The sequence below is a fragment of the Dama dama genome, chromosome 7 (assembly GCF_033118175.1).
Source record: "Dama dama isolate Ldn47 chromosome 7, ASM3311817v1, whole genome shotgun sequence".
Classification (NCBI taxonomy): domain Eukaryota; kingdom Metazoa; phylum Chordata; class Mammalia; order Artiodactyla; family Cervidae; genus Dama; species Dama dama.
Genome location: NC_083687.1, coordinates 51523679 through 51594004, shown reverse-complemented (window position 1 = coordinate 51594004; position 70326 = coordinate 51523679). Strand labels below are relative to the sequence as shown.

Sequence of the window (70326 nt, the reverse complement as noted above, 5' to 3'; positions counted from 1 at the left end):
TTTTGAGTTAAGTGAGGGGGAGAGCTCTGGCAGAGAACGAGGCTCTCTACAGAAAACATACATATAAAATAGGCTAGTAAAGAGGTCTCTGAGGAGCACTTATCATCTCAAGCTAAAGAACATTCTCTAGTGACTTTTAATGGCTAGAACTTTCCTCTGAGCAAATGTAACCTATTAACACCGATCAGGCTGTACCAAACAGACAGGAGAGAGACCACTGACATAAAAAGGGAAGCAGACTTGGTGTCTATGTGCTCATCTCGCTCTCCCCAAAGTCAGGTGGAAATAAAGCTGATAGAATCAACGCCCAGCGCAACGTCTGGGCGCGTGCTCAGTCGTGTCCGACTGTGTGCGGCCCCACGGGCTGCAGCCCCCCAGGCTCCTCCGTCCATGGGATTCTCCAGGCAAGAACACTGGACTGGCTTGCCATTTCCTCCTCCAGGGGATCTTCCTGACCCAGGGATTGAACCCCTGTCTACTGCATCTCCTGAGTCTCCTGTCTTGGCAGGCGGATTCTTTATCACTGGGCCACCAGGGAAGCCCCAGGTTAATCCTTAGTGGTTGGTACATGAAGTGGGCTTTGGGAGGGCTGACTGACTCCTTCATAACATTTGTGACACTCTCCCCACTCTGCCCTATTAAATAAGGTTGATGGTACTTCTTTATGGAGTTTCTGAAGTTAGCCTATAATTCAGGGGAGGAAAAACACCCTCATTTGACAAATGACTGCACTAAGCCCCAAAGAGGTGAAAGAAACTGGCCTTAAATCACACAGCTATTAATTCTTAGGGGCACAGGCAGGGCTGGATCCTGTCTAATGCCCTGCATTTACACTCCGTGTTTCTCCTGGAAGGTGTTTCCATGTAAATGACCCTGTAAAACACAGGGGTTCGAGTCAGAGAATCTAGGTTCTTAGTCCAGGTTTAACACTTATGCTGCATGATCTTGAGCAAGACCATTTGCCTCCATGAAAATCAGCACTCTTCTTTTTAAATGATTTTCATGATAATGCCTATTTTATTGGTTTTAAAAAAGATATGACAAATACTATACAGAATGAAGGGCTTCCCAGGTGGAGCTAGTGGTAAAGAACCTGCCTCCAATGCAGGAGGTGTAAGAGATGTGGGTTCGATCCCTGGGTTGGGAAGATCCTCTGGAGGAGGGCATGGCAACCCACTCCAGTATTCTTGCCTGGAGAATCCCATGGACAGAGAAGCCTGGCGGGCTACAGTCCATGGGGTCTCACAGAGTCGGACATGCCTGAAGTACAGAATAAAAGCATTGAACAGATTTTTTAAAAATAAACTTTTTTAGAAAGGTAATTTGGGACATTTTCCTTTTACGTTATTTAAAGATGACTCTCTATAATTTGACTAAAATATAAGAATTTTAAAATTTGTTTATATTTACATCTTTAGCATCCCACTATTCTAATAATCAGTGTCATGTTACTTGAAATTTATGTAATTTAATTTAGAATTAGCACTACTGGGTGAAAGACAATATTCCTATGTAAATGCTACTACCAATAATAAAATAATAATAAAATATTGTATTTTCTACACAGTATCGACAAAAGGGGTCAGTAAGGTAAAGAAATTTTCAAAAAAATCTGTAAACACACACTGTAGCAGAGCATCTTACATTCATGTTCAATAATCTTTGATGATTATGCTTCTCTGTAAAGTAACTTGCTGGAGCAGATTACAAGTTAATTTATCCATCACAAACCAAAATCTAGTCACTTATAGCCGCATCTTAAAAATAAAATTTTTTAAAATAAGAGTTTGGGGACTTCCCTGGTGGAGCAGTGGTTTTCCACTTCAGGGGGCAGGGGTTCCCTCTTGCGGAAAGAAGATCCTGCATGCCTCACCTTGCAGCCAAAAAATTATTAAAAATTTATTTTAAGAAAATAAATTAAAAATTTGGCATTGCTTATCTTCCGCATTATACATTCAGAGTTAACTCCGAATGATTATTGGCAATGATCGAATCCAGGATTAGTGGATTAAGATCTATCACCACTGATGTTTGTAAGAATATGCTTAAAGTTCTGAAGGGAATTCTTAAAAAGTACCACGACATGTTTCAGAGACTTTGGAATTGTATCTTTAAAAAGTTCATTTTCAGTTGGCATATTTTGAGTACTCGTGTTGGCCAATGTCTTCCTGAAGCAAAAGGCTCAATCCAGGTACACAAATGTTACCACATTCATTAAACGTTGGACCGATAGTTTTAGAAAATGTGACCACAAGTAGACGTAAAGGGCATATGCCTCTCCTCCTTCGGTTCTGAAGCGAAGCCAGCCTGAGGATAGAGGCACGGCTCAGCTTACACAATAAGGCAATCGCCCGGGAGTGGCCGAGGCATGCAGGTCAGCAGGACCGTCTGCCTCTGTGCGGTCTGAGTGCAGTCAGAGAGCAAAGCACAGAACAGCTAATCCAGGCGGTTCTTTCACAAATGTCCCCTTGATTTTGCGCCAGCGCTGCTGCTGGCCTGCTTTGTTGGGTTAAGCCCTGCATAGAGATTCTTTCCTGCCCGCAAAAGAAGTCGGCTATATGAGAACAAAATAACAGGACAGAGGAACTGGAGAAGAGGAAGCAGAACATAAAAGAAGGGCTTTGTCGTTCACCCACCAGATAACACCCATGGATGGAGAAGTTAGTCGCGGAGCAAGCTTGTTTCAGCTCTGTCCAGCTTAGAAGCCTACGTTATTTAATAATTTCATCAAGGGATTGTTACACACTAGCTTGAATGTGAACACATAAAAATTGGAACATGTTCTATACCAGTCATGTTTTCTAAGGTACCAATAATCTAATCTGGAGGCTGTCCGCAAGTGAGAAGCTGAGCGATACATTCCTTTAGCCAATAAATTTATCACTGGTGTCTAAAAAAAAAGTTGTTTTCTTTGCTGATGTGATTCAGATGCAGTGAAATGTGTCCTTCGGAAAAATGTCTCTTTAGTTCCTCTGCCCATCTTTAAATCAAATATTTGTTGTTACTGTTAGTAAGTTGGACGAATTCCCTATGGAGTTCTCTGAACCCTCTCAAGTGTCCCTATGCCAATTCATGTCTTGATTTTCCCCAACTCTGTGTTCTAACTTTTACTAAGATAAATGGTGACTTTAACTGATAGAGTAACTCAGCAACCCTAAATTTCAAATTTTGAGTTTAGTTTTCAGCTGCTTCAGCCTTAGGGTTAAAATATAGAAGAGTGTGTTTTTGGGGGGTTTGTTTTTTTTTCTTTTTTGGCTTTGTGTGTTTTCATATTTATTTATTTTGTGTGTGTGTTTTACATTTTTTTTTAAATTAAAAATGAGCAACCATGACTTGAAAGATCTAAGTACATAAGAAAGATAAATTGAATGAAAAGGTTTAGAAAGATTGAAAAGGATTGAAGATCATCTTAATTAGAGAATCTTTTTTTAGAGATATATAGATCTCTTAAAAAAATAGAGAATCTTTTAATTAGAGAATTAAGAAGATAACCTTAATTAGAGAATGGTTTGATAATTTTAACAAAAAGTCACAAAGAATCAACAGACATGATGTTAGAAATAGTAAGAGATTTTATTTTTTGTATTTATTTATTTATTGGCTGCACTGGGTCTTAGTTGAGGCATACAGGATCTTTCAGTAAGAGATTTTAATGAGGTAGACAAGTATAAGATTTTTATACAAAGTCAACTGCATTTCTTCATACAAGAAGAGAGAGCACGGATATAGACTCAAATATACAGACCATGCTGTATATTATAAATGTGAAACCTCAAATCATGAAGGAGAGATTTTCAGCAAAGGTGTTGAGAAAGAGAAAGACAAATACCATTTGATATCACTTATATGTGGCAAATAGATGGGGAAACAATGAAACAGTGGCACACTTTATTTTGGGGGCTCCAAATCACTGCAGATGGTGACTGCAGCATGAAATTAAAAGACACTCGCTCTTCGAAAGAAAAGCTATGACAAACCCGGACAGAATACTAAAAAAGCAGAGACATTACTTTGCCAACAAAGATTCATCTAGTCAAAGCTTTGGTTTTTCCAGTGGTCATGTATGGATGTGAGAGTTGGACTATAATGAAAGCTGAGCACTGAAGAATTGATGCTTTTGAACTGTGGTGTTGGAGAAGACTCTTGAGAGTTCGTTGGACTGCAAGGAGATCCAACCAGTCCATCCTGAAGGAGATCAGTCCTGGGTGTTCATTGGAAGGACGGATGCTGAAGCTGAAGTTCTAATACTTTGGTCACCTGATGCGAAGAGCTGACTCATTGGAAAGGACCCTGATGCTGGGAAAGATTGAAGGCAGAAGGAGAAGGGGACGACAGAGGATGAGATGGTTGGATGGCATCACTGACTCAACGGACATGGGTTTGAGTGGACTCCGGGAGTCGGTGAAGAACAGGGAAGCCTGGTGTGCTGCAGTCCATGGGGTCGCAAAGAATCAGACACGCCTGAGCGACTGAACTGTACTGATATGTGGAATCTTAAATGTTGCTGGGCTTTAGTCCCTGAGTCACGTCCTACTCTTTTGCGACCCCGTGGACTGTGGCCCACCAGGCTCCTCTGTCCGTGGGATTCCCCAGGCAAGAATACTGGATCGTGTTGCCATTTCCTTCTCCCGGGGATCTTCCTGACCCAGGGATCGAACCCATGTCTCCTGCATTGGCAGGTGGATCTTTAGCACCGAGCCTCCAGGGAAACCCAGAATCTAAAATACGACACAAATAAACACATCTAAGAAACAGAAACAGACGCACAGACATAGAGAGCAAACCTGTGGTTGCCAAGGGCTAGGGGTGGGGAAGAGAAGCTTCGGAGTTTAGGACTCAGTTCAGTTCAGTTCAGTCGCTCGGTCGTGTCCGACTCTTTGCGACCCCATGAATCGCAGCACACCAGGCCTCCCTGTCCATCACCAACTCCTGGAGTTTACTCAAACTCATGTCTATCGAGTGGGTGATGCCATCCAGCCATCTCATCCTCTGTCGTCCCCTTCTCCTCCTGCCCCCGATCCCTCCCAGCATCAGGGTCTTTTCCAATGAGTCAGCTCTTAGGATTAGCAGATGCTAACTATTGTGAAGGTCTTACCATATAGCATAGGGAACTGTATTCAGTATCCTGGAATAAACCATAATGAAAAAGAAATATATATATATATATATGTATAACGGAGTCACTTTACAACAGAAATTAACACAACATGGTAAACAAACTATACTTCAATAAAATAGAACTTTTAAAGATGCTGGGGCCAAAAGTCTGCCATTTTTAAAGTCCTTCAGCTTAAAATATTCAATGTACTAAGACGCCATGCACTGGGGGTATGTCCTGAACCATTAGCACAAATCAGACCGGCAAATATTTTCTTTAAAAGGATAATGTCCTGAGCCAGTAAGAATGTAGTAAGAAAAGGTCACTATCTTACATTTTATTTGGAGTATAAATTGGTGTACTCCTTAAGGTGATTTACTGGTGTTTCTTAAATTTAATCTTTCGACTCATTTGCCCTCACAGCTCCACTTCTGGGAGTTTATCTACTGAAACACTTAAGGAATGTTCATTGGAAGGACTGATGTTGAAGCTGAAGCTCCAATACTTTGGCCACCTGCTGCGAAAAACTGAGTCATTGGAAAAGACCCCAATGCTGGGAAAGATTGAAGGCAGGAAGAGAAGGGGACGACAGAGGATGAGATGGTTGGATGGCATCCCCGACTCAATGGACATGAGTTTGAGTAAGCTCCAGGAGTTGGTGATGGACAAAGAAGGCCTGGTGTGCTGCGGTTCATGGGGTCGCAAAGAGTCAGACACTACTGAGTGACTGAACTGAACTGAACTGATAACTGAATTAGGACGGGGAGGAGAGAGATATCAAAGTATAAGAGGAGGTCTCTAAGAACTTCCTGGTGGTCCAGTGGTAAAGAATCTGCCTTGCATTGCAGGGGACCCAGGTTTGACCCCTGGTTGGGGAACTAAGATCCCATATTTTGTGGGAGCAACTGAGCCTGTGTCATAGCAAAGGACTCTGCAACTAAGACCCAATGCAGCCAAATAAATTAAAAAAAAAAAAAAGGAGGCGGTCTCTTGGGAGAAAAAGACAGGATCTAAGGCTCAGGCAAATTGGGGCAATACCAGGTGGTAAAAGTCACTAAATACTTGATGGTAAACCACCAGCCAAACTGTCTGCACATGAACAGTTAAGATTTGAATTAAAATTTTCATCCCCTCCCTGAATAATACAGTATAAGCTATTACTTTAACTTAAAAAAAAAAAAAAAAAAAAGGCTGCACTATTTTTCCATAATTCAGACTTTGCATCAACGCTGAGGTCTCTTGCTTGCTCCCTCATCTCAGCTGAAATTATCTCATGAGTGTGAATTCAGATGCATCTGTGCAAACGCTTTGCGATGCTCCCCAAGTGCTGGAGTGTGTGTGTCTGGACCAGTGGAGTCGCAACAAGCATACAGACTGTCTGAGGAAAAGTGAGTTTCACAGCTCCGCCTCAGTAAAAGCGCAGGCATTCGTTCTAATATTTTGACATGAAATTTTATACTTAAAAAACGGAATGCTGCTTCTGAACACAGCCTTTCTGAATGCGGTATTGATTCTTTACACACGTGTGTGATTACTGCCTGGTGCTGCTCTTCAGTTTTGCCTCTGAAACAATCTCTCCCTTCACACCTCTAAATTCATCTCACACTGAATTTAGGCCATTAACATAACATAGGCCATCCCTGTTTAATTTGCCAATCCAAGTCATTTATTCCTAATCTTGAAACATGCTTCATTTAAGAAAAGCATTCAAGGGAATAAATGCACGGAAATGGAAGTTGCCCAAGAAGTTTCATACGTAGGCAGACACAAAAGACATCTGTGTAGAAATCCAGGAGTCGGATCTCTCTACTTGTCATCATGTTTTTGTTTTTTATTTCCCCAAGGATGGTAAAGAAGCGGGTGTAACCATGGAAATGTTTCATCCTAAAACACAAATCTTAAACAAAACCTCAAAGCCGAGGAACATCAAGGAAACCAAAAAACCCTAGCCCTCCAACAGAGAATTCAACATTACCATGACACAGAGCAGCTAAAAAACTGCTTTCTGCAACAGAAAGGAAAGCCCTACAAAGACGGGGCCCTGCGCTTTTAGCCCAGGCGAGATGCCTTTTATTCTGCGAAATAAAACACTTGTCAGCAACTACAGAAATAAAGTACGTGTCTGAAATTTTCCTAAGGAGAACTATTATTCAGGAGCTAGATTCAGCCACTTTCTATAGATGACTGGGGACTTGCGTGACAACTGCATGGGCTTGCTCTGTCGTGTCGGACTCTTTGGAACCCCTTTGGAACTCTTTGGGACTGTAGCCTGCCAGGTTCCTCTGTCCATGGAATCTCCCAGGAAAGAATACAGGAGTGGGTTGCCACTTTCTACTCTAGGGTGTCTTCCTGACCCAGGGATCGAACCCACGCCTCCTGTGTCTCCTGCATTGCCTGCAGATTCCTGCTGGGCCGCTGGGGAAGCATGCCAAGTAGAAGGGACAATTGTATACAGTCTTGAGTCATGGGGAGGAAGTAAAATAGGGCAACATGGGGAGGTGACTGGTGAGTTAGGGGTGAGAGGCTACTTGAGACTGAGAGGCACTGAAGATGTGACCTTCCAGCCAAGACTTGAAAGCCAGAACAAGTGAACACTCGAGATGAAAGGAAGGGAAGTCTTGGCAGAGGAAGAACACCCAGAAGGATTTTAAGACTAGAAGAAGCTTACAGATTGAAATAGAGGAAAAGAGGGTGTGTTTGGAGCTTAAAGAGCTCAAGAGAAAATTTAGGGAGGACCAAACATATAAGGGCTTCTGAACCACAATAAGCAATTTGGATTTTATTTGACATACAAGGAGAAAACGCTGAGGGATCTTTGCTCTGAATAATGTTTTAAACATCACTCTGCTGCTGTAGGAGTGAAGAAATAGAAGCAGAGAGACATTTTGGTGGCTTAGAGGAGGATGGTAGAAATGGAGACAAGGCAAAATCATGCAGCATACTTTACAGTAAAGTGAACAGGCAGGCACTTGCCTTCCCCTCAACTGAACTAATGAGAACGTCATTGCAGGAGCAGCTGTGGGCTGACCTCAAACCCCGATGGCAGCAGAGGCCATCATCTGAGAACTAAAGAAAACCTCTCCTCCTGGGGCCAAAAAGGGACGACTTGGAAATTTTCAGCAAAAGCTCACAGCCAGGACTTCCCTGGCCGCCCAGTGCTTAAGACTCCCTGCTTCCACAGCAGGGGTTGCTGGTGTGATCCCTGGTGGGGGAACTAAGGTCCCACATGCGACGTGGTGTGGCTAAGCAACAGCAAAACTCACAGCCATCTCATAACACAAACAAAACGACCAAAGACACACTCTGAAGATTCAGATAAACAAAAATGTGCGAGTTTCTTTTCTTTTTTAAATACAAGCCTGATAACAAAGCTATTTAGAATAGATAAAAGCTGGTAAGTAATATGCAGATATTATGTTACAAAAAAAATTAACCGAATAATATGAAATATGATATTCTAGTCAGGACTGGAAAAATATAAAAGATATCTGAAAACATATTTATAGGTGTGTCAGGAATGGATAAATGAGGAAAGAACAATGAGAACAGCATTGAAAGATGCTGAAGTGTAATATACTATTACAGTAAAAAAAATCATACTCAAAAGAGAAATGCATTGAATGTCTGAATTAAAGTTACACAAAAACAATGAATCCCACCCAAATGTCAAGGTTTCTACTCTATCAAGAAGGAAATAGAGTCAGGTACACTCTATGTTTAAATTGGATTTTTATATGCCCAAACCACCGTTCCAATCAGTTATGTATTATTACATTAATTGTGGTGATTATTAGAGAGGCCAATTACCCACGAAAACCTATGGATTTCTGATACAAATGAACTTACCTACAAAACAGAAAAAGACTCAGACTTAGAGAACAAACTTACAGTTACCTGGAGGGAAGGATGCGGGGGAGGGTTAGGGAGCTTGGGATGGACGTGCACACACTGCGGAATTTAAAGGGGGTCCCCAGCAAGGACCTGCTGTCTGGCACAGGGAAGTCTGCTCAGGGCTACCTGGCGGCCTGGGTGGGAGGGGAGTCTGGGGGAGAACAGATACATGTATGTGTATGGCTGAGTCCCTTAGCTGTCTGCCTGAAACTATCACAACATTGTTAATTGGCAATACCCCAAAACAAAATAAAAAGTTTTCAAAAAGAAAACCTATCGATTTCTCAAGATATCATAACATTTCAATGAAATCTGTCAAGACTTTAAAACACATATTTAAGAGAAAAACACTTTCTTAAAGATAGATTAAATATTACCAACAGAATGCAACATCATGTTACATTCCAGAACGACAGCCAGGACCACTGGGGTGGGCACAGATGTTTGGAAATCAAGCTGGTCAAGCTCCGGAGCAGGACCCAGGAGTCTGCCAATGAACCAGCGATTCGCCCTCCGGCTGCCGGCGAGGTTCCGTGGGCACCGAGGATTCAGGCAGCGCCACTTCCCCATAGGGAGGTGGTCTCTTCACAGTTTAACGACCAGCGTGGCTGTCCCTGCGGGGTGGGAGGGATGGGAGAGAACATTCCGGGCAGGCTACACCGCACGACCTCTGCAGCCACGACACGCATCGACACAGCCTATTGAGAGCCGGGCCATCACACATGACTACGTGAGTCAGGTGGTCGCACTCAGCGGGCACGTTCTGACCCTTCATGAGAGTGGGCCCGTGTCGGGGCGGGGTGGGCAGGCAGGACCGAGAGGATGTACAGCCTCTAGTAGGATGGTGGTGACTGTCCTCTTAGTGTTTATACTTTGTAAATGCCCTACCATAAACATACAAACAAGTTAAAATATTAGGCTTTGGATACAGAATTACACTGCTTTGAAAACTATTAAGATTGATAAGGAAAAATGGAAAGGGGAGTATGTGTGAGTGAAGAAGCTCTGACCCATCAGAGGAAAGCTTCGATCCACAGTTGTTCTCCCAATTTTTTCCTTTTTCTATGACTGAGAATGACGCTGTCTTATACAGATGAATAACAAGGACCTATGGTAGAGCACACGGAACGATATCCAACGTCTTGTAATAACCTATAATGGAAAAGAATCTGAGAAAGAATATATGTAGATGAATCACTCTGCCGTGCACCCAAAACGAGAGAGGAGCCCCTGCTCACCACGACTAGAGGAAGCCCAGGCGCAGCGGCAAAGACCTGGCACGGCCAAAAATTAACTAAAAAAAAAATATATATATATATATATATATACATATATGTAGCTACCTCTGTGATGGGCTATGCTCTCCTTTTCAGACCCTAACAGGATTTTCTCCGGATAAGTAGTGCTCTCAGGCTATCAGATTAGTCTTTTCTAGCTGTACCCTTTCATTGTTCTCAGCCTCTGCTGGACATAAAACTTCCCTTGTGCTTATTGAAACCATGTGAAGGAGGCATTGCTAGTCTACTCATGACCCAGCTTTTTTTTTTTTTTTAACTAAATGGGGAAATAGCCTCAGAAAGTTTAAGTAGCCTCTGCAGGTTACCCAGCTGGTAAGCCCTGCTTCCAGCTCTCAAACCCCCAGAGCTGACCCCACAGCCAGCTTTCAGTTACAAGGTTCTCCCCGAAACCGCAGGCCGCTGGGATACCCTCTGTGGTACCGACACCACCTTAGACCACGCGGGAGACAGCAGGAGGCCGACTGAAGCCGGAACGTGCCCTCTACTCTCCTCACGCTGTGAAGATGCCTGGTGTGTGCTCGCCACGTGAGCTAGTCTCCAGTGTAAGACTGCATAAGAACAAAGTCAGGATGGTCCTTTGCTGCCCTCTCGTGGAAGATGTCCACACACACACACACACACACACACACACACACACACACACACAGAGAAAATCCCCCCCCCCCCCCCCCCAACATACACACACAGAAAATCCCCAGCAATAAAGGCAGGGTCACTGTGTCGTAATTGAATTATTTCAGATGTACTCGTTGGAAAAGACCCTGATGCTGGGAAAGATTGAGGGCAGGAGGACAAGGGGACGACAGAGGATGGGATGCTTGGATGGCGGCGCCGACTCGATGCACATGAACTGGAGCAGGCTCCAGCGCAGCAGTGAAGGACAGGGAAACCTGCTGGGCTGCAGTCCGTGGGGTCGCAAAGAGCCAGGCACGACCACCACCCAGATTTAAGTGATAGATGCGTGTCTAAAACAACACAGCTGATACACGAGGGGGACTCGATGAATATTCGTAGAATTGAACTGAACGTTTTATCGACTGAATCTCTGATATGCACCAGGAGCTTGCTTTTTTAAGAATCTTATGATAAATTCTTTAGTTAAATGACTAAACACCTTCTAATTTAATCTTTATGGTATACAGACTGGCATATGTCGTGTTTATTTAACGGTATAAAATTGCATCATGTAGCCAATTTATTTATAATAAAGTCATAAAATTCACGCACAAAAAAATCATAATCTAAAATTTCCACTTTAATCGCTTGTTCAAGCACCTTTGCTTCCTTTCCTAAAATAGTTGATGTTCAATACTGCTTTAGTTTCCGTTGTGAATCACAGTGATTCAATACTTTTATAGATTATGTCACCAGTTAGTTATCATAAAACTATGGTTATATTCCCTTTTCTGCATATTTAGATGCTCTCTTATCTTCAAAATGATCATGAAGACCAACTAGAAATATTCATTCTAATTCTATGCATTATAATTAATACAGATACAATATAAATCTGTACATATATTTACAGATTAATACATATTGATTGTATCAAAACTAAGTCCTGTGTGGATGAAAAAAGCACAAGAACAAACTTTTTACAAACTTACAGTTTGTAAAAAGGAGCAACACTGAACCATGGTCTCAAGATGAGGTTCACCTTGCAGACTCCTATCGCCTCATGCGTGTGTCTTAGGGAGCCTTTCTCTGGCAAGCGTTTGACCCTTGCTCAGTTCTCTTCCTTTTTTACTTTACTAACTTCCAGTAATATCTGTACACACATTACAAAGTACTTTTCACATAAATCGTGTAATTAGGGCAATCATTCATATTATCCAAATAAGACAGACAAGGCAGAATGTTTCAGATTGCCTATAGATGGTTCTTGTTGCACAAATGTAAACCCGACATCTGCAACTTTTGTCCCTGGAAAGATGAACAAACTCAGGTGTGCTTAAAAATTGGAAACTGTCTCGTTGGCCCCTCTCCAGTGGATACCACTTGAGGGTTTACAAGCCATTCTTATACATTAGGAATTTAATCTAAAACATGATGCTGTTGCTGGGAGAGATTGAGGGCAAGAGGAGAAGGGGGCAACAGAGGATGAGATGGTTGGATGGCATCATTGACTCGATGGACATGAGTTTGGGCAAACTCCGCGAGAGTGAAGGACACTGAAGCCTGGCGTGCTGCAGTCCATGGGGTCACAGAGAGTCTGACACGACCAACAATCTAAAACAATTTAAATTCTGCCCAAAACTCTACCTAGGATTTCAAACTTGAGGCAGTGCCCACCAGTCAGAGGAACAGATGCCTTCCGGCTAGCAGGGCACACCAAAGCTGTCCTCGAGAGGCGAGAACGTGCCTCCACTGAAGTGAGCAGGAGGACTCCATGATCTCTTTCAAGAAGGAGAGAAACACAGAGCTATTCCCCATGCAGGAACAGGGGAACAATCACCTGGTTCTCTAGCGGATGTCCCTGCCTCTCACACTCTCTGCTGATAAGCTCTGCACAGCAAGAAGTCGGTTATCAGTTTAATAAGCACCCAGAGTAGACAGGATCGAGCATTATTTATTTCAAATAGTCTGTGAAAATGGCAAGAGGCTCTAAGAAAGCAAAAAACAAGAGGAGAAGGCAATGACAGAAACCGACCACATGCCTCCCCAGATAAGAAAATGAAACGAGTCCTGGAAGTTTGAGTTTTCCTCCTTCTTCCCCTGGAAGGCATTTGTAATACACAGTTGTGGTGGTGCAGTCACTCTGTCCTGTCCGACTCTTGTGACCCCGTGGACTGCAGTTCGCCAGGCTCCTCTGTCCCAGGATTTCCCAGGCACATACTGGAGTGGGTTCCTGTTTCCTTTTCCAGGAGATCTCCCTGACCAGGGGGCTGGAACTCCAGTCTCCCGAGCCTCTGGCACTGCCGGTAGATTCTTAACCCCCGAACCATCGGGGAAGCCTGTAACACACAGCCATCCGGCACTTATTTACTACTTTAGATTCACTGCTGTTTGGTTATAATTTTTAAATGATGCCTATTTCTTCCCGTATTACTTTTTAAAAGCAAACTTCTATATGATTAAATTTTATAATAATTTTCAACGAGAAAGCGTTACAGAATACATTAAGGCAAAATAATTTGACCAAATAAAAAAGGAAGGAAAGCAACTGTTCACAGATGAGGTTAGACAAAGAGAAGCAGCAGGTCAGGCTGTCGTGGAGCGGGTCACACACTCCCGTTGAGAAGGTCCCCCGGTTCACGGTCCCTCCGTCCGCTCAGCCCTGGACGCTTCCTCACCGAGGCAAAGAAGCCACACAGCCTGGTTCTTTATTGCCCCATGCGGGGATGGCTGTCCCTGCTCCAGGCTCGCCGTGTACTCCCTTGCTCTGCTCCGGCGGGTGTCCTGATGGCTGGGGCGGGCTCCCAGCTTTCAGTATCTCTCACTGCCCAGGGGAGGGGCGTAGCCTTCCGCCGCAGCACGTGCGGGCCGTGTGCGGGCCATCTGTCCTGCGTCAGCCGGGTGGGACCCGCGGGTTGGGGGGCGGTGGGGGTACCAACACACCCTGAGTATTGGAGCCGGTCTCCCTCCGTCTCCTTCCAGCGCTAGAGCATGTCGTGCTGAGCTCTGCGGCCGTCCACCAGCGAGAGCCCTCCCCTGGCATTGAGAGCCGGGCACAGTGCGATCCCTCAGTATTCCGTCTACTTGACTAGGTTCTCTACCCACCATCTCGGTTCTCCAAAAGTGGTCCACGAATCATTAGGGGCTCCCAGAAGCCTTTCATGGGGTCTACAATCTCCAAACTACTTTATGACAACACTGAGATGCTGCCTGCCGTTGTGGCTGCGTCGTCATCCCGCTGATGGTGCAAAATCAAAGGTTGTAAAAGTGACGCCACCTCAGTACCCATCAAGGCAGTAGCACCACAGCTCCCAATGCAGGGGCCCAGGTTCGATTCCTGGTCAGGGAACTAGATCCCACTTGCCGCAACCAAGAGTTTGCACTCTGCAGCTGAAGGTTCTGCTTGCCACAGTAAGACTTGGCACAGGCAAACAAATAAATTACAGGCATATTTTCAAACACACATTAAAAGGAGACAATATGACGCATATGCTAGAAAATCATTTTCTAGACCCAGAGGGATGGGATGACGAGGGAGGCGAGAGGGGGGATTGGGATGGGGAACACATGTAAATCCATGGCTGATTCATGTCAATGTATGGCAAAAACCACTACAATATTGTAAAGTAATCAGCCTCCAACTAATAAAAATAAATGAAAAAAATTAAAAAAAAAAAGAAAATCATTTTCTATTCCCACACGCTTTGATTATACTAAATTATATCAAACTGCCCCAAGTTATGCAAGTTACAAAAGGCTAACCGAAACCAGCTGTACCAGGAAACACAGGGGCTGTGACTGTTCACATCCAAAGTACATTTGCTGAATTTCATTTAAAATGACTGAATAACAACAGCAGCAACAAAATAGAAATGCTCTAAACTTCCCAGTAAAACTGTCAGTTCTCATAATGAGAAGTCAGTTGTCATAATGAGAACTCCCTTGAGATTTCTTATGTGTTCAGCGTCAAGGAAAGCCACTTTGGACAATTTTTTAAAATGCCATGATGATCGACTTCTTTCCTAGATGACTGATTTCCATGTTTCCCCCAACCATTTTGTGTCAAGAAAACTTTTTCTCTATCAAGCACTGACGGTTAATTTTTCTAGCATGTGAAAAATGGTGTCTTCTTGTTAAATTCTACTTAGCTCTCAATTACAATAGAAACTTGTCTACAAGCAATAGGGAAATACATGTAAATCCATGGCTGATTCATATCAATGTATGACAAAACCCACTACAATATTTTAAAGTAATTAGCCTCCAACTAATAAAAATAAATGAAAAAAAAAAAAAAGAAACTTGGAATTCCAAAAGGTCTCTTTTGACATATACAACATAATTTAGTACAACTTCGGTCTAAAGTAGGCTACACAAGGACTTCCCTGGTGGTCCAGAGGTTAAGAATCCGCCGTGCTATGCAGGGGACGTCGGTTCCATCCCTGGTTGGGGAATGATCCCACGTGCAAGGGAGGCAGGTTAAGTCCCCTACCCGCAACTACTGAGCCTGCGTGATACAACTAGAGTCTGTGAGCCGCAAGGAAAGATCCAGCCTGCCCCAACTCAGACCCAATGCAGCCAAGTAAATAAATATTTTTAAAAAACAAAAACAGAAACAGGCTACATAGAAGGCTTCCTTCATCACATTTTAAGAGGTAAACTCGATTGTCATTTCTTCCTCCTTTTATCAGTTCTCATTTTGAAACTACTTTGGAGACTGAATCCTCCCATGGTTCTGAGGTTGTAAAGGAGAAATTCTGCATAGAACCCCAGTTAGGGAGCGCTCTGGCTGGGTCTCAGTCTCTCCTGCCTGCTTTTAGGGCAGAGGACATGAGCCACAGGAGAGGCCAGCCAGTTTGCAGGAACCGTCCATCTTCTATAGCGTGCTCATCTCTAGGGCCCGCGAGGACCGTTGCTGTGACCCCCGGGGCTAGGATCTGACACAGAACTGTGGTCTGAGGGCACCCAGTATACTGTTGACACAGCAGTACACTGTTGCGTTGTTTCCAGGTTTCCTTTGTTTTCTGACTGATCTACATTCTAAAACTTGGAAGTTTTCATCTGAGTGGGTTTTCATTTCTGGTTCAAAACCATAATACCACCTGTCATTCAACAGGAAATTAAAATGTGGTTCCCGAGGCTGTTCTTTGTGCTGCTGGTGATTTGGTAAAGATTGTACCCACTTATCTCTAAAGGAAAGTGTTATTCTCCCAAGTGTGCAATTTGAGTTTCAAAGTCTTCCCCGAGGAAAGAAGGATTGAAGTTATGCTTTCCTCTGCTAAATGTCAGGAGCACAGGAAATGTACCTGAATTTACATTCAAATTCATTAGTTTGACAATGCATACCTACAAACAGAAAAAAAAAAAGAAAGAAATGCATAAAAAGGCATTTTTAAAAGCTGGTGTTAAATTTTTTTTCCAACTTTATTGAGATGATTAACATACAATTGGGTGTTAAATCTTCACTGCAAGGCACACAATTTTACAAACAATGTGTTATAAATGTGGAGGGAAAACGCTGCTGAAATGACATAGAGTTATCTGTGATTCCACCTAGTTTACAAAAACACTCCCCTCATATACTCACTACATAGAGGTCTACCTCACAAAACTGATAGTTGAGCTTTTTAAAAGACAGACTTTAGGGATCTGCCTGGTGGCGCAGTGGACAGGAATCCGCCTGCCAATGCTGGACACTGGGGTTCAATCACTGGTCGGGGAAGATCCCACACCCCTCGGAGCAACCAAGCCATTGCCTCACCACCGAGGCCCCGCCCTCCACTGAGGCCCCGCCTCCATGGACTTCCAGTGGGCGGGGCCAGCCCTTCCTAGCGGCTCTGCCCGGGCAGCTTTCCGGTGCAAAGGTCTCGGAACGCAGGAAGGAAAAAGCAGCGCGGTTGCAACGATGGGCTTCGGGTTGGAAAATGAAAAGTCGGGCTTAAGTCTGTTGCTTTGGAAACGTCTACTGAATGATTAAAGTAATAAGCGGACGTTTGCTTTAACTCTGCCTTCAGGGAGCGCCGCTTCTTCCAAAACTACAGTTTGGAGTGAGTCCTTGACAAATCCTGTCCTAGTGCACTCTCCAGAAGTAGCACCGTGCGAGCGAATTTGGTGAGACATTTTTAAAGATCTTTGCCAGCATCATTTTCTGAAGCTTCACTTTCACTATGTTCTCTTTTAAAACTTGAATGATTTGTCCAAGTCTCAACTTGAGCCAGCCAGAATCAGGATTCAAACCTGACCCTTAGTTCCTCTGTTCCCCACCCATCCTTCCCTACACTCAGGATGCTTCGTTTAATCTCCACGTTAAAGATGCTGCAAAGAAATGGAGAGTGGGGCCATGGCCAGGGAGACCACATTAAGGCTGAGGAAACAGACTGATGTATAAGCACGCCACTAATCAACAAGAAAGAGACTACAGTTTCTGGACCTAGAGAAAATAAGGAATTTCTAGTGCCAATCTAGTACCCTTTCCATTGCATGCATGCTAAGTCGTTTTAGCCATGTCCAACTCTTTTGTGATCCTATGGACTGAAGCCCGCTAAGGGATTCTCCAGGCAAGAATACTAGAGTGGGTTGCCATGCCCTCCTCACTCTTTCCATTACTTATATTCACACAGCATTTGAAAACCAAAGAATTGTGTGGATGGGTGCACTATCGGGAGATGCTAAACAAACGACTTTTCTGTGGGAAACAGCACAATAAGAGTGGAAGAGTGCAGACTTGAGAAATTTCAGTTTAAACCATGGCTTGGCACCTGGGAACTGAGTCGTCACAATCAAGTCACCTTACCTGAGTGCCAGTTTATTAGGCTTCGTTTGCCTTAAAGTGTATTATTCTACTATATATCCAAGATGAGATCTCTTACAGGCTTGTATTCACCTCCAAGAAGAGGTCTGTAATAGGTTTGTACTACATACACCATGTTTATTTTCACTTTAAAATTATATATTTAAAAATAATGTACTAATGTTATTTTAATAATGTATCTGAGCTATTCTTAACACAGTGACACATGGCCTTGCCTTCACAGGACAGAGAATATAATAAACAGTAAATACAAGACTGCTGTATTGCTGTATACATAATACCTTTAAAAAAGATATACCTGGATGAGAATCTAGAGACAGGAACAATTAGCAGAATTCTGAAATTCCAACCTACACACTACCAGTACATCAATAAATATATCAGTGAAAATAGAAACCATTCTTAACACATTTCTGAAAACTATTTCCTTTGAAAGAAGCCTTCTAAGTTGTTATACCTCAATTTGATAATTAAGGAGAAAGAAAGAAACCCTTCATGAAGAAAACAGTTAAGGACCATTCAAAGAAATGCAGCAATGGGTGTGGGGTGAGGGTAGGGGAACTCACAGAAGTCAATAAACATCCAAGTATTTAGTATTCCGTATTAATAAAGTCCATGAGGGGAAAATGCTTAACATTTTAACACTTTTGGGATTCAGCCAACTAGAGACTTATTTTAAAAGAATATTTTAACTCTTCTCCTCTGACAATCAAGAGACATACAAGCTCAGCTATTCTGAACTCAGATTTCTAAATCAAACCCAAATTCAGTTGATTACAAGAATAAAAGTGATCACCACCTTGCTTTTAGGCTCAAGTATGAAGAAAGATACTCTTCAGAGAAAGAAAGAGAATATAAAAACCTACATGTTATTGAAAGCTCTCCAACAGACAGTTCAGTTCAGTTCAGTCGCTCAGTCGTGTCCGACTCTTTGCGACCCCAGGGACTGCAGCACACCAGGCCTCCCTGTCCATCACCAACCACCGGAGTTTACTCAAACTCATGTCCATGAGTTGGTGATGCCATCCAACCGTCTCATCCTCTGTCGTCCCCTTCTTCTCCCGCCTTCAATCTTTCCCAGCATCAGGGTCTTCTCAAGTAAGTCAGCTAGAGACAGTAACTTTTAACCAAGAGGCAGTAACTTTTCACATACGGTATTTCATTTCATCTCATTACTGTAGATTCCATTTTATAGAAAAATAAAATCACAAAGTTATTTGGACCAGAAATGTCACTTAAAAATTCAGTTTACAGGTCCAGAGAACCTGGACAGGAGTAACGGACTCCTGACGTATGGGCTCAGCAAAACCTTAAACAAAGTTCCAAAAGTTTCTAACGAACGTGCCAATACTAGTAGTTCTCTATGTTCTAAGTACAGCCCTAGCTTGCAGTCTTCTCAAAATGCCTGTCTACAAACTTTCTCTTAATACCGCTTCACATTGAGTTAGCTAAGGGATAAGAAGGCATTTAAGAAGCAAAATCATCTTGTTTGCCCAGCTTGAAAATTTTCACCCGAGTCTGGGCCCCACAACAAGACCAGTTCTCGGAACTGCCCCCAGGATGCGGACCCCTCCACCTTCCATCCTTTCTGCAGGTTCCTAGAACTTGGCGACGGTTTTTACCCAATCAGCGCGCACCTTTAAAGCCCCGACCAGGGCGGCCGCGGCCTCGCCCCTTCCGGAAGTGCGTCACGACGCTAGTGCGCTCCGTCCCCGGATGCGCTTGTATATCCGGATTTTTCGAGCGACGCCGAGCTCCACGGGTCCCGACGCTGTCGGCACATGCGCGACGGCCCCGTTCCCTCTTCCTCCGCCTCCCCTGGCTTCCGCCGTCCGCGGAGCCGCCGCCACCGCCGCCGAGGAGTCAGGAAGTTCAAGATGGCCGCCGCGGAGGCACCGTCGCTGCGGGAACAGCCAGAGTAAGTAGTCCGGGGGCGCGGAGGGCCGGCGCCAGGGGCGGGCCGAGAGGGGACGGGCTGAGCGCCGCCCGGGCGGGCGAGCGGGCGGGAAAGTTCGCGGCCCAGCGGTCGCGGCCAAACTTTGCCTCCAGCGCGGCTCCGTGGGGGCGCGGGAGGGCGGCCTCGGCGCTCCGCCCGCCTGGAGGCCCCGGCTGTTGGGTCGAGGGCCGCCGGGGCCCGCAGCGGCGTTGCCCGGGGAGGCGAGGGCGCGAGCGGCCTCTATGGGTCTCGAGCGCGAGGCCGCGGCGCGGGCGCGCCTGCCCGCCTTTGAGGCGACGAGCGGGTCTTCCGGAGCAGCCCGCGCGGCGGCGAGCCCCGAGCGCTCCTCTCCGCAGGCGGCTCCCGCGCCGCCGCCGGTGTCAGTCTTTGGGGCCGGGAGCAGAGGGGCGCCGGGCGCGCCCTCCTTCATCGCTCGGAGCCTCGGTTGGCGGCTGGGGGGGGGTGCTCCCTCCTTCCCTCCCGGTGCCCTCGGCCCCAGCGTCCCCTTGGTGTTTTCTCCTTCTCTGCCTAGTGCAGCTGGTCTCCCGGTTCGCAAACTCGAGGCAAAGTAAGACCAAGTGCTCGGTTCTGAGGCCTAGGGTTTTTGGCCCGAGTTTACAGCGCTTCTCTGGGAGCCCCAGTGAAATAAGGAGTGGGAATGGTCAGCTACTTGCAAACCCGAGCGCTTCGTGTCTGTAATCAAGCTAACGTAAAGCATCGATGCGGCCGAGTGGACCGCATCGGTAGGGTAACCTTTCCCTTAACTGAGAGCAGTGTATTCTGTTTTCCGTGTATTTGCTAGGAAAGCTCAGGAACCTAAGAGAGAGAATGCATTTTAAGACAGTATTTTTGTAGCGCCTTTTTTTTGGCTTGCATCCTCATTATCTGATTTGTTTCCAGCAGTCTTAAGAAAGAGGTAGAGGTAGTCTCCCAGCAACTTTGGACTGACAAGAGGAGAAATCTTTGCACCTCCCCAGCCGGCCCATCGCTTCACCGCTGTGCGTCCAGTGTCGGACCGCTCGCGGATTTGCTTTGCTCATCTAGGCAGAGAGAGTTACCAGAAGTTTTTCGTTTAGGGACTCTAAAAGCTGCTCTGTTGTCTTCACAGTTTGACTTAAAAGAGGGCAGGTGGGTTCCGAAGTTTTAGGTGGACTTTGCCTCTTTTTGTTTTTCACGGAGTTCACAGTGAGGCCTTGTTCCGGGCTTCATGAGAAGATCTTATGAAAATCTTAGGCTATGCAGCTGATTTTTCTAGTAATGTGTTTAAAGTTCTATAGTATTATGTCCATTAATTTGATTTCAGGGACGGTTTAGATTCCTTTTCAGGAAAGATGCAGCCGTGTTTATTTAGATACTCAAATAACACGAGATTTAATAATAATATTTATTTAGGCTCCTACAGTATGAATGGCACTGAGATTTATTGCACCTCCCCACTCACACACACACACACACCCCACACACACTTGGTACACACAGACTGTTCCATCTATATGTGTTCCACTTTCACTTATTTGAAACGTTTTAATGTAGAAAATGACAGTTTACTAGGAAAGCAAGTACCATGTTGGCTGCCCACAGGGAATGCTGAAATGCAGTGTCTGAGTAGGTTTTTTTTGAAGACAGGCTGAGGAGTTCACAGTTACGTGGAATCTACTCCAAGTGGAATATTTTGAAAAAGTAAAGCTCTCTGAATGCTTCTTAGTGGCTTTTAAGTTTGTTGATATCTTTAGCTCAGTCTTTTTTCTTAGTTTTAAGCATTTAAATTTTTACATGCATTGACTTACTTGAACTTACCCAGACCAGGTACTGAGCAAAGACTACCTCATTCAGTCTTTATGACAACCCTGTGGAGTTGGTCCTGACACTCCCCACATTTTACAGTTGAGAAGCTGGAAGCACAGAGAAATTAAGTTAGCTTGCCCAGAGTCATGCTAAGTGACAGGTGTGGGGTTGACATCCAGGCAGCCCTGTTGTGGGGCCCTGCTCCTAACTAGCGTGCTTCTGGTCTCTCACTCTACGTTGTAGCTCCTTTTATTAAAAATATTAATAGCCTTTAACATTTGAAATAATTTTTTTTTATTTCCAGTATCCCAGAAAGGTCCATTTTTATGATATGATAGTTCCAACACTTTGGAATTTAATATCCCATTTGGAAGGAGTGGGAGTGGACTAATTGGTCTTTTGAATCCGTCCTTATCTTTACATCTACATTAATTCTTTATTAGAGTAGTCTCACTCATTAGAGAAACAGGCTCACTTATCATTATTTTCCTTGTCTAAAGCGGTGGCATTCACTTTGCTCCCCATTGCCCCCCAGCTCCAAAGCATGAATTGAATGCTTCTCACATAAGATGTTATGAGGAATACTCTTTGAAAAGAAAATATGTGAAGAGGGAAGTTAAAATAATACTAGTGGTTGGTAATTGGTGACTTTATTTTAAAGTTGTTCCATGGCTATTTTTATTGTGCCAGATGCCCCAAGGCTCTGGGTTGTTTGAAGGATGAAATAACCTAACATATGAGTAAATACTGTTTGACACTACCGTGCTGTCTGCACTCCGAGTGCAGCTTCCCTTCCAAATGAGATTTGAAGGATGTTACTCAGCTCTCAATAAGAACTGGTTTATGACAAACCTGTTGTAGACCAGTTTGGTATAGAAATATACCTACTAAATGTGTAGTGTTAGTTTGCAAGATGTAAATCGTCCAAGAAGGTAATCAGGTTTCTTTACAAGAAACTTTTTCCTAAAGCTTTAGAAGAAAAGTTGTTGTTAATGAGCCTAAATAAGTGACCCGGCACAAGGACGTTTATGGGTGTCATGGGTGTCACTGATGCATCGGGTGCAAGTTTTCCTGATGTATCTGTCAGACTTTAGTTATTTTCTTTGGAATTTGCTTTAAGAGATCAACAGAAGAGGCTGGGGGTCCGCTCTGCCTAACCCCAATGTGGGAGAACTCTGGAGTTAAGGTTAAGCTGGCCGGCCCTAAGGCACTTAGGTGGCATTTTATTAGTAACCTGGTCATTATTTCTTGAATTAACATTCATTAAGTTACAGTGAAAACTGGGATTACTCCTGGGAATGACTGTAGTAACTTTGGGCACTTTGATCTTGATTCTTGGAAACTTTAGATGCTGAGTTTTCTGTTGAAGGAAATTACTTCCTCTGAAAGTAAACCGTTCAGTATTTGGATTTGAAATGCATTGGAAAACTTGTAAATTATAAGCAGCGTTGGAAAAGGGTTAGAAGAGCAGATTTTTCTGTGGGGAGGTGATTAAATTTAAATCATTTGAGGGTATTGTGGTCAAGAAATAGGCGTATGTGCTGGAGGCGTAAGTGAGCCAAAAACAAAGTGTTCCCCTTCAAGAGCTGAGAGTGTACACAGACAGTGTGGACCAGCTGTGGTCAGTGATGCCATTTCATACGTTGTTTAGTTGCTCAGTCGTGTCCGACCCTTCTGTGACCCCGTGGCCTGCCAGGCTCCTCTGTCCCTGGGATTCTCCAGCAAGAAGCCTGGAGCAGGTTGCCATGCCCTCCTCCAGGGGATCTTCCAAACCCAGGGGTCGAACCCACATGTCTTGCATCTCCTGCATTGGCAGATGATTCTTTAGCACCGAGCCAACTGTGTTACTCTGTGAATCATTCCCTTGACACAGAAGTACTTACTGAGTATCCACTCAGGGTTAAATCATCTTCTGGGCCTCAGGGATGGAGCAGTGAGCTAAACAGATTAAGATCCTGCTTGCAGGGCTTATGTTATAATAGGAGGATACAAACAGGAGTTGTGCTGGGTGGAGGATGGTGAAGGGGGAAAGGGAGTGTGTTTGTGAGAGGGTGCGGGTTGCAGTTCAAGTGAGCTGGTCAGGGAAACTTGACTGAGAAAGTGGAACTTGAGCCAAGACCTGAGGTAGGTGAGGGGACCAGCACTGTGTACTTCCGGGGGAGCGCCCAGCCCCTTACGTGGCGGGGGGAGGAGAGCCGGGGGCTGTAGGGGGGAGCAGGCTCGGCTGAAGGGAGGTTGGGCTGATGCTACAGGTCTTGTGGAGGGTTCAGGTTTTTACTGTAAATGAGGCAGGAAACAGTAATCAGTTTTCTCTCAGGGGTGACGGTGACCTGATGTTTTAAAAAGCATCTTCAAGCAGAAGCAAGAGCTCTGACGTCAACTGTAGCACCAGCCTTCTCAGCAGCTGGATGTGCGCATGCCCTCAGATGAGGCCCGTCCACCTCCTTGAATGTGACGTCACATCTGTTGTGGGGACACGGGCAGAGACAGCACATCTTGAGCACTTGGTGCGACTGCTTTTATATGTATGAACTCATTGCAGTGACATACCTGTGGTTTGTCAGAAGTGGTGTTTGCCCAGCTTTTACGGTGGAGGAAACTGAGGCATGGGAGTAGCTGTCTGAGGGCACACTGGGGGTATCGTTGTTGCAGGCGGCATCGGAACAAGGCAGTTTGATCAGGACCCTTGCTCTTTAAAGTGTTGTTCTGAGTGTCCGTGGGCAGCTCCCCAGTGCCACGGGGAGTCAATCTGCCCAGTGTCTGAACAATAAGCACGCCTGACTTTGGGCATGAGGTTTGTGCTGGGCCTTTGGAGCTGGACCTGTTAACTGTGCGGTCCTCGCCATGTGCTCGAAGGTGGGTACTGTTCCTTTCTCCACTAAGCTTACACTCACTGAGGCCACGCAGCTAGTCAGCAGTGGAACCGGGACTTAAGCCCCTGCAGCCTGGCTCTGGAGACTTCACCACCCAGCTCTTCGTTTTCTGGGGCTTTCCTAGAGGGTCTTTAGAGTGAGTTCTAGCTTACTGACTGGAATTTTGTACTTTGGGCACTTAGATTTTTATATACCTGAAAATCATTCTCAACCTTCATAAAGGTCCTCCCTGCCTATCTCTATATCTTGAATTAGCCTGGTTCTATTTATCTCACACTTTCCCGCTGTAAGTCAAGGTTAAGAAAAATTGACTGATACCTCACCTTCTGGATTATGGGATGGGAGAGTCTAGGGAAGGGAGATAGTTACCTGTATGAGGTTGTAGCCTAAACAAGGAATGGAGCTGAAGTGCCTTTGTATTTTCACCTTAAATCTCTGATGTCCCCCCAGCTCCTAATAGAGCCATGTTGTTGGGTACACTGTCTTTTTCCAAGTCTTTGAGACAATTTGGTGATCCCAGAACACTATTTATCCTGTGTCCTCTTAATACTCCGTTAGAGAGAAGTCGGGCCAGACTGAGGCCTGACTCAGCTGAGGGCACGGCTTCCGCTGCAGCTCCCTCATGCTTTCTCCTTCCCCACAGTCCACGATGCCAGAAGAGGGCATTGGCGGTCTGACACCCCAGGTTCTAAGTTCTTGCCCCGTGGTGGGTGCGTGTTCTCCACGGCCTGTCACTACTGTGAGCCAGTAACTTTTCAAGCATCCTCCGCTGTGTCGTGCCCCGGCCCCGCCAGGTTTACTGAAGACTGAGACCAGGCTGGGGGCCGTCTGTTGGGCAGCCTGACCGTGGTTCCTGGGCCTCTCCACTCTCTCAGCTCTGAGCTCCAGGGTCCTGTGCTGTATCTCTCCGTCTCCTGGAACCGGTCCACCTGAGAACCTAGCTTCCATTAGACCAGTCTCTTCCCCAGGGTTGACACCCTGGCAACATTGATCTTTTTTCCTTTTTCTAAAATACCCCTTAACCTTTCTGGTTAATTTCATACTCATTCTTCAGGTCAGTGTTGCTCAGCCTATTTTTTAATCCAAGTAAATACCTTGTTGATAAACTTCTCTTCCCCGAAGTCCCTGCTGAACAAATCGCTTGGGTTTTTCTGTGATCCACAAGATACTTTCCTTGACCATTTCAAAACGATTTAAAGTGATCTGTTAGCGTTCCCATAATGCCCTTACTCAGGGTCCTTATCATTGTCGTTCTCCAGTGTGGCATGTGATTCTTTTCCACTGGAAGTTTCCTTAAGAGAAGCAAGAGATTCTTATTTTCCTGCTGCCTGATTTAATGCCTACATTATGTGTAGGTGATTTTCTTCTAAATGTTAAAAGAGATTGAATAGACTCATTAATTCTTAACTTGCAAGGAGCTCTTCGTAGTATATGGTACAAATATTAAACTTATTAGAAGTACAGGAGAATTTGGAGGACTTGAACAAAATAATCCATATCATTCTTACCGGATATCAGGAGGAGGATCGACTGCTTCCGGTGACCCTGGAGCCTCAGCCTTGAGGATGCGGCTGGTCAGATGTCAGGAGCAGACGGCGTCCGTGGGAGGGCCCAGGGCAGGATGGTGCGGCGATGTCATCACGCTGCCCAGAGAGGGGCTTGTTGCTGTGGCACATGGTGGCCACTTGCCGCTTACGGACCCAGAATGACTCTGGGTAAAGCTCTGTGTTGGCTGCAGAGATTTAAATGTGTGTGTGTGTGTTTTTCTCGATTCCAAATGGGGAGAGAGATTACTGTCCCAATGTATGTCATTATGAATATTTTATGGGGAAAGAATGGGCAGGTTTCATTAATGTGGAGTGGTATGGGAAAGGCTGGTTTAAAAACCAAGTTACTGAGTGACTGTTTAAGAAAGTCATTGTTAACTTACTGCACAAAACTACTGGTTTGAATTTCCTTTTTCTACTAAGTATAATTATGTTAACCTCCCCTGTTATGTATTTCCTGTAATACTTTCAGTATTTGAGTTCAGCCATGAGAAATAAAGTTAAATCACTGTTCAACTCAGTTCTTGCCATATACATTTGAAATAAAATATTTCAGTGGCTGGCTTATTATATCACATCGAGATATATTTTATCATTGCTACTGAATGCTCCCTAAGTTATGTGTCTTTTAAATGTGTTTGATATATTTATAGGATGGAAGATGCTAATTCTGAAAAGAGTGTTAATGAAGAAAATGGAGAAGTATCAGAAGACCAATCTCAAAATAAGCACAGTCGTCATAAGAAAAAGAAACATAAACACAGAAGTAAACATAAGAAACATAAACATTCTTCAGAAGAAGACAAGGATAAAAAGCATAAACATAAGCATAAACATAAGAAACACAAAAGAAAAGAGGTCATTGATGCTTCTGACAAAGAAGGTATGTCTCCAGCAAAAAGAACTAAACTTGATGATTTAGCTTTGCTGGAAGACTTGGAGAAGCAGAGAGCCTTGATTAAAGCTGAACTCGATAATGAGTTAATGGAAGGAAAGGTCCAGTCTGGGATGGGCCTCATATTACAAGGTTATGAGTCCGGCTCTGAAGAAGAGGGGGAGATCCACGAAAAGGCAAGAAATGGAAATAGGTCTAGTGCTAGATCTTCAAGTACAAAGGGGAAACTTGAACTTGTGGACAATAAAAATAGTACAAAAAAGCGAAGTAAAAGCAGATCCAAAGAACGGACTAGACATAGGTCTGATAAAAAGAAAAGTAAGGGAGGTGTTGAAATAGTTAAAGAGAAGGCAGCGAGGAGCAAGTCAAAGGAGAGGAAAAAGTCGAAAAGTCCCTCCAAAAGAAGTAAGTCCCAAGATGAAGCCAGAAAGTCCAAGTCGCCCACCCTTAGACGGCGCTCTCAAGAGAAGGTTGGGAAGGCCAGATCTCCTGTCGATGACAAGGTTAAAGTCGAAGATAAAGCTAAGTCAAAGGATAGGAAAAAATCCCCTGTTATAAATGAAAGTAGAAGTCGTGATCGAAGCAAGAAATCTAGATCCCCAATCGACTTGAGAGGTAAATCCAAAGACAGAAGGTCACGGTCCAAAGAGAGAAAATCAAAACGGTCTGAAGCCGATAAAGAGAAGAAGCCAGTCAAGTCTCCCTCTAAAGATGCTTCCTCTGGGAAAGAAAACAGGTCACCCAGTAGAAGACCTGGTCGCAGTCCCAAAAGAAGAAGTTTGTCTCCGAAACAGCGTGATAAGTCAAGAAGAAGTCGATCCCCACTCTTGAATGACAGGAGGTCTAAACAGAGCAAGTCACCTTCTCGAACCCTGTCTCCTGGTAGGAGAGCCAAGAGCCGGTCCTTGGAAAGAAAACGCAGGGAGCCTGAAAGGAGACGCCTCTCTTCTCCAAGGTAACTTGATTTCAGAGCCGTGGTGGTTCCTACCATTGCAGCAGATTTCAGTGGAGAAGCTAAAACTTGTGGACGATAAAAACAGAGGTGATAAAGAGTTTTATAGTGTTTGATATAATCCTGTCCTATCTGCTAACTATGTTAATGTTTGCTTCTGTCAGTATTTTGACTGTAGGTGGTTTTTAAATGTTGAACTTACTTTTTTTTTTCTGAGTTCTTAATTTAGTATCTAATGTGCAGAATCGCACCTTAAAATCCAAGTAATTTGTTTGATAAGTCTGAGTCTACGCATTTTATGGGAAAGGTGTTTCTAGAGCAGGGATTGTTCTTTGAATAGTGTGGCCTGGAATTTTTAAAAATGGAGGCATCAGTTTAAGGATTGTGACCTGTCTGTTCTTTTGAATTGGTGTGATTTTGAATCCTAACAATATAGGTGGAACTACAGTTGGTTTTTTTGGTCCCCAAAATACAATTGAAAATGGGAAATTTTTTTGTTATTAACTCATATACCTGTAGTCTCAACTGTTGAAAAATGTAGGAGCTCTTAAAATGATTTTTTTAATCAGTCATAATAAAAATAATTCATATTTACATAGTACATTTGATCCACCAATTCTTGTCTCATAACTTCATGAATCCCTAGCCATCTACTGTGTATGGGTATAAATGTGAATTGATGTTGAAGTTTAAATTATCCTGTGTTTTGAGAAGCTTCAAGAAGGCAATTCTCGTAAGAGCTACTGTTGATTCTTTACTTCTAAGTGATGGAATGGTCCCCTGCCGTAGCTCTGCATGGAGACAGTGTTACTATCTTAATATCTCTTCTTAAGGATCCTGTTTTCTTTCAGTTGCTTTCAGTTTGTAAAGGAAGTTCTTATGAGTTCATTAAGGGACTAGAGTTGAATATTTGAAACAAGTTTTTAGTGTTAGTTTACAGAAGAAATGCATGCTAATTAAAGAGACGTTTAAATCCTGCAGGAAGCCTGTAAACTCCCTGTGTCTATCCCTCCTCTGCCACCACTCCTGAGACAGCAGTCTCTCTTCAGGCCCTTCTCTATGCACATGATACTTCTTAAAATTAGGATTCATACCATTCATGTTAGCCACGGTTTTCTTTTCTCATCAAACACTGTGTGGCAGTATATAAGGATTGTTTGTTACATAATAACAACATGGTACTTCACATTGTGGATGTATCATAATGTATTTAACTATTCCCTTGTTGAGACTGATGAAAATTGAGGTTGGTTCCAGTTTTTCACAGTTGTGTGCAGAGATATCCATTGAGTCTGTGTAAAGCCTTTTTTAGGGTAGTTTCATAGAAGTGGAATTACACAGTCTGAGATTACGTCTATTTACATTTCAGAAAGACACGGCCATATTTCCTGCCAGATTAGTTATACCAGTATTTACTTCCATGACTTGGTGGACTGGCATTTTCTCTTAACTCTTACCTATAGTTCCTCTCTTCCAAGGTTAATGTTGATTGTAAAGGGATTTTATTCTTAATTGATACATTAAAAATAAGGCTCTTAATTGCAAAAAATTGTCAACAATTTAGAAAGAAAACAGTCCTCAAATCAAGGAAATGGAATATTATTCCTTATTTGGGCAAGTTTTATCTAAAATGAGAATCAGATAAGCAGGATAAATAAATAACAATATAAATAATCTTTAATAATTCTTCAAATTGCAAGACCAGAGGAAATAGACCTTCTATTGTGTGTCGACCATAACACCAAAATGTTATTGTCGTCATCTGAGTTTTTGTTACAAAACATTATTCTGTTTTTGCAATCTTTAGGTTACTGTGCCCTTTCTTAAAGTGTTCTTTATATGTAGGTGAAATTCGCTTATTCTGACTTGATTTATTCTTCTCTGAACCTCTATCTGGTCCCCTTAAGAACACGACCTCGAGAGGACATCCTCAGTAGGCGGGAAAGGTCCAAGGATGCCAGCCCGATCAGTAGGTGGTCTCCAGCTCGAAGACGAGCCAGTAGGTCTCCTGTTAGGAGGAGGTCCCGTTCCCCCCTCAGACGGAGCCGGTCTCCCAGAAGAAGAAGCAGGTCTCCTCGGAGAAGGTAAAGACTCCCCTTTGATCCATCAGACAAGCTTTTGAAGCTCAGTGGGTAGGTTTTCTTAACAGCCAGTTTTCTCTGGAAAATTGTAGCTGTGTTTTTCTGTTGCCAGCATGTGATGTTTCACACACACAGATTTTTGAGTTTTGCTTTAAACTTACATCAGTGTTCATTAAAACATTTCCGCTGGCCCCTTAAAGACTTGATTTTTAGAACAGTTTTGGATTTATAACAAAATTGAGCTTTAGAAAAGTACAGAGAGTTCCTGTAATACCCATACCCCAGCACACCAACTGTAATTGACCTTTTATATGTATGATATCTCTCTGTTCTCCTCCAACAGGGACAGAGGTCGGAGGAGCAGATCACGCCTGAGAAGGCGGTCTCGATCACGGGGTGGGCGCAGACGTAGGAGCAGAAGCAAAGTCAAGGAAGACAAATTTAAAGGAAGTCTTTCTGAAGGAATGAAGGTCGAGCAGGAATCGTCATCTGATGACAAGTAAGAATGGAGCTGGCCTGTAACTTCCTTTCTGCAAATTAGACAAACACAGAGTGACTTGGAAGTCTTTAATTTCCGTCTACAGTTTTGATCACAGCTGGTGATGACTTTTAAGCTTAAGGATCTTTCCTTTGTTTCCAGTCTTTGTGCAGTGAAGTAGGTGAGGAGAAAAAGGAGACATAGAAGGTTAAATTTACTTGCCGGGGTTCCAAGCCAGGATAGTTTAAAAGCAAGGATAGAGTAAGGTGGCTTAAGGTTTCTGTTCAAACTTACTAATGACCTACATTTTCCAGCTTTTATTTTTTTTAATGTATGCAAGTTATGGTTTGGGACTCTCTAAGGATGTTTGGAATTAACATGTATGGATGTAACTTTTTCTAAGCCTTGAAGACTTCGATGTTGAGGAGGAAGATGAAGAAGCCTTGATAGAACAGAGAAGAATACAAAGACAGGCCATCGTTCAGGTATTGATTTTAGTAACATTTTGATCAACAGTCCTTAAATAACCATTATTTTAACAAAATTAAGGATTTTTACTTTAACAATTAAGTGTTAGTAGAGCACTTGAATAGGTCATGAGAAAAAGATAGTTTCTTAATAAAATTGAAATAGTTACCTTTTTGTATACATAGGATTCCTGCATAAAGCTCTTTTGTAAGACAAACTTTGGAGTGTGCTTGCTTTTTTTTTTAATGTCGATAAACGGGAGAGCCCTCATAAATGAGTATAACTTGGAAGAATTTCCTTTAGCATAAACATTGTATATATTATAGCCTGTTATACGTGAGAAAGATTTTTCTTTTTTTTTTTTTTTGAGAAAGATTTTTCTTTAATGCCTAGTAAAAATGGTAAATTTTCTAATACAGATGTGCATGTTTAAATGGAACGTCTCAATAAAGTTAAGACTCCTTGAAAGCCGAGTGATGCAGGAGTCAGGCGGGAAAGGGTGTCACGTAGGCCTTGGATGATGAGCTGCGCAGAAGGCGGCCAGCTCTCCTTGGCCGTCGCGAGAGGAGGCCTGGCCACGGGCCCTGCGAGCACGGCCATCCTCGTAAAGTGCCTTCTCTCACCATCGTATGACGGGAGGTGAGGGTGGAGTTGAGAGAATTCTGGAAGGCACGAAAGATGCTTGGGTGCTGTAGGGAGGACAGCAGAGAAGAAAAGGATAGGATAGTTGTAGCAGCTTGTGTGAACTTGGAGCAACCACAGCATCTCAGAGCAAAGGGCAGAACGAATTACCAGCGTACTTGGGGCGTAACTGGAATTCCAGAGGCGACTTCCCTCCCTGGGGCACTGCAGAAGTGGTACTGAACAGTTACTGGATACCCCTGCAGACTTGGTTGAATCTTTTTCTGTTCTTACCCAGGTCCACAATCCCTTATCTCCAACCTTTTGGGCCAGATGTGCTTCAGAACTGAGAAATATGTGAATTTTAGAAAGGTAATGTGGTGCATACATGTATCTTACTTAGCCCCTGAGTAGGGGCGAGCGCAGCACCCCATTATCAGACACTGGGAGCGTTTTGCTGTGAGACACTTTGTGTTCACACTGGGAACATTCAGAGAGTCACGTCTTCAGGTCAGATTCTACCACCTAATGAATGTGCACCAAACATAGAAACCTTCCACAGTTTTGTGGATTTGGAATTACATATAAGGGATTGTGGATCTAATTCAGTTGAGGCATCAATACCTTTCATTTTTTTTTAGCATTATTTGACACTTAAGTTTTCAGTGCAGTCCCCCCAGATTGGTGACGATAATGCTCTGTGTTGTGACTACAGAAATACAAATACCTTGCTGATGACAGCAACATGTCGGTGCCGTCGGAGCCCAGCAGCCCCCAGAGCAGCACCCGCTCCCGCTCCCCTTCTCCTGACGACATCCTGGAGCGCGTGGCTGCCGACGTCAAGGAGTACGAGCGAGAGAACGTCGACACGTTTGAGGCCTCGGTCAAAGCCAAGCATAATCTGATGACCGTTGAACAGAATAATGGTGAGTGAATTGGATTTCTGTTTCAACTATGCTTTTTTCCCCTGAGTTGTTAGCTCTGTCACTTCCCCCAGACGAGAGGTTGTTTAGGGCGGGGGCACGGGAAGGGGACAGGAGTGCAGTGTTGAGAGTGCCCGGGTGAGTGTCCTCGTGACCGTGACCGGTGCTCACACTGGGTCCTCCATACGTGTTCAGTACCTTTGGTTCTGTGCTAGAGCATTTGAAAGCAAATCCAAGCCATGATTAATTTCACCTGGGGAAAGTCTAGTTTGTATGTCTGTTAGATAAGGCTTCTAAAAAAAACATTACTTACACTTGGTAAAATTGATGATTTTTAAATATCTCATGTCTATAGTTCGTTGGTTTGAATCAAAATCTGGATATGGGGTTTAACCTTTTGAGGTATGAATTGGCGATTTAAAGAGGAGCTTTCCTTGTAGTATATAATTGTTACTTGTATGTGCTCAGCCATGTCCAACTCTGTGCAACCCCATGGACTATAGCCCACCAGGCTCCTCTGTCCATGGGATTCTCCAGGCAAGAATATTGGAGCAAGTAGTCCATTCCTCCTCCAGGGGATCTTCCAAACCCAGAGATCGAACTCCAGTCTCCTGCACTGACAGGTGGTTTCTTTAACCACTGAGCCACCTGGCAAGCCCAGTTGTTACTTAGTTATTAGCATATTAGTTCAGTGTTAGTGAAAGTATCGATATTAGGTTTTTCACCTTTCTGAAATGGCATTCTCAGTAAAAAGTGGATAGTTTTGTATATCTTGGGTTATAAAGTGATATTAAGTTGGGTGTTAATGAAAAACTGACACGAAAGAGGAAAAAGTTTGAATTGCTGTTAGTGATTTTTCCATTGATTTATTATTTGTGTTTCAGTTTGTATCTCTCCATTTTCCAAATACTAATGCTAATTTCCACTCAGGTTCATCTCAGAAGAAGCTGTTGGCACCTGATATGTTTACAGAATCTGATGATATGTTTGCTGCCTATTTTGATGTGAGTATTTTTAGTCATAAAAACATAATTGTTAAAATAAAAAAAGAAAGAAAAAAAACATAATTGTTAAAATAAGTACATATAGCAAATATGTGTTTTGGTGGTATGTACATACCTAGCTGGGAAAGATTGGGGGCAGGAGGAGAAGGGGATGACAGAGGATGAGATGGTTGGATGGCATCACCGACTCGATGGACATGGGTTTGGGTGGACTCCGGGAGTTGGTGGTGGACAGAGAGGCCTGGCGTGCTGCGGTTCATGGGGTTGCAAGGAGTCGGACATGACTGAGCCACTGAACTGAACTGAGTGAGAAAAAAGGAATCAGAGGGCTTCATATAAGTTAAATACAAAATGACTTAGATGTGTAGTTATTTTCTTTTTAAACAGCTCTTTTCTTCGATTTACAGACATCTTTGTGTTGCGGTTAGGGGGGACCACGTGACATGAGTAATTTTCAGGCCTAGAGTCCACTCTGGGCTTCTGTATTGTAGGTGATTGGAAACTTAGGATTTGGAGCTTAATGGAATTCATTGAAGAACTGGGAATGTTCTAAGGACTGGGTTAAGAAATTTTTTTTTTTAAACATTTTATCAGTTTTTTCCCTTGAGAAATGGTCTCAAAAGTAGCAGACCATTTCCATCATAAATTTAGGAGACATGAGAAATATGGAGGCTTTGAAGGGAAGTGGGGACACACACATACAAACAGAGAATGTCCAACAGGGAGATTACAAATGGACTGCGGTGAGCAGTAAGTAGTGTCCAGGTCCCCGCGGACACCAGTGACCGGCTCTGGTAACAAGTTGCGTCTACAGTGTGGGCCACGCACACGGGAGACGGGTTAGGAGAGGATGAAGTGATTCTGAGACAGCTGAAGTATTGGCACCCTGCATTTGCTCGGATGTGAAGGGTTTTCTGGGTCCTGGGGAGTGACGCATAAGGAAATGTCTTCAGAAGCACCGGGTACTCTTCCGGTGCAGCCGGTGCCATTTCATATGGAGACGGGAGGAGACACGGGGCGCTACATGAATAGGGCGGTAGACGAAATGGGAAGATAAGGTTAACTTTTCCCCTGAGCATTGCTGTCATACAAGAGACTGTGGAATCATGTTTCTGTTGTGTTGCATTTATGTGAGTCATAGTAAGAGTTTATTTAACTTTGCATAGAATCTTCTTGTCAAAGTTTAAAGGAAGTGCTTTAAATGTCTGCCTAAATTGGGGGTAAATAGCCGTGTTACTCCCTTAATTTCAGAGTGCACGTCTGCGAGCTGCTGGCATCGGAAAAGATTTCAAAGAGAATCCCAACCTCAGGGATAACTGGACTGATGCAGAAGGCTATTACCGTAAGTTCACAGTCCTTACTCATTTCAGAGTTTATCGTAATACTTTGTAACTGTGTGGCTCGATGCCGTCCTGCTTGGGAGGACTCTGGAGGTCACACCCCAGTGCCGTCACTTGAGAGCGCGGCACCGCTCGCAGCCGCGTCTGCCTGTGCGGCCGCCCAGGAACCTCACAGACTGAAGTGCAGCGAGACCCGGCGTGCACCTTAAGTCTGTTCCGTTACTGTCAGGCCTCAGGTAATCCTCCGGAGGGAGGGGTGCCGGTCATGCCGGACTGCAGCGACCACGGTGCTGCCTCCTCGGGGTCAGGGGCGTCGGCACCTGCCGGGGGAGCAGAGACTTGTGTAGTGCTCGGAGGCCTGCAGCTCCTGGCTCGTAGTGAGGAGGCGAGGCCTTGGGCCTCTGGTGTCCAGGATGCCAAGCACACCGGCGAGATGTGGCAGGCTGCTAACACGCTGTGTCTCCTGCCTTTTGATTTCTGATGTGGGTCATACTTTTGTTCATTAATGTATTTTCAGAATTCTAATGTTTCAGTTTACCTTTTTAGGTGTGAACATAGGTGAAGTCTTGGATAAGCGTTACAATGTGTACGGCTACACGGGTCAAGGTGTGTTCAGTAACGTGGTCCGAGCGAGGGATAACGCGAGGGCCAACCAGGAGGTGGCCGTGAAGATCATCAGAAACAATGAGCTCATGTGAGTTGAGGGGGCTGCGAGACCAGCTCCACACAGGCGCTCACAAGCAAGCTTGTTCTTAAACAGGGACAGCGGTCCAGGGCAGCTGGGGGTTAGAAAACGGCAGAGCAGCTCTGTGTGGGTATTTAATGCATAGTCACTTGCTGTTACACGTGACACCTTGGCACTGTCGACTGATGTATTCAGTTCTTTTCAGTACCTACAGCGTGAACTCCTGTCCGCTTAGACTGCTCCTCTCTGCCCTTGTCTTAGGGCTGATCTTGACCGTGACTGTCATAAGCCCGAGACCAGAGGTGCAAATTCGCAGGGTCATGTTGCTTAGCTGTCTTGTCATGAACCGTATGGCCTGCAAAAGCTGAAAACTCAGGGCTAGGAATCCTTCGTATCTTTTCTCCGTTGCCTTTTCTCTTTATGAGCAGTGAGGTCATTGCCATCCTGCTTTAACACAACCCATGCGACACACTGAGCTGCATTCGAGTCAGCTCAGCGTTGGTTTAGGAGCGCTGGAAAGAAGCGTCGAGGTTTGTGCGGAGTCCTGGGCTGCCCTGGGCTGAGAAGGGCATTTCAGTGGAAGTCCTCAACTTCTGTGTTACAGACACTAGCTTTAAAATATGGCCTGTTGTCAAACTGTAACTAGAATTGTAGCGGATGATATTTGCATCGAGGCATCTTGAGATAAAATGTGCCAGGTTGATTTCCCTTCAAGCAAGGTGGGTTTGTGGCTCGGTGTTTCTGTTTTGTTCACTGATTATTTTGGCAATTAGCTCCATGAAAACAGTATTTGGCCAAGTGGGAAGTATTGTGTGAGGGACGCGGAGACTTTTCCTTCCTCAATAGATTGTTTATTAGTTCTTAAAAAAAACTTAACACATCACTAAATAAATACACATTATTTAGCTTTCTTAAATTCTTGATGTGTCCAGTTTTGACCTAATTTTCTTTTTCATTTCAGGCAAAAAACTGGCTTAAAAGAATTAGAATTCTTGAAAAAACTGAACGACGCTGACCCTGATGACAAGTTTCACTGTCTGCGACTCTTCAGGCATTTTTATCACAAGCAGCACCTGTGCCTGGTGTTTGAGCCTCTGAGGTATGACGCCTGAGCCTGGCCGCGACCCTGAGAGTGCGGCTTCCTCACCTCGCCATCCTCGGCCCAGACCGGCCCTGTGACCAGCTCTCTGGGTGCTCGATGAGCTTTTCCAGTTGGCTCTGGCGTTTGTCTTTTACCTGTGGTGCAAAGTTAGCGTCTTGGCAGTCGTCAATATGGGAACAGCAGTTGGCTGTGTACTGTGTCACAGGCTCGCCGTGTGTGGCCTTTAGCTCAGCAGAGAGTTCCCTGAGAGGTGAACACTTCAGGGAAAGACTAAGCCAGAGTGAACAGGAACGGGGGTCATGGAGGAGGAGTGTGATTTCCGCCTTGGGGTCCTTGTGCTCGTGTCACTGCCCGTTCAGGGTCAGTGGGGATTTCAGCCCCGTGTGTCTTCCCTTCTCTTCATTTTGGAAGCTGGGTTGTGTGCACACAGTTCATACGCTCTCATTTCAGTGTGGAATGATTTGTCAAACATTTGGGCGGTGGGCGGGGGGATTCTTGAACAGTGTTTTCATTGTATTTCGTATTCTGAATTGATTTTACTTTATGCTTGAAAATGTTTTTGCTTTTTTAAATTTCCATTTTTCATTTTAACCTCTGATTTTTTTTTTTCTTTCCTAAAAGTATGAATTTACGAGAGGTGTTAAAAAAATACGGTAAGGATGTTGGCCTTCATATTAAGGCTGTCCGATCCTATAGTCAGCAGTTGTTCTTGGCTCTGAAACTCCTTAAAAGATGCAATATCCTCCATGCAGATATCAAGCCTGACAATATCTTGGTAAGTCAAGCGATCAGACGGCCTTGTTCGTCCGTGCAGCTCCTTCTGTAACATAATTACCACTGTGTCCTAGAAATTACATCTTCCAAGAGTCATTCTGTGTGTTAATTACCCATTACAAATGACTTGACCAGTTTTGCACTCTTTGGAAATTGGGCCGTGAAATGTGAAGAGAGAGGAGGTAGGCTGCTGGCCCAGACCTCTCCGGTTGGTCAGTGGGTTTCGAGTGCCCCGGTGCTGAGGGCTCCCTGATGCAGCCCTGTGGGCTTCCTCTGGCGTCGGAGCAGCCGTGCTGCGGGCCGGCCCTGCTCTAGTGAGGCGTGCTCGCCAAAGCACGGCCTTCCTTTGTTGTTTCGTTTCATGGAGCGAGGGACGTTTAAGGGAGTCGCCCTCTCTGAAGTGGATGCGTCGAGTTGAGTTTAGGGTGCCCAGGAATAATCCTCGTCCTTTGTTCTTGACTCTGCGGCAGCTGTGGCTTCGGGGGCCACGCCCGGGAAAGCCCAGCTGCGGTTGGGCCTTGTGTGGAAGGCGTGCCTCTCCCATCGCGTGGCTTCTGGTGTGGAGGTCAGGTTTCTCAGTGTGTGGTTCTGAAACCTCATCCCAGTGGGGTGCTTGCTCCACACACACCCCTTCCCTCCCCAGCCCTTCCTCCGCCCTGGTCATGCTGTCAAGAGTCGAGGGCATGTTCACGGTTGGGTAATTGTAGCTTGTCTGCGCATAGCACATTCCACATGTTTAAAGAAAGATCCCTTTAAAGTGTGTTTCAAACTCCTTATCAGTAACCTAGCGCTTAGTTCAGATTTCCATTTTTCTATTTAAATATCTTAGACTATTTCCTTCCAGACTACCACGTTATTGAGGCGTTCCATTTTGTTATCTTTGGTCTGAGTATATAAGGTATTACATCTCTAAGGTAACTTGGGGTTTGAAGCGATGAGTATTCTCAGTAATATGGTAGGTACACTGTGAGTTGTAGTCTTGCCTAATCAACTTCATTATTGACTTTTACCCCAATTTTCTTCTCTTTTTTTGAATTACAAAATACACCATCCGTATCAAAGAATGCATTAACTACGTGCCAGTCAAAAGTAATCACACAGTGAACATCTCTGTAACCACTTGGAGGTTAAATAATAAGACATTTGCCATTGTCTCAACCGCTTGTCTTTAAAACTTCATTTATCTTTGAGTTAGTGCTTAACTACTATAGGTTTTCACGTGGATTTCAGACAGTTTGGCATTCTTCCTAAGAAGGAGAAAATAAATATCAGACACCATGTGGAGCTGCTTGTTAATGAAAACCCCAAGCTTTTAGCCCAGGATTTCCACTGTTGGTCTGACAGAGTAGTGCACTAGGCTCCCTGAGGGCCAGTGGATGAGGGGTGCCTGGGTGTGGGTCCCCAGCTGCTGGAGAAGGCCCTCCGTCCACCCGAACTTCCTCTGAAAGTGGCCCCGGGATTTTTGTCAGTGATTGTTGAAACTGCATCGTTAAGTAGCTGAATGCAGTTTATGTTTAAGAACGTTGAAGCACTTCCCATGTGAAGATCTCTTTTCCCGATTTCCCCAGGTGAAGCCTGGTGGTTGCCCGTTTCTATTGCTCTCAGTTCTGTGGACGTCACCCGTAGTGGGCCAGTCCCCCACTGACCAGGCTCTTCGATGGCCCGGGGATGGCCCGGGGCTGTTTGTTATTTAAAGTGTTGGGTTTCTGTGGGGTGGGAACAAGAGGCCAAGTTCAAGTCCCAACTCGGAATTTGTGTGTGTCTCTTTTGAAGGGGGGAAGGGACTCTGGAATGTGACTTATCTCCACTTGTTAACCCCGAACATGCTCCTGACTCAGGATGGCAGCAGGCATGGGAGCACCTCCAGCCTTTCTCAGCAGATGTCCCTGTCACTGTGTATGTGGAAGTATCTGCAGAGGGAAGAGGAGCCGATGACTAATAGAGTGTTCACGTTTATCAGTCTTGCCAGATGTATCTAACATCTTCTTGACTAATGCTTTCTTTATACTTAAGGGATTTAATTTTTTTTTAAGACTTGAGTGCTAAGTTTGGGATGGTCTAACAGCTTCAGATAAAGAATGTTTCTATTCTGTTTTTGTCCACATTTAATCTGAATCCTTCTGCTTTCATTGCCATCATAATTTTCTGGCAAACGAAAGTTAAGTCCAAAATCTCTTTTTCAGTGACCGTCTACATGTTCCTTTAAGTAATAACGTGACTGTGTCCGGGTTTTCTGGGGGGTTTTACTTGGCTTCAGTGCTTTCTCTCACTACTCCAACCTTTTCTTTTTTTTTTTTTACTCCAACCTTTTCTAAGTAGCATTGGTTAAAATTAAATTCACTTGGTATTATCCCTTATTTCCTCGTTGAAGAAAGTTCTTTCACTAATTAGAATACTATAGCTCTTAATTATTCATAATTAGGAAATTGAATTATAAAATAATTAGGAAAGGAATTTTTAAATGAGTGACTTTGTTGCCAGTATTGGAAATAACTTCTCAAAGCCAATTATTTTTATGATTATGTCTTAATTATTCCTGGCCTGAGTCAAACATCCCCGATAAAATGTTTTGCAGGTTAATGAATCAAAAACTATATTAAAGCTCTGCGACTTTGGGTCAGCATCACATGTTGCGGATAATGACATAACGCCTTACCTTGTCAGTAGATTTTACCGCGCTCCTGAAATCAGTAAGTTTCCTCCGGTGCTCCTGACCTGGGCCGTCGTGGGCGGTGGAAGAACGGGGCTCGCTGAGCACCGTTTGCTGTCGCGCTTGAGCAAGCGCCTGAGTTGTTGCTAAGGAGAGGAGCCCCGTGTCCTCCTCCGGTGGGGTGACGTAGTTAGTTGTGGCAGCAGTCGCAAACAGGCGTGGAAGGCCTCGGATTTAGAAGACTGCCCTCGTGATTCTGGTCTGGTCGTCACGTCCTATTTATGGCTTGTCTGGGACCTGTGTGGTTTTCTCCTCTTTTGCCTTGGCCAAGCTGAGGCTGGTTAGCCCCTCCACAAAAGGTGAAATGAAAAGAGAAGAAATACATACTTTTCCTGCCTCTCCAGTTCCCTCCCCATGCCCTCATTTGTTAAGGTTTTTAAGAGTCCCTGTTAAGAATTAGTGGGAATGAACAAGAAACTAATGCCAAAGTGTGAAGTATTAATATAATGGTTATAGTGTCCAAGTTAAATTAATGCCCCTGTTGATGGAAATAGTAGTTGGTTGATAGTATCATTGTATACTAAAACTTCAATTATGTTTTCAGTTATAGGTAAAAGCTATGACTATGGTATAGATATGTGGTCTGTAGGTTGCACCTTATATGAACTCTATACTGGAAAAATTTTATTTCCTGGCAAAACCAATAACCATATGTTGAAGCTCGCCATGGATCTCAAAGGAAAGATGCCAAATAAGGTAGGATGTTTGGGTGAACTTGTTTTTAAGGTCTTAGCCGTACCATCCTGTAGATTTGTGGGTGGCTGACGCTCACCCCTAGTGACTGTAGACCAATTTCTGAGAGGCAGATAGCTGGCTATTCTGATTCCTGAGCTCTTTCTCATTTCCGGTGCTTAAATTAGTGGGTCTAAGCAGCCAAGAGCTCCCAGGACAGGATGAGAGAATCCCATCTTCCTTCTCCTACCTGACGTCTGTCCTTGTGCGTTTCTCTCCCTCCTGAGTTAAGCAGCAGGGTGTTTAGGGCGGGGCTGTTCCCACGTCTCCGTAGCCTTCCCTTGTCCCACCGCCTGCCCCTGGGTGATGGACAGAGCAGCGGCAATGCTTCTGGAGCTCACGCCTGTACTGATGACGGTGCGGTGGGAACCGGGTGCTGGTTAGGTTGGACGGAGTTAGAGGAAGGAGCTGGTCCTCAGGGAAGAACAGGCGGCTATCGGAAGCAGGACTCACGGGCACTCTGTCTATTCAAGGTTGGACGCTGCTCGGCAAAGAAAAAGGTGCCAAGAAAAGTCACATGAAATGACATCTTCTTAGGTTCTATTCAGATTCTCTTGTGTTGAACTTGTTTTAAGACAGAAGTTAGTTATGTTGGTTTTTGCTTTAATGAGGTCTGACCTGGTGTCATTTCAGGGCTGTTACTAGAACATAACGTTTTTAAATGTCCTGAGGTTTCTTAAACTGCCAAGAGACAAGGCCCCAGTTGTATAATGTTTTTCCTATCTAAGAACAGCTGGTTTAAGTCTTTGTTTAGTCTTCAGTTTTGAATAATGAAAGTACAACTTGATATTGTAATGGGTTTATTTAACTCACTGCCTGGGAAAATTAATTTCATGTTATTAAGTAGTTTTAGATAGATCATTTATATTTTTTCCAAATATGTTACTTTCTCAAGAGCAAGGAATCTGAGATCATTTTCAAATAAGTAAACAAACCCAGAGAGACTAATAGTAATATTTGTGTGACTTATATATTAGGTTATCGGTAGATCAGACTGTTTTGTAAGAGCTCAACATCCAACTTTTGTTTTATTGCCAGATGATTCGGAAAGGCGTATTTAAAGACCAACATTTTGATCAAAACCTCAACTTCATGTACATAGAAGTTGATAAAGTAACCGAGAGGGTAAGTGTCTTTTGGGTGTGCTGCCTTAAAGGATTATCTTACAGTTCATGGATGGATTGAGTGTTGGATGGTCTAGGAGCTGTGACTATTTTAAAACACTAAAAATAATTCCTGTTCCTGTTGACCGATTTCTGAATAAGACACATCAGGTTATAGAAAGATGAAGAGATGTAAAAAAGTTTGCCTAGCATGAGTTTATCATATTTAGACATTTTTCTCCTTCCTTGGATCACTTTCTTGGTCTGGCTTCACATTCAGCTTCCCTGCTGCTTCAGATCTAAAAACAAATCTGATCGTGTTACTCTCCCTGATTAAAAATTCTTCCCTGGCACCTCTTACCTATAAAATACTGCACTTAATTCCTCAGAGAGCCTGCTGTCCCCAGTGGGGGACGTCCCCCTCCTTGTGACTCCATGGACGAGCCACTCCGCGCCTGGTGGTAGGCCGGTGGGCGTGTGCTGTTGCAGACCCCATGCTTGTGTTCACGCACCAGCTGTGATTTTGAATTCTCGCAGAATTCCTTTCTGTTCTTACTCTGATCTTTTTATAAAATTACAGAACCATGTTTAAAAAAGCCATCATGGCTAATTTGGGGTTGACCTTTTTCATTTAAGTTTTTAGGTTATATGTGTCTAGTAATTTATTTAGAGATACACATTTAAAAAATTATTTGTAGGAGAAAGTTACTGTCATGAGCACCATTAATCCAACTAAGGACCTGTTGGCTGACTTGATTGGGTGCCAGCGACTTCCTGAAGACCAACGTAAAAAAGTACACCAGCTGAAGGACTTGTTGGACCAGATCCTCATGTTGGACCCGGCTAAGCGGATTAGCATCAACCAGGCCCTGCAGCATGCCTTCATCCAGGAGAAGATTTAACTGAGATGAAGAAGCTCCAAGGGTTTGAGTAACTAAATACAAAGACTGAAGAAATTTCACAGCAGTTTATTAATGTATATAAACTTATAAATATTTCTCCAGCAAATTTGAGGAAGCATGATATATTTGAATTAACACCAAGGGTGATATTTCTTTTAGAAATGTTAGTTAATCTGTTTTGTGTCTTATGTGAAATCTCACTGTAGAACTGTTTTAATCGCCAAGACTGCACAGAATTACAGTGCTAATGTAAATGGTTGCAGTTCACATAAAAGACAAAAGCACCTGTTATAAAATGAGTAGTAATATGGGTGGTTGATATACTTTAGCAAACTTGGCTTCATTTTGGGCTTCAGATGAAGTGGCCAGCATAAATGCTATTTATATTCACGTTTTCCTAGGTGTGTGTGTGCGGGCACAGCAGCATGCCCTGGGTGTAGTCAGTGCCGGAGGGCCTGTTCCTTCTTGAGCCTGCCTGCAGGGACGGCCTCCTCTTTTAAAGCAGGTTCTCTGCAGCACTCAGTACACTGAAGGTAAGCTGGACCATCAACACCCCGCTGTGTCAGATGTTACTTTACCGGGACAGTTGGCAAATGAGGGGCGCTAGCGTTGTGGCAGAATTCCCCGCATGTGTGAGAGCTGCTCTTGTTTTATTTTTTGGCATCACAACTGTGGAGTAGTTACAGTTTCTGTTCTGTTCATCACGTTTGCAATTTGCAGAGAATGCGCCTGATGGATAGAGCGCCTTCAGTGTACTGTTTCTCAGCAACTTTCCTTTTTTAAATCAACTTGCTATAGACTTTATACACATTTTGTTAAATACAGTTCCTAGTGACAGAAACAGTGCGTAGTTCCCTTTACTGATAACACATGTTGAGGCCTAATTCTGGAAGTCCTCATATTTAAAAGCTAGATAGACAACGTAATGAAATTTTTAACTATTTGTATGTCATTTTGAAAGTGTATGCTTTATGGTAAAAAGTGTTTTTCATTTGTTCATTGTTTTCATTATTTGTGATCATGTTGTCTTTCAATACAGGCATAAACCTTCCACTCTTGAACAAAGCAGCTGCTTTTTAAAAGCGGTAATTGCTTCTTTACCTTTTATTTCTTTTGTAAAATGAAGCTTTTCTTTAAGGATGTGACTTTAAAGTGTTGTCTACTGCATAAAACAGTTGACCCTCACTTACTGTAAAGTGAAGATTGTTCTGCTGCATGTGCGTGGACCATGCAGATTTCTGTATGTTCTCAGTATGCATCACTAGATAATAAAGTCTTTTGTGAACAAGGCATTGGTAGCCATTTTTAAAAGTTTTTGTCTTCAGTGCTGGTAAGTCAGGTAAACCACGTAGAATGAAAAGCAACCTTGCGTTTCTTCCTTTAATTCTTTAACTGAAAGAATTACTCGCTAAAGGTGTAACCTAACCAGAAATGTATAATTTTATTAATAATTAGGATCCTAATTATGTCATCAAAAAATTCTACCAGTATTGTCAGCTTTCAGTGTAGTGAGGTAGTTCCTGTAGGTTGTGGGGTAGCGTCCAGGATTTAACTAATGTTTCTGCTGTTTTCTCACTTTTCCTTCTGATGGTGCGGAAAGAGAAAAGGAGACGGGGCACAGGCCACTCACCGCCTTCTCCAGGGTCTGATTTGCTGAGACACCAGCTGCACCTTCTTAACAAGGTTATTTCTGACAGCATGTGTAGATAAACATTTAGCAACAGTTTAAATCAAAATCATGTCAATCAGTTTGGTTTTGCAACACAAAGGGATTAGTAACTTTTTTAACATGGTAGCAGAGAATTTTCAGAAATGTAATCTTTTCTGTTTGGGTGGTAAAATCAATGCTTGTCTCCCTGAGGCGTGTGGAAAAGAATCAGATTTTTAGAGGTTAACATACTATTTTAAAATTGTAAATGGGATTTTTTTATTCACCCAGGCACCTAAGTACAACACGCATGCACGTTTTGGTGCATTCAAGAATGGAAAATCAGAGTAGCAGCCTCCTTCTGGTGGGTTTTGCTCCATTTAAAGGCATGAAATGACCTGCAGCCCGGAAGGTGCAGATGTTATCCTAGGCCAGCTCTGACTCTGTGCCCCCCTCTCCGTGTGGTTTAGCCCTAAGCCGACGTGAACGCCAGGCGTGCTCGTCCTCAGGCGGTGAGGCCTTGTAAGCAAGGCTCACGGTGCAGCTCTCCTGCCGGAACTAAACGTAGCGATTTCCCACCATGTTCGCTCTGGCGGACAGAGACGTGCTGCACAGTCGAGTGTTTCCCACTGATTGTCACTCAAAGTAGTTAACATTTGTATGTTTCTGGTGACTTTTCATGGCTTCGTTTTGTATACTTATTTAAGTAAGTTAACTTCCACTAGAAACAGTTCATCTTATGCCTTCAAAACTGTTAACGCGTTCTTTAAAAAAAAAAAAAAACAAAGTTGCTTGTTACTTGTTCTTTGTGTTTTAGGTGCAGCTCAGTGGAAGATGATGGGACCAGAAGACATGAGCTAAGGTTTCTGTCCTATAAAAGATTTCAGAAAAAAGAACCCTCCATTTAATTTCTGTCTGGTTTTTCCGTTTCCAGCATGATGATGTAGGGTGCATTGCTGTTTCGGTTCTGAGAGTAGCGCTCCCGTGTCCATTGTAAAGTGCTCGCTCATCACGCTTCCTGCCCCGCCCCCGCCCTCCCCGGAGTGAAAGGAGGTGTCAGACCCAGCAGTGTTAGTGTGGACGGGGAGAGCCCGCGTAGCACGTGGCTGTCGGAGTCGGTCCCTGCAGACTGCTAGAAAAACCACGGCCGCCAAGAGCGCCCGTCCGGAGGCAGCCTTCCGCCGCGGGGGGCGTGCTTCTTGGCCGATGCCCAGGGGTAGAAAGAAGGCCTCAGTGCTGCTCAGCTCCCGGGGGCCCCGCCGTGGTCCTCAATAGGAGTTAGAGGGGCGTCCCCTAGGTCGCTGGCGTTCCGGACTCGGGACTCCTGCGTTGCCTCCGTAAGCGGGCTTGGTCCTCGCCCGCGGAGCGGTATGGGAGCCCGCGGTCTCTAGCGGAGACCTGGGGCTCTGCGGGGCCGCGGGGCGGGGCCAGGCGGCGGGCAGGCCCCCCAGGCGGGCGTGCCTGTGTCGCAGCTCTGCCGTTTCTCTCAGGAAGGTTTGGCTTTATTTCACGGTGCGGCAAAAACGGTATCAAGTGATTGTGAGACTTGAGGGTCTGTAAGTCCTAGAACGTGACCCACAGAGCGTAGTTTTCTCTGTAGTTGGCAGAGTGGTTGAGGCTACACGTCTTAGGATCATTTTTCGGGTAGACCTGTTGTCCTCCAAGGTTAAATAAACCTTAGGACCCTCCCAGCATGAGCTCACCCTCAGTTCTTAGTAATAGCATCCTTCTCCTTTATTCCCCAATGCCTGTTTCATTCCACTCTTTTTCGAAAAATAATTTTTGTGTTAAAAAACACTTTTTTTAATCACTGTAATTACCACTTTCTTTCCCTGAGACATACTCAGGACATGTCTTTGGTATGTGGTGGAGGCAGTGAGCTGTGACTTGTCCTGGGGTGCACGCAGCCTCCTTTCCACCTGTAGTTTATCGTGGTTTCATAGTGGAACTCTAACTAGCTGGGGAGAAAGAATCTCTGCAGCAGGAATCCCGTGTCTTCAGATGCAAGTCAAGCAGTTGAGGATTTCCCTTCTAAATACTGAGATAGGAAAGAAGCCAGATGTCTCACGTACAGTCACTTAGTTGGGACAGCTTCCTGACCTGCTTTCTTTTTCATAGCATCCTAGTTCAGATGTGAATTTTTATAGAAGTGTTCACTACAAATTCATTTGTTTTTTATGTCAATTAATGTGCACCAAATTGAGTTTTAAAATGCTTTCCGGTTACTTTGATAGATTTCATCATCGTGGCATCTTTCTCTTCTCCTTCCACATGTAGGGTAAGGGACTGTTCTTCTGAAGAATCTTTCCATTTAGTGATCAAGATACGGAAGCTGACCTCTGAAAATGCTCAATATGTATCCTAATTATTCCCAGTGTCCTTTGAGTTGTAACTTGCATTTCAGCAGCGATGTTCCCAATTGACCTACTAGGAAAATGTAATAAACACGCCTCTTGTTACCCTGCTGCCTCCTGATGTCTCATTGCCTGCGTTTCGTGCCTGACACGTAAAGTGAGGAACACCGTTTCTAACCTGTCTCCCACTGATCTTCATAGACATGCTCGCCACAGAACCCCGGCAGGCGTTCCTGTCTCCCGCACCCAACTCCTGCTCCTTGTCTTCCCAAAAGACAGGCTTTAACGTTCTTACTGCACGCCACGTCGCCCGCGCCCGGCACCTGCTTCTGAGAAGTGGGAATACGGATGGTCTATCCTGAACTTCATCCAGGGCCGAGGCAGCCTAGGGCACCCTCTCTGCCCTCCTGTGTCCTTCCTGCTCTCCTTGATACATTTCCTGAACTTGCCAGGCTCTTGATTATATGAGATAAAAGGTTCCCTACTCACTTTACAGATTAGGTAAGGGAAGAACAGAGAAGTCAAGGAACCTTCCTGAGGAGTCAGAGCTGTTAGCGGAGCCCGGGTCCACACGCAGATGGCTGGGCAAGGGGCCAGTGTCCGCAGCTGCTGCGGGGACGTCACAAGCCTGTGTGGAGGCTGAACTCCACGTCTTAGCCAGAGACCTTAAAGGGCGTCTGCGACACGCCAGCCAGGACACAGCAGTGAACAGAACGCATGTCCCCGCCGAAGGATTTATGAATGAAAATGAGATCTTACCGCTCTAAAGGTGAGGGCCTGCCTGAAATGCCAACAGGTGAAGCTGGCAGGAGTGAGAATGGATAGAGGGTTGGTGTGTAGTTTCAGGACTCAGAACTGTAGGAAAGAAGGAAGCGCTGGTGGGGAAACTGGTCAGAAGGGAGTTAAAGCACGAGCCCACTTCTGTGAAAATCTGGAAAGGCTGTTATGCCGTTTGGCTCATGACCCTAATTGTGTGGGATTCAAGTAAAAGTATTATAAGGGATCCTGAACAATTAGTTTTTTTTTTTTTTTATTACTGTTGTTCCAGAACATTCGTTGAAATTAACCTAAAAACTAAGCATACCCTGGCCCCTGCCTCTAAGTACTATTTGAATCGTGTTCTTTTCCTAAAGATACAATGGAGGGAACAAGCAACAGTTGCCTCTTCAACATTCATTCAAGTCGCCCTTTAATCTCCACTCCAATATGCCACCTTACTTGGGGGATGATATGCAAAAACTTCATAGTGACGGCCTTTGTGGGAGGGGGTTGGGGGTAGGAAGACGACTTTTCTGTTTTTCCTTTAGGTGATGTTTGAAGTTTTAATCATTAATAATTATTCACCAACCATCCACTGAAACCAAAGCCCACTGCCCCTGAAACACCCAGACTCCGGCCCAGGCAGACTGCGCCGGCGCCGGGCTTCCCACTTCGTGCTGCGTTTTCCAAGTGTTCCCAGAGACACCTGCATCAAACTTACCCAGGGTACTGTCTTCAGAGGGGAGCCCTGGGCCCCTCCCAAAGACCCTCTTTCCACAGGGCTCCAAGAGAAACCGGGACCCTCTTGTTTGCTGATTCTCAAGTGCAGAAAAGGATGTCAATTACGCCTGTGTGCAAAGTCACTTCAATCCTGTCTGACTCTGCAACCCTATGGACCGTAGGCCACCAGGCTCCTCTCCCCTTGGAATTCTCCAGGCAAGAATATTGATGAGTGGGTTGCCATTTCCATCTCCAAGGGATCTTCCCCGCCCAGGGATCAAACCCATGCTTCTTGCATCTCCTGCAAGGGCAGGCAGGTTCTTTACCACTCGCACCACCTTGTTAATTACATCGTTTTTTGCCTGGCGACTCCAGCAGTAAAGAGTCTTGGGGACAATTCAGTGAATGAGAGATTTGGGCTATTCTGTGATCAGTGACCTTTCCCCGTTTCCCTTCAATATCCTAAAGCTATCCGATCTGAGGGGAAAGGGTTGTTTCAAGCCTATATCTGTAGCTGGACCTCAGAACTGACCTTGCTGTCACGCCTGTGATCAAGGGCCTGGGGAAGGATAAGTTTCTGAGGCTTCAAGGAAGGACCCAGAGGATCTTGTATGTTAATAAAATAGCAACTTCTTTAGCTTTTAAAGGCAAAGCAAATGCCCAAAGATTAGGTCAAAGTAACAGACAAGGAGATTTGTGGAGATGAGAAGGGTACCAGTGAGGGGGGGAAAAATCACTGAGGACAAATACCACATGATGTCCCTAATACAGGGACATCTAAAAAAATGATGCACATGAACTTCTTTACAAAACAGACAGACCTACAGACATGGAAAACAAACTTAGGTTACCAGTGGCAGAAGAGAGGGAGGGATGTATTTGGAGTTTGGAATTAATAGATAACACTACTATATATAAAATACATGACCAACAAGGACCTACTGTATAGCACAGGGAAGCTGCTTTCAATACCCTGTAGCAATCTATAATAAAATCTGAAAGAACATATATATATATACACAACTGAATCATTCTCCTGTACCCCTGAAACAACACTGCAAGTCAACTATAACAGAAAATTACTGATTCTTATGACTGTATAATTTTAAAAATAATCATACCAGTGATAAGTCTGTTATACCATTTATTGATGATGGAATTACACTGGAAAATAATCACAACAAAAGAACCACCTTGAGTAGAATGGTTTTCCAAGTGAAACATTCCTTCGAAACATATGTAAGAGACATCATCAGGGAAGCCCTTGGTTCATGTGTAGCCGTCTCAGCTGGGACTCTCACAAGCTCCACTCCACAGCACATTCAGGGATTGTGTGTGCGCACGTGTGTGTGTATAATACCTGTATCTCGGAATAAGGAACTATATTTTAGCTGGGCTTCTTGGAATAGATTTGCTCACGTTGAGATGCAGGAAAGAAGACAGTTAAGTTATTTTTGGTCAGTGGGTGAGCACTTATCCTTAGCTATTAATGAAGGTGATAAACAACAGTTCAGCTTCTGAACACAGAATGGTCTGTTCAGCACCACATCTTTTCGGTAAAGTTTCTTTTTGGTCCTTGGTGCCTGAGTCTCTTCCCTGTGACTATCAGGAAAAGACAGAGGTATGGGTGAAATTGTTGTAGGAGACTTTGGTGGCAGACATCTGGCTGAGACCGTTTTAACCAGCAGCTGAGTCGTCTGGACAGGAGTGGGCTTGATTGTGAGTTCTTGGCATGGGTTTAAAACAGAGATTTTGGGGTTCTTAAAGTCATCATGAGCTGCAATGACCTGTTTTGGGGTGGATGAGGCTTTCAGAGCTGGTCTAGAACTCCACTTGTATTTGCCAGCGCCGTTCCAGTTCCACTTGGGAGCACTGTGTTCAGGCTTGTAAGAACCAAAACTGTTTTTTCTTTTCTCATAACTTTTCTCTACACAAGCCATTTGAAGACCTACAGCGTCAGGAGGTTTGGGCTGTCTCGTTTTGGAGACAGCTTTGGAGGAAGGGGGTTGTTCGGTGACGACCGGGGCACAGAAGGAGGTCTGCAGTCTGGGCCTTTCTCTCTGAATGGTCAGCTGCTGAAGTCTTTCCATGTCCAGCAAACGAGCCATCAGAGGCTCCAGAGAGCTGTCCGGTGTCTCCACCGTCATTTTCCAACTATCAGATTTTGAGAGGGCTAATTTGTGCAAGTCCAAAGTACTGAAAGGAGGAGGAAGAAAATCAGGATATGGAAATACTTCATTCAGTTCCTCTGTGAAAGGTTCTTCAACATTTTCTATTGTTTCTGGCTTTAAGTTCAGGTCCATCTTTTTAAAATAGCTGAGTAGAGTATCGTTTGCTTTTTCATTTTCTGATACATCGCTTTCATCTGTTAAATTTTCCTCCACACTGCTATTTCCATACTTCAGATTCCAGTTTGGAGCAGTTAAAAGTTCTCCACTGTTGTTTTCTAGAGTTGAGCATAAATGAATATGAGGCTCATTCCTGTCCTTGAAAAAGTCTCCATCAGCATATGTGCAGGAGAGACTTAATGGAACCTGCAGCGCGGGGCAGGAGCCAGCTAGCTTGTCCACTGAGGCACTTGTCAGCGGGGGGTTCACACCGAAGGGCCTTATGGGATTATTGGTCATATCACAGCCAGTTCCCACTGAAGACATTTTGAAATCCCTTAAAAGATGATTTATATAATGAATGGTTGGTTGCCTAGAATTAGAATGCTATTAAAATAATGAATAAGAAACCTTTATCAAAGACTAATGTTTAGCCCCCAATGGCATGTATATCTATCTGTAAGAGAAACGTGTTAATTTTCAAATACGCTCTAACTATATACAACTATCTACGTTTTTAAAAGTATAGATTAAAATAATAACTGGGCAGTCCTTTGTACGTGCATAGGTGACTAGACCATTCTACCTACAAATGGTTAACTGACTATGAGTGGCCACAAGGCTACATGTGGCTGATTACAGCTACTTGCCTCTGAATATACTGTACGTGTAACTATGATGTCTGAGAAGGAGGCTCTGCACCTCAAACTGAAATTACAGTGAGATGTTTATTGACCCAGAATTAAACAAAAGGAAACTCTCAAAGAGTGTAGTCAGGTTACTTAAGAAAGGCTTCTACTTGGGCCACTGTGGTTTTTAAAAATTGGTCTAACCAAAAAAGGAAACAAAACAATGTCTAGCTATAAACAAAAATTATCCCAGATATAGTCTATAGCAATTTTCATCTGATAGTATGCTTTCATTTTAGGGGTAATACTTCTAGGTATTGTATTCAAATGAAAACTGCAAAAAAGCCAGACCATAGAATACTGAATTTACAGTTAGTACATTTTAAACACTTACTAGAAATACTGCCATGCAAAAATTTGATGCATTAATTGACATATATACAGTCGCATTATCTTCTTGCTTCTTTTAAAGCCAACTTACACTAAAGTCAACCAAGCAATCTTGAGGGGTTTACAAAAATACAGAAAATGGTAAAAATTTATTCATTTAGCTAAGCATTAGGTTTAATGACTTGCCTCTGAAAAATCACAGGAAAATCACCTTAAATCTATACTTGATAACAGACAATCCATGTAGCAAACAAAAAAAGAGCACAAAATCTCAATGTGGAAGACTGTGGCCGGACCGCTTTGCCACCAGGGAACAAAGTGGAAATCATCCACCCTGGAGGTGGTCTGAGAGGCGAGACAATTACACCAACACACTCTGCAAACTGTTAAACACTCAGGTAAGCTGTCACGACTTTCACTCTCTTTGTTGACATTAAGGAGAAACATCTCATTAGCAAAATGATTCTCTGCCTCCAAGCTTCCAAGTCTGCAGCATCAGCAGGCCTCGCCAGTACCAGCTATGAACACCCATCAACTGTGCAGTCCGCCCAACAGCCCACGAGATCGGCAGTTTCACTGTCTCCCCTGGACTGATCAGGGATCCCAGGCCCAGGCAGGCTGAGGTCACACATCCCGTAAGCGGAGGAGCTGGGGTTAAGCCCGCGCTCGTGGCCCCAGCCACCGCCCTCTGCTGACTCCATCTGCGTCCTCTCACTTCACCCGACCTCATCCTGCGAGCTCCTGCCCGTAAAAGCAGCCGATCAGTACCATCAGGCCGGACACGAGTCACTACAACCCCCTTCACACCTCCCAGCTGCCCCCAGCTTCGGCACGAGGAGGGCCGAGCCCCGAGCGCACGGAGATCCCTCCACGGAGGAACAGCGGCTGCTGGGGCACCGCCGACGCTCAGAGCCGGGGACCAGAGAGAAGCCCGACTCCGGGACGCCCGCAGACACAGACCGGCAGCGACAAACGGCGGCGCTCAGGCCACGGAAACGTCCCCGTCACTTTGACCTGCCATTTGGAGACGCCTTCCAGCTGGTTCTCACGCACACCGAAGAACCAAAAAGGAAGAATTCAGACCCCAGAGAGGGTCTGAAGGGAGGAAGGGGGTCTGGGAGCAAGGGCCGAGCTTTCACATCCCGGTTCAACCTTCCATCGCTTGTCACCAGACCCCCCAACCGGGACTGTCGTGCGGGTTCAGAGCGAACACAGGGACCTGGCACGTGAAGTACTCCTTTCCCGTTAGGGCTCCTTTCCATTTGGGCGAGAAGGCCAGCCCCTCCTCGCCCAGCCCCTCCGCGTCAGGCCTGTCAGGGCTTCCCCACACACTCGGCCACTCCCTTTCACAGGGCTTTCCCCACGATTTGCACACAGTCGTTTTTGCTCCTGGTTGTTTTTTGGCCTCCCACTTCAACTGAGGAGCGAATCCACCTGTAGTTATCTTTATCTCACTGAGTTAGGGGTTGACGGTCATAAACTTGCTCACCTGAGCTCCATGGTGCTTGCTTCGCTCAGAGGGTAACTCCACAGCTGGAATAGCCCTTGTTTACTATTCTAAGAAGAGAAAAACCATGGACAACATTTTAGTTACTGAATGCCTTTTTAGAAATAACAACAATACTTTCAGAGTGTGATGGATAGAACCGCACCTGTGTCCTCTGGGGCAGGAACTCTGAGAAAGTGAGCTCCAACAGGAGCTGGTCTGCTGGAATTTCCAGGTGCTTCTATAAAGCGGCAGAAGACATTTAAACACCCAGCATCTCTACTCCCGACTCTTGTTCTAAGAATGTACAGTTCTTGTTCTAACCAAGCAATATGGGCTAGACTCTGATAATTCTCCCTCATACACATATCAGTCTGTACTGACCTCAGTAAGAATAGTATAATCCATTTATAAAGATCAACTAAACAATGTTAACTAGTAAGACTTGACTATCATTAAAATTGTCTTTATTAACCGTTAACTGTTTTACATTTTGATCAATAAAAGCAAATGAGAAAGATTAATTCTTTCACTACTTCAAAATACAACTGTTTCAACTGCCTTAAGGCATCTTAAGAGCTGAGACCACATCCCTTTTGGCAGTGACTAGAACATATTATATTCATTACAATGTTAATTTCCATTTATAATATTGTTATATTGAAAAAAGCTATATAATAAGATATTCACTTAATGACCTATTTGCAGCTTTGTAAAACAGTAAACAAAGGCACTGACTTGTTTGAAGAACTCCATAGAAATAAAATTTAAAGTTTAACTTAACGAAAGAAACTTTCTTTAAGGAACACACAATGTCATGTTAATGTGCTGTGAATTATTTAAAACCAAATATTTATCCTTACCTTGTTAATTTTGCCTGAAAGAATGTATATGGAAAAAAATGACAATTAATAGTTACATAAAACTGGTGATACTCAAAACAAGCCCCCTTTAATATGAGTGGTTGTTCCTATTACAAATAGGGATATAAGTGTTCATATATTTATAAATATAAGCAGACACATCAAGGATTTCTTACCACCTGCGGCGCCATCCCTCCCAGGTGGGAGGCTTTTATTTTCAGGAACAGGTACTTCTGCATCCAAATTCCAGGGAGACAAGTTCTAAAACAATATTTGTTTTAGGATAAACTTAATGTAAGAAAATTTTACAAGCCCAAGTACATGATTTTATAGGTCCTTTGGGTAAAATACGACAAAAGGCACCAAGGTCTCTGACCCCCACCTCCACCCCATAAGGACACTCAGCATTTCTGAGGAGTGGGAAACGTTCGCCTTAAACTATTATCAGCTGGGTAACACCTCAGGAAATGGAAAGGCTTTTACAAGAATTGATGGCTTCGTTTCAAACTGATTTTAAAAATATGACAAAGTATCCAGTCCAGTGTGTCCTGGGCACACTATGGCTCCTTCACCAGATTTTATGTATCTGAGTACCAGATCTGAGAGTCTATGAAAGTCTTTCCATCAACAGAACAAAATCCTCTGACCCTCACATACTCAACACTGACTAGCCCACATCTCATTCCAGACTCCAGATGTTGAGAAACATGCAGGAAATGTTTTTTTTTTTTCTTTAAAAGCAAGAAATGAATAAGGAAAGGTACAGTATCTGTTGAGGATTCACGTTCCAGACACTGTGCTGACCGCTATGGGGAAAGGCATGGGTGTGTGCAGGAGAGGTCTGCAGAAGTTTATCCTGGAAAAGGGGAAGTGAAGAGGTGGGCAGTTCACTTTTAAAAAAAGTAATCGTTGAGGGCTTCCCTGGTGGCTCAGTGGTGAGGAATCTGCCCGCTAATGCAGGAGACGATACTGGAAGACCCCACACGGAGCAACGAAGCCCTCCCACTGTTGAAGCCGCGCCCCGGAGCCTGTAAACCATAACCACTGCCGCTGCGTACCCAGGGCCCCGGCTCCGAGACAGGGGAGCCACCGCCCTGCGAGGAGAGCAGCGCCCTCGCCCCAACTAGACGAAGCCTGCAGGCAGCGACAGAGACCCGGGGCAGCCAGAGTAAGTACCTGCAGCAGCAAGGACCGAGGACAGCCAAAATAAGTAAAGAAATAAATTTTTAAAAAGTAATATTTGAGGGGTGAACTCAGCAGCTTTGTTATCTCAAGTGAGAAAACCCTTTGTAAACTACACTGTAAGCAACATTCACACCAATGAAATGTTAGGTAGTGTTAGCTCATCGTCACCACAGTAAGGAGAAGAAGGGACAAAGCAGCCTAAACACAGGATGAGAACTTAACTGATCCACAAGGAAGTTACCTCCTGGCAGGAAGGAGAGCTGGCCTTTGGAGGGTGGGCCTTGGTTTATCTTTTCCTACAGGCTTTTATTTACAAAAAAAAAGTTAATAAAATTCTTTGTTCTCTGAGAGAACGTGCTTTGGATCTAGTCTCCGCATGAGAATCACCAGGGGTGCTCTTTAAAAACAACAGTTGAGGGCTTCCCTGGTGGTCTAGTGGTTAAGAGTCTGCCTGCTAAGGCAGGGGGCACCAGTTCGGTCCTCGGCTGGGGAAGGTTCCACAGGCTGCGGAGCAGCTACGCCCGAGCGCCGCAGCTATGAGCCCGAGCCCTAGAGCCCGCAAACTGCAACTCCCGGGCCCACCGGCCACAACTAGAGCCTGCGCTCCGCAACCAGAGAAGCCCGCACAGTGAGACGCCTGCACGCAAGCAGAGCAGGCCCCTCTCACCGCAAGCAGAGCAAGCCTGCGTGCAGCAAGGAAGACCCAGCACGGCCAAAAAGAAATAAGTAAACACATGCAATTAAAAAAAAATTAGTTGAAAAACACAGATTCTGATCGAGTAGGATGAGGCCGGACACTTGTATTTTTAGAGCCTCCTGACAGATTGTCAAGCTTCTCTCGGCTCTGTAATCCCGGTTCCCTAAGGTACAAAACCACCTGTGAGAGGAACAGCTCTAGAGTAACACGATAAAGGGCAGCTGACGAAAACTGCACCACTGAGGTCACAGCACAGAAGGAAGCAGTCACCAGGCAAGGAAGGCCGTCAGCTGCCCACGACATCCGCCACGTTGTAAACTCCCTACAGGTGGTAACTGGGCCTTCCTAGATGATATTCCACCTGCTGCCAATATTTTTCACAGAAAACATGTAAGGATATTAAACAGGTGAGCACTGTCGATGAATCAAGGTGGCATGTTTCACGAAATCCAACTGCAATCAGAAATGTTTGCAGATTTGCAGAGAAGCTGGTTAACCTGCCCTTTGTTAAAGGACATAAAAATGTTCAGGGGAGTCTACTCAGTACTCTGTAATAAGATAAACGGGAAAAGAAGTTGAAAAAGCGTGGATATAACTGAACCTCCTTGCGCTGAGCACCTGAAACTAACACACATTGCCGACCAACTAAACTCCAATATAAAATTAAAAAAAAAATTTAAAGAGAACTTTCCCATTTGGTCTTGCAAGCGCACCCAGAGGTGGAGTGCAGACTGCTCCCAGGGGGAGCAGCAGGGCGCGCGGGGGCCCCTCGCGGAGGCGCTGACCGCGGCGGCTGGGCGCGGAGGGGGTGCTCCGCCCCCGCGCGGCCCGCGGCACCTACCTCCCAGGGTGCGGCCGCGCCCGGGCCGGGCCCGCTGCTCTCACCGGTTTTTCTGCCCATCTTGCTCCTCGGTTTCCTGCGAATCCTGCACAGGTGTGGGACAGACAGCACACGGAGGGTGAGGCCCGCGGCTGAGGCAGAGAGCGTCCAGAGGTTAAGAAAACGCTTTAGAAGAGGAGAGACTGGCCTGAGGGGGCAGGCCGGCTCACAAGAGGGGGTTCACTGGGAACCCAGGCCAGCCAGACAAGGAGGGGGGCACCTAAATGACAAACGGGGAGACCTAAATGACAGAAGACGGAAACGAAGGTTTCCGAGAAGGGAGCTACTATCAGATCGGAAGATTAAAACACAAACTAGAATCGTCTGGAATTAAGACACAGGGTCATGCAGTCTGCTTTTCAGCATTTAAGCCAGGGGCCCCGTTGAAAAGCAGGATCCACCTTCCGCACCGGCGCCCCCACGCCGCCAAGTGCCTCAGATCGCCCGAAAGGCCTGTTTCCCACCCCAAACGACCCTGGTCCGGGCCCCCGCGGCTCGAGGCGGAGCATGCAGGCGCAGCAAGCGTCGCGGCGTTGCCGAGGCGGATTAAGGCGCCGGTTCGGACCCGCTGCAAAAAACACAGACAGACGGTTGCTACCGCGGAGAGCAGGGCGCTCGCCGGGCGTCTACGGCCGTCGGTCCCGGAGGGAGGCCGCTCGGGGGCGCTCGGCGCCCGGGGAGCCGCCAGGCGGGGGCGACGGGGCGGACCGGGGGAGGCGCGCTGGGGCGGGGGCGCCCGGGCTCTGAACGGGGGCGGGAGGGCAGGGGAGGGGGGCGTCCGGACGCCCCGGCCGTCACTTACCGCTCGGCGCCGCTGGCCCCCGGTTCGTCCCCGGCCGCGCCTCCGCGCGCGCTGCCGCCCGGGCGCCCCAGCCGCTCCGCGCGCCCGGCCTCCGGCTCGGCCGGCCTGCGGGGAGGACAGAGCGCAGCGCCCCGTTGCACGCCGACCACCGCCCCGACCTTGATCGCCGCCCCTGCCCCCGACCTTGACCCTGACCCCTCCCCGGCCTCCCGCCGGACCCTGCACCAGGTCCAGGCTCCACCCTTGACCTTCAGCCCGGCCCCGCCCCCTGAACGCAGACCCGCAGCGTGACCGCACCCCCAACCCAGGACCCCGACCCTGCGTCCGATCCCGCCCGCGACTCCGCCCCACCCGCCCCGCTCCCTCCTCCGAGACCCCGATTTGGGTTTGCAGCAGGATTTGCTTTCAATTCGTTGCTCACCTGTTGCATCAGAGTTACTCATTTACAGTTTCTCACTCTACCTTTTAAACACCTCGACGGCGAGACCTGGCCTTTCTCTGAGTGACAGAGTGCCTGGCATAATAGGCAGTCCATACGTGTTTGGGTTAAATTACCCCCAAAAGAAATTCTTTTGTATGGTGTGGTTACTATGCTCAGGCCTACTGCCAAACATTTCATAGAGATTAACCAGTGTAATACTTAACAGCCCAGGGAGGGTAGCACTTCTAGTGACTCCTGTTTTATAAATGAGTAACCTGCTAGGTGTTGCAAGAGGGCATCAGAGGGCAGACACACTGAGACCACAATCACAGAAAACTCGCCAATCTGATCACAGGACCACAGTCTTGTCTAACTCAATGAAACTAAGCCATGCCGTGTGGGGCCACCCAAGACGGACGGGTCATGGTGGACAGGTCTGACAGAATGTGGGCCACTGGAGAAGGGAATGGCAAACCACCTCAATATTCTTGCCTTGAGACCCCCATGAACAGTATGAAAAGGCAAAATGATAGGACACTGAAAGAGGAACTCCCCAGGTCGGTAGGTGCCCAATATGCTACTGGAGATCAGTGGAGAAAGAACTCCAGAAAGAATGAAGGGATGGAGCCAAAGCAAAAACACTACCCTGTTGTGGATGTGACTGGGGATAGAAGCAAGGTCCGATGCTGTAAAGAGCAATATTGCATAGGAACCTGGAATGTTAGGTCCATGAATCAAGGCAAATTGGAAGTGGTCAAACAGGAGATGGCAAGAGTGAATGTCGAGGACTGATGCTGAAGCTGAAACTCTAGTACTTTGGCCACCCACCTCATGCGAAGAGTTGACTCATTGGAAAAGACCCTGATGCTGGGAGGGATTGGGGGCAGGAGGAGAAGGGGACGACAGAGGGTAAGATGGCTGGATGGCATCACTGACTCAATGGACATGAGTTTGAGTAAACTCCGGGAGTTGGTGATGGACAGGGAGGCCTGGTGTGCTGCAATTCATGGGGTCGCAAAGAGTCGGACACGACTGAGCGACTGAATTGAACTGAACTGAACTGAACCTGGCCTTAAATATTACATTTCCCAACTTAATAATTACTTGAAAAATAGTGACTTCATGTGGGGGTCCACGTATTCCTAGCTAACACTGGCTAATGTATTTAAGTGGGAAAGAGTTTTCTGTTCTCTGGCTGGAAGACAGAAATGATGCGTGTGTGTGGACACGTGTGCGTTTCAGATGTGTGTGTGCATGTCACATGTAGCTTATGCAGCCCCCATCCTCCTTTCTTCCTGTTTCTTCTTTTCCTTTAGCTTCAGAACTTGACCTGATTCCTAATCCCTTCAGGTCCCTCTGAGCTGTGGAATCCGGGAATAAGCACATCCTCTAAGATCCTCTCTTTTTTTCCTTGACGGAACATATTCTTAAAAACTCCTATTCTCTCTGACGCTTCCTCCTGTCTCTGGAGACTTTTTGAAGGGTTTGCATCGGCATCAAAACCCTGCCTCCCTTCCCCCTCACGTCAACAGTTGATAAGGTTTTTAGCATCACATGTTCAGCACTGCAGTGACCTCACAGGCCCCGCAGGCTGTTCTGGGAGAGTGAGGGGCCAGGCCTCCCGAGGGGCGGAAGGGCCAAGCGGTGGATGTGGAGGACGAGGGCAGCAGCCAGGGAGCCTGGGTGGAGCCTGGCTGCAGGCTGGTCTGCGTCCAGTCCAGCCCTGACAGTCAAGGCACGGGTTGGATGTGGGCTGTTTTCCAGAGCGGCTCAGGTCCTGGGCCTGTCTTCTCGACCAGCCCCAGGCCTCTGCGGGGATTCAGTTCTGCTGGTAGCTTTACTTCCAACCCGTTCCTCCCTATTAACCCATGAAGCAGGGCCAGGTAGCCTCTGTCTCGTGGCGTTGGACAAGCTCTTCCGTCAGTCAGGATGGAGCTGGTCTGGGCGGGCAGAAGGGGAGCTCCTCGGGCCAGTCACCCTGTGGGCTGGGGCCTTCTCCCACCTCGGGTTCTCTTGTTGTGGAAAGGTGACACAGACCCTTGACAACTATTTTGGGAAGCACCCTGACATACATTCCTTCTCACTGTCCAGGCTTGTGGACGAGGTCAGGAACGACAGTGCTTAGCTTCTTGTCCTCCTGAAGGGAGCAGTTCTCTCCATCCGCCCCCCTCTGTCGACACCCTCCGTGGCTCCACGCATCCCCCTCCTGCTCCCTCAATTCTCCCAGGTATTGCCAAGCTCGGGGCGGATCGTGTTCTGCTGAAGGATCTCGTGCAAGTATAACTATGTACTTGCTTTCAGAAAGTCAGGACCATCTTTTCTAATTACTAATAGGCATTTCTTTGGCCGCGTTGCATGGCCTGCGGGATTTTAGGTCCCTGACCAGGGATCGAACCCATACCCTTGGGAGCAGAAGCCTGGAGCCCTAACCACTGGACCGCCAGCGAAGTCCCAATAACATGCGTTTTTGTTCTCCAGTAAGACTCTGTAAGTCAGTGGGAAAGACTCCAATTCAATTATGGGCAGTTTGCATTTAGTGTATCCAGGTAACTTGTTTTCCCCTACTCTCCCCTGCCACCACCTACCTCCCCATTTTCCAGCTTCTGTTGTCTCTCAGTCAGGGCCAATTATATGTATTTCCAATTTAGGACTCCATTTCTGTGAGATTTACCTTAAATAGCCTAACTTCCTTGTATTTGTATAATTCTGCTCTAAGAAATATTCATGGGGTTATTTTTAGTTAGAAGTTGTGTTTTTGCTTTAAAAATTAAGCTTTAACACTTTCCTTCCTTATTTGGGAGGCCCCGATTCTGTTGTAAGAAATCTTGTTTAAAGTCTGTTCCTAGAAGGCGTGCGATAGACACGTGCGTGAATATCTTTCCAAACGTAAGACAAGCACAGACATCAGCCTGTCCCTCACCTGCCTCTGTCATAACTCACAGTTTTGATTCAGTTCTCAATCATATTTCCACCTTTATTTCGATTTTTCTGCAAGATTTGACTTCTGCTGTTTGAGTTGCTTTATATGTCTCCCTGTCCTCCAGGGGCCTGTTCTCTGTAGCTGGGTTTCCTTAGCTTTATATCCCCCACTCACTTTGGATTTGGGTTTGGGTTTGGGGATTAGGACTTACTCTCTGGAATGGCGTTAGCAGTGAAGAACCTGCCTGCTAGTGCAGGAGACCGAAGAGATACGGGTTCCATCCCTGGGTCGGGAAGATTCCCCTGGAGGAGGAAAGGGCAACCCACTCCAGTATTCTTGCCTGGAGAATCCCATGGACGGAGGGGTCTGGCGGCTACAGGCCATGGGGTCGCAAACAGTCGGACGCACTGGGTGACTTAGCCCAGCACTTACTTTCTGCTGGCAGGAAAGCTGTGGCTTGGATCCTCCTTCTGGTAGCTGGGGCCTTCCCACCTCAGCTGCTTGGAGCGGAACACTCTCTTGAGCACACTCTCCTTCAGGAACCTGGAGATGATCCTCTCTCTCTGGACGTTACTGAACACCTTGCCCTCGGGGAGCCAGCCCAGCTTGTCACACCCGCCGTGGAAGAGGGGGGGCGGGAGGAGCTCGGGAGACACGGCCGTCCTCTGTGGGAGCAACGACGGAGAAAGGAATTGCCGGTTACCTGGAAGTCCAGAACGAGAGACCAGCCCACCCTGAGGACCAGCGCCCAGGCCTGCAGCAGCCCCGCTCTGGGAGCAATCGCGCTGATAGCACGCGCCCCCCCGGGGCTGCCGGCCCGAACAAACGGCGACTCGGGCGTCACAGTGAGCAGAGGAGGCAGGGGCAGGCCGAGGGGGCTTCCTGGTCCTTCTTCAAAGGAGATAACACTCGACCCCAGGTTCAGCCTTGAAAGGTAAATGTACCGGTGACCGAAGCGCAGAATTGTAAGTAGGAGGGGTTGGGAACAAGGCTCAAGTGGAGGGGTTCGTGTCCTCAGCATCAGCAGCGCAGGCTGAGAGTGGTTTGGCCACGGTGAAGGTCATGGAGCTGCCACAGTGAAGGTCACAGCTGGGTTTGGCACCCCGCCTGCCCCGTGGAGACCGTTCACGTCCACCTCAACGGTGTTCCTGCCACCGCACCACAATCAGACCAAAGGGACAAAATCTGACTCCTTGAAAAGACGTACCTGTGGCAGGAAACATTTATTCCTCCAAGAGTTTATTTAAAAATAAAAGGTAATCATCGTGGCCTCCTGATTTCAGCCAAGGTCAGTAAACTTCAGATTGCTGGGAAGATTCCAACAGTTGTTGTTTAGAGCAAAGAGTAAGAATATATGTGTCAACTCGCAGACTTCGAGACCCAGCTTATGGTTGCGGGGTGCAGGGGGGCATGGGGTGGACGGATGGGGAAGGGATAGTTAGGGGGTCTGAGATCAACACGCACATACCACTATATTTAAAATGGACGGGACTTCCTGGGGGTCCAGGGGTTAGGGATCGACCTTGCTGTGCGGGGGAGGTGGGCTCGATCCCTGGTCGGGGAACTAAGATCCCACATGCTGCAGGGCTGGGCCTGCGTGCCACATCGAGAGAGGGGCCTGCACGCTGCAACCAAACCCAAGACAGCCACAGATCAACCTTGTCTTAAACATAAAATGGATAACCGACAAGGACCTACCGCGTAGCACCTGGGACTCTGCTCCGTGTGATGCGGCAGCCGGGACGGGAGGTGCGGTTCGGGAGAGAACAGATAACATGTATGTGTGGCTGAGTCCCTTTGCTGCCCACCTGAGGCTATCACAGTATTATTTGTTAATCAGCTGTACCCAAGTACTCAATAAAACGTTAAAAAGAATATACGGGTCAAATAAAGAACAGGCTTGTGGCTGCCAAGGGAGATGAGAGTAAGGGAGGAATGGATTGGAGTTTGGGGTGAGCAGATGGGAGCTATTAAGTATAGACGGATAGACAAAGTCCTACTGCATAGCGTAGGGAACTATAGTCAACGTCCTGTGATAAACCATAATGGAAAAGAATATGAATGTGTGTACATGTATACCTGAGTCACTGTACTGCAGAAATTAGCACAACACTACAAATCAACTATACTTCAACAGCAAAAAATTTAAAAAGAACATATAGGTCAATTTATGTGAACTGGAAAAAATCAACTTTAATAGATCCCTTCCTTGGCCTTTGAATGGCTTAAAACATGGTTTGCTCTTCCCTATTTAAGTGAAAGAGGATTTAGAGTAACCCAGTCACATCTGCTTGGAAGAGAGAAACCTCTGGTTTCCAGAATTTTCTACCCTCCCCCTCCACCAGTACTTTCTCTCTCCAAAAGCACCTGTGAAATTATGAGACTCACACTCTGTTCCAGGGGTTTTGGTTAGTTCTATACCATATTTAAAATGTATTTGTATTTAAAGCGCATCTTTCTGTTTACTTCGTAAAGTTGTACTTTTTAAAGTTGCAAGGTGAAAATTCCAAAGTGGAATTTTGTGTCTCCTGTGCTGGGGACCGTGATACCATCAGGATTTTCTTATAGTCCTGGCCAAGGGTTTTGAAGTTTGATTAAAAGCTGGCACACAGGGACTCTCGCTAGCAGTCCAGTGGTTAAAACATTGCACTTTCAATGCAGGAGGCACGCACGGTTCTATACCTGGTTCCGGAACGAAGATCCCCCATGCTGCACAGAGCCACCAAAAAATAGGGGAGAAAAAAACAAACAAGAACACTCCTAGATTTCACCACGTGAAGTTGAAGTGAAGTTGCTGAGTCGTGTCCAACTCTTTTCGATCCCATGGACTGTAGCCTACCAACTCCTCCGTCCATGGAATTTTCCAGGCAAGAAGACTGCAGTGGTTTGCCGCTTCCTTCTCCAGGGGATCTTCCTGACCCAGGGATCGAACCCAGGGGTCCTGCATTGCAGGCAGACGCTTTACCCTCAGAACCACAAGGGAAGCCCAGCGTTCACCATGGCTTTCCCTGTTTCTGACCATTTGGCAGTGTGCCTGTCCAGCCAGTTCATGGAATAGACCACCTATGGTGAGCCTGGCTCAGTTGGAGCCTGCCCAGGATTACCTATAATAGATTTCATTGTTTGCATTTTTGCCAATTTCTGGGAGTAGTTCTTGGCAACTTCTGTCTTTCTTGGGGGTTGTGCTATCAGGTGTGGTGGTTTAAGATTATTTAGTATGCCTGCTTTTGTTATTTTACTTATTTATTTATTTTTATTGAAGGGTAGGTAATTTACAATGTTGTATTAGTTTTAAAGGGCTTCCTAGAGGGCACTAGTGGCAAAGAACCAGCTTGCCAATGCAGGAGACGTAAGAGATTTGGGTTCCATCTCTGGGTTGGGAAGATCCCCTGGAGGAGGGCAAGGCAACCCACTCCAGTATTCTTGCCTGGAGAGTCCCATGGACAGAGGAGCCTACGTGTACATCAAAGTGATTCGGTTATACATACACCACACATACACACGCACACATATGTCTTCTTTTTTCAGATGCTTTTCCATTCTATCGAGAGGTTATTACAAGATATCGAGTACAGTACAGTAGGTCCTTGTTTACCTGTTTGATCTTCCTGCTTTTGGTCCACGATGGAGAATGGCTTCTCCAGTAAAGCCAGAGCTGAGCATCTTTTGTTTCCTTTGGTCTTCTCGTGTTAGTCTGGGTAAGAGAATAAGCAGCAGGGGACCTTCTCACCTGGGTTAATCTGGACATGTCCTCAGCCGTGGACGATGACGCTCTCTCCCCGGTTCTGCTTGGAAACCTCGCCGCTGTAGCCACGCTCCCCAGGGCCGGGTTGGTCTGCAGAGCCTTAATTAGATTCACACAAGGTGCTCGGCTTCCACTGGGGGCCGGATGGGAAAATATGACTGAAGTGCCCACGCCGGGTCCCCCTCCTCTAGGAAAGCACCCTGCCTTCCTTAGGTATAGTCCATGTCTGGACAGGAAACAGGTTTCTGCCTAAAATCCCCGTCAGACTCGGGATATTTGTGAAGGGCGAACTTCCTCTGGGTGGAAGGTGCGAGGCCAGCGCTCAGGGTTCCAGGCTGAGCTCTGGGCCATTGTGACCCTCAGAACGCTCAGCAGCCAGAGGGCAGAAAACAGGGTCCATGGCGCCTTCCTGGAGATGAAGGAGAGCCTGGAAAGAGCCGCTGCCAGGGCCTCCCCGCCTCCAGCTCTCCTTCCACTCTTGTCCGTAACTCAGAGGGTCATCATGGGGACAGCCAGGAACAACCAAGTGGAGCTGAAACTCCCGCTCCTTGAGAAACCTAAGACCCTGAAAAACTACAGCCAGCCTGAGGTTCTCCGTCACACCTTCGAGACTCTGTCCAACCTTCACAAGTTGCTTCCCAATCATCTGATGGAGCTGCTCCACTCCTGCAAGAGTGAGGAGGACAAGAAAAAATGTATGTGGGCAGAGGGCGGGCACCAACTCTTTAGGAAGCCTGCACTTTATCGTGGTACCCACGCCCCTTCTGGAGTCCTGCGTGCGTGCGTGCTAAGTCACTTCAGTCGTGTCCGACTCTTTGCGGCCCCATGGACCATAGCCCACCAGGCTCCTCTGTCTGTGGGATTCTCCAGCAAGAATACTGGAGTGGGTTGCCGTGCCCTCCTCCAGGGGATCTTCCCGACCCAGGGATCGAACCGTCTACCTGCATTGCAGGCAGATTCTTTACCACCAGCGCCACCTGGGAAGCCCCTCTGCAGTCATGAGTGAGGAGTCAGTCCTACAGAGCAGGTGTGGTTCACGCCTGAGACCTCAGCCACGTCCATCCTTCGTGCTGTGGGGCCACGTGCTCGGAGCTCACACGCGGTTCACCTACACACTGCCTTTCCTAGGTCTGGTTTGAAGCTTAGTGGGATAACTTCCCGGTTAAAGGTCAGGCTTTGAAGTTCATTCCTTGGCTCTGTTTCCCACCCCTCCTTCTTTCTTTCTCCAGGCGTGTACCGCCCTGGAGGAACACTGTTTTCCCCCAGGCCTTACAGGCTTTGCAGGTGTGGAGGTGTGGAGTGGCCTGCCCCTCCTGGACCCGTCAGGGAGGGTGATGACTGGACTGATTTGCAGAATTGGGTGGAGCCTGCCTCCGTGTTGTTCAGCTCAGGTGAAGGGCAGAGGTAGATGGTAGCCACTGGCCCCAGGGGCCTAGGGAGTGAGGTGGCAGCTGCCGCACTGATGAAGACACAAGTCCCGGGTGGGAAGGCGGCTATCGGGGTGATGATTTTAGAACACAGTGGCTGATTTGGCGATTTGTCTTCAGGTGGAGGTGGTTTAGTTGCTAAGTCGTGTCCGATTCTTGCCACCCCATGAACAGTAGCCCGCCAGGCTCCTCTGTCCATGGGATTCTCCAGGCAAGAGTATTGCAGTGGGTTGCCATTTCCTTCTCCAGGGGATCTTCCCAACCCAGGAATCGAACCTGGGTCTCCTGCATTTTGTCTTCTGATTAATCCCTAATCCCTGAACCTACAGTATTGTGAATCAATCCCAAGATCCAGGTTATATTAAAGATTACATAAAAATCAAAAAAAGTGTAAGCACCTGTTAGAATAGACAGACATTATACACTGGCAATTCACAAGACGAAATGCAAACCGCCAATAGACATGAGAGGTGTTCAAACACTCTGGTAATCAAGGAAGTAACAGAAAACCAAGAAGGGAGTTTCCCTGTGGTCTAGTGGCTGAGACTCCTCCAAGCTCCCAGTGCGGGGACCTGGGTTCAGTCCTTGGTGGGGAACTCGATCCCACATGCCAGAGCTGAGAGTTTGCAGGCTGCAGTCAAAGATCCCGCTTGCAGCGACAAAGATGCAAGATCTTCCCTGCTGCAGCTGAGACTCAGGGCGGCCAAAGAAAGAAAGAAATATTTTAAAGATAAATCGAGGAGATATTTTTAAGCCATCAGAGTGGTCAAATTTTGTAAGATCAGTAATGATAAACACGTGGGGAAATTAATACCCTAACAACTGAAGGTATGTTCTCATTGCTTCAGGCTTTTTCGAAGGTAATCTGAAAGTCTGTCAAAGTTTAAAATGTATGTTGCTGGCTTACTGTGTAAGTTGAACGCAGTAAAGAGTAAGCAGAGTGTCCTGGGACTGCCAGAATGTAGACCCACAGACTGGGGGGTTAAAGCAACAGATGTATGATCTCATGGCCTGGAGGCTAGAAGTCCAGAGCCAGGGTGTCAGCAGGCTCTGAAGCGGCTGGGAGAGGGCTCTTCCTTGCCTCTTCCCGGTTTCTTGAGTTGGCTGGGACTCCTTGGCGCCCCTTGATTTACAGACGCATCACCCGATTCTCTGCCTCCCTGTCACAGGTGCGTGTGCACATGTGACACCCGTCTTCTCCGTTCGCACATCTGTCTTCTTACAAGGAGCACCACATCGGATTAAGAACCTGCTCTGCTCCAGAACAGGGCTTCCCAGCTGGTGCTAGTGGTGATGGACCTGCCTTCCGATGCAGGAGACGGAAGAGACTCGAGTTCAACCCCCGGAGTAGGAAACGGCAACCCACTCCAGGATTCTTGCCTGGAGGATCCCCACGGACAGAGGAGCCTGGCGGGCTACAGTCCACGGGGTCACACAGAACTGTACAGACTGGCTGCGCACACACGCTGCCCAGGATGACCTCGTCTTAACTGCGTCTGCGGGTTGTTTCCAAGCGAGGCCACATGCGGGGAGACTGGGGGTTAGGAGACGCCACAGTCCCCTGCAAGGCAGCACCTCTGCCTAAAGGAATCCTCGAGTGCCTAAAAGAATGCTTAGCTTTTTCTTATATAGATAAGTCTGTTGTTCATAGTTGGTTATCTGGCACCACTGAATGTTTTTTCAGAACGTGTGGGCTTAGGACAAAACTGAGACACCAGAAAAATTCACATTTTAACATCCTGTTAGATACGCATGTCCTTCAACTTAGCAATTCCACTTCTACTTACTGTCTCAGAGAAATACTGGCCCACCCTGCACACAGATGCAGGAACAAAGGTGTGTGTTGAAACACTGTTTATAAAGGTGAAAAATTCTAAAAAACCTAATCTCATTCAACAACAGAATGGTTAAACAGATACATTCATAGTGGAAATACTGTTAAAGTCGTTATTAAAATATCTACAAAACACACTGCAGAGTTTTAATAACAATGATTCCATTTTTTGCCAAAAGAAGACTGTAAATTCATAGATGGAAACATGTACATAAACGTATAGAAAAGTGTTCTAGAAGGAGACAGGGCAAATTCGGGATGGTGGCAGGATAGTGATGAGAGGAAGGAAGAGGTTCCTTTGACTGTTGTTGACTTGAACTAAAAGGACCGCCCAATATTTCTCCAGCAAAGATGGGTTTATTCGGTATCCGTGGAGAATTGCAAATCAGCGAACCACGAGGAAGTCAGCGCGTGGACAGAGCACGTTTACGGAAGGGAAAGGAAGCTGGGAGGGCAGCAAAAGTAGTAACCAAACCTCCCGAGCCCGGCGGGAGAGGAGGGCGGGGCGGGCCTTCGTTCTGACTGGGCTCCGCTCCAGACGCGGGGCCGAGAGCGACGCCTGCTGGCCTCCTGGCTCTGCGGTTTCTGCTCGTTCATTTTTCACAGTGTACACTGCTTCCCTGGCGGCTCAGACCATAAAGAATCTGCCTGCGACGCGGGAGGCCTGGGTTCCATCCCTGGGTCGGGAAGATCCCCTGCAGAAGGGAAAGGCTACCCACTCCCAGTTTTCTGGCCTGGAGAAGCCCATGGACAGGGGAGCTTGGCGGGCTACAGTCCACGGGGTCGCAGAGAGTCAGACACGACTGAGTGACTTTCACTCACTATACTTAAGTGGTTTAATTTTATTTTAATGGAAGTCTTTCCACGCATCTTTAATTTTTGTAGTTAAAATTCAATTTTAAAATGGAAAATGCAGGGAGCGTTTATGTGAGGTTGGAGAAGTGGGTTTTGATTTCTCCGTGATATCCCGGTCGTATGTTGATTTATAGTCTGTTCCCCTAGCCTTCCAGTGTAGACACAAATAGGTCCTGGCACAACGTTAGCAGTTGGTGGTGTTCCTGCCGTGTAGACTGCGGCCCACCGAATTGTCAGTATGTCTGAAATCCTGACAACCAAGTAAACCCTACACTCTTGCTACTGGGCGGGGGAGCCTGAGGGCGGCTGGGCGGCCCAGCTGTGCGGTAATGGGGCTAAGGAACCGGGGGAGAGCCCTGGCCTTCGCCCGCGGGCGGGAGCCCTGTACTCAGGCCTGCTCTTGAGTCGCTTGGTGTGATTCTCTGGCCTCTAAGGAGGAAGCGGTTCACTATCATTATACCATTTAGTCCACTTAGTCTGCATGAGGCAACGTTCCTGGGGGCTCTCTACCAATTACCCTGCCCGGGAAGGACCCTCAGGGATCCAGCCGGTGGGATGACGGGGGCTGGATGAGCTCTGATCTGAGTCCGACGCAGGGCCGCCCCGCATGTCTTGAGGTTCAGCTCCTCCTGCAGCAGCTGTCTGACAGCTTCCTCTGGATGCCCCTGAATGGGTTGCAGAGATGCTCGGAGCACGGCCTGCAAACTGGCTTTTGCTTCTCAAAGTGTTACCAGTTGGCAAAGAGATAAAAAGCCTGCCCTGCAAGATAACTCAGGTCTGTCGCTAGACACCATGCATTTTAACTGACTTCTCTTCTCCCTCCCTCTTTTTTTTTGGGGGGGGGGGGCGAGGAGATGGTTTTGATGAAGGAAGCAGTGTCCTGGAACACGTTCTGACAGTTCTTTCTCACTGCCGACGGGCAATTTGGTCATGGGCCATCCGTGTGAAGCAGCGCGTGTGATGTCAGTACAGTGTAGTTACTATCGCTGAAGATAAAAAATAATTGCTCACTTACTCTTTGTTTGAGAATCATGGGCAGATCACACCAGCAACCCTCAGCGCCTGCTCTCTGCATTCCTTCACTCCCGTTTTGCTGTGCGTCTCTCAGATGTCCAGGACCAGGCTAAGGTCTAAATGCTGCTCACTGGTATTTTTGGAATGAAGAAATGGCAGAGCCAAATAGCAACTAAGTGGCACGAATAGCCGTTCTCAAGTCAATGCCACGCTCCTCTTCCCAAGCAGAGATGGGAAGGAACACCGGGTTACACTAATGCTCCTGCACCAGGGCTTCCCTGGGGGCTCACGTGGTGAAGAGTCCGCCTGTTGGAGAAGGGAAGGGCAGCCCACTCCAGCATTCTTGCCCGAAGGCGGCCGTGGGCGGAGGAGCCGGGCTGGCTACAGTCCAGGGGGGTTGCAGAGTTGGAGACGGCTGAGCGAGTAACACTAATTTATTCTATTACCAGGTGAGAATTCTGAATTCTCTGGCTTAGAAAGGATCTTGGAAAGACATCAATTTCCAAGAGAGATTAATCTGACCCCCAAACCAAGCAGTATGCCCCTGTGGAGAAGAAAACAAAACAACAATGCCAATCAGGGGTGGAAGAAGTGCCGCTTTTGGAGTAAGAACACAAAGGAGCCCCCAATGTCAACCATAGTTGTCAGGTAGGCGGAGAGCCTTGCCCCAGGCAGGCCTGCTTAAGAGATGTTACAGGATGACCACGAGCCCCTGATGGCTTAGCTAAAAAATGACTTGAACTTAT

The 70326-nt window shown here is 46.0% G+C and overlaps 2 protein-coding genes across 9 annotated transcripts; one reads left to right on the top strand and one right to left on the bottom strand.

Moving 5' to 3' along the window:
* The first annotated feature begins 19423 nt into the window (after positions 1-19423).
* Positions 19424-46731, top strand: PRPF4B (pre-mRNA processing factor 4B). 6 transcript variants are annotated; one of them, XR_009693666.1, is made up of 17 exons: positions 19424-19631; positions 26508-27704; positions 29609-29785; positions 30126-30281; positions 30664-30745; positions 32065-32275; positions 33203-33276; positions 34528-34618; positions 35163-35310; positions 36263-36400; positions 37025-37178; positions 39753-39867; positions 40432-40583; positions 41658-41744; positions 42421-43157; positions 43664-43709; positions 44225-46731. XR_009693666.1 is itself a non-coding variant. In XM_061147713.1 (15 exons), exons 1-15 carry the CDS (start codon positions 19495-19497, stop codon positions 42622-42624), a joined length of 3123 nt encoding a protein of 1040 aa, XP_061003696.1. In that variant the 5' UTR covers positions 19424-19494; the 3' UTR covers positions 42625-43914. The 6 variants fall into 6 exon arrangements, 1 of the variants encoding a protein (XP_061003696.1); XR_009693663.1 differs by having other exon boundaries at positions 42421-43709; positions 44225-44307; positions 45090-46731; XR_009693664.1 differs by having other exon boundaries at positions 42421-43709; positions 44225-44307; positions 44564-46731.
* A 2457-nt stretch (positions 46732-49188) lies between these two features.
* On the bottom strand, positions 49189-56607 carry FAM217A (family with sequence similarity 217 member A). Of its 3 annotated transcripts, XM_061146228.1 has the most exons (6): positions 56524-56607; positions 53977-54061; positions 53801-53814; positions 53104-53178; positions 52941-53008; positions 49189-50769 (listed from the first exon to the last, which is right to left on the bottom strand). In XM_061146228.1, the coding sequence occupies exons 1-6, from the start codon at positions 56581-56583 to the stop codon at positions 49554-49556; spliced, it is 1518 nt and encodes a 505-aa protein (XP_061002211.1). In that variant the 5' UTR covers positions 56584-56607; the 3' UTR covers positions 49189-49553. The 3 variants fall into 3 exon arrangements, with proteins under 3 accessions (XP_061002211.1, XP_061002210.1, XP_061002209.1); XM_061146227.1 differs by lacking the exon at positions 53801-53814; XM_061146226.1 differs by lacking the exons at positions 53801-53814; positions 56524-56607 and having other exon boundaries at positions 53977-54327.
* Between the last annotated feature and the right edge of the window lie 13719 nt (positions 56608-70326).

Excerpts from the sequence above, each read along its gene's own strand:
- PRPF4B (XM_061147713.1), top strand. The coding sequence starts at position 19,495 with ATGCGCGACGGCCCCGTTCCCTCTTCCTCCGCCTCCCCTGGCTTCCGC. Across the intron at positions 29,786-30,125 it reads AGCAGGTCTCCTCGGAGAAG|GGACAGAGGTCGGAGGAGCA; the intron begins GTAAAGACTCCC and ends CTCCTCCAACAG. Across the intron at positions 34,619-35,162 it reads TGATGCAGAAGGCTATTACC|GTGTGAACATAGGTGAAGTC; the intron begins GTAAGTTCACAG and ends TTACCTTTTTAG.
- FAM217A (XM_061146228.1), bottom strand. The coding sequence starts at position 56,583 with ATGGGCAGAAAAACCGGTGAGAGCAGCGGGCCCGGCCCGGGCGCGGCC. Across the intron at positions 53,009-53,103 it reads TCCTGCCCCAGAGGACACAG|AATAGTAAACAAGGGCTATT; the intron begins GTGCGGTTCTAT and ends TTCTCTTCTTAG. Across the intron at positions 50,770-52,940 it reads GCAAGCACCATGGAGCTCAG|GGATTTCAAAATGTCTTCAG; the intron begins GTGAGCAAGTTT and ends TCATCTTTTAAG.